Genomic DNA, 65,230 nt, shown 5'->3' on the forward strand with positions numbered 1-65,230 from the left:
TCCTGGGAATTCCCGCCTCAGCAAGAGCGGTCCCTGCTCCACGGCTCAGCACCTTTGTCAAGGCTCCTCGCGCAGGATCAGCAAATGGAAAAGTGCCAGACACTTGCGCACACTTGTTTTTTGCCCCCTAGTGGTTACGTTTAATGCTTTTAAATGGAAAACGGGTGATGTCTCTATGTGTACGGTCTCGTCCTCACCGTCCACACCGGAGAGGCACCCTCTACTCCTGGTTCCCGGCGTCCTCCGCGCTCCCCCGTTCCCAGCGTCACCCGCGCTCCCCGTTCCCGGCGCCCATCGCGGCCGCCGTCCTCCGCGCCACGAGCCCCGCCCCAGCGGCGACCGTTAGCGCGGCCGCGGCCTCAGCGCCTGGTCCCGCCCACGTGGCCGCACCATTGGGCCGCGCGCCGTGGCCGGGAGCGCCGTGCGCCGCCGATTGGCTGCCTCTGCAGCCCGCTCTGCGGTTCCCCCAATGCGGGGCGGCCGCGCGCAGGATTGGCCGCGCGCGCTAAGGTCCGCCCTCCGCTCGCCCCGCGCGGCAGGCGGGTCCCGCCGACTAGAGAGCGCCCGCGCGGCCCTTCTGGAGGGCGGTGGCGGCGGCGGCGGCGGTGGCGGCCGGGCAGTAGGGGTCTCCGCTGCAGTTGGGCTGCGGGCAGCTCGCGCCGGCCGCGGGCGCCGGAGGTAGGTGCGGGGCGCGAGGGGCGCCCCGCGGCCGAGCGGGCGGGCGGGCGGCGCTGCGGCCTGCGTGAGGCGCGCCCTTCCCCTCCCTCCCTCCCGGGCCGAGGCCGCGGGCCGGGGTCGGCGGGCGGGGGGGCGCGGGCCTGGCCTCTCCGAGTCCCGGCCTTTGTGAAGCATCATGGCCACGGGCCTCGGAGCGTGGGCGGGGGGCCAGCCGGGGCCGGAGTCTGAGCTGGGGCCGGGGGCGGCGGCGGGCCCCGGGCCTGGGGGCGCCGCGCAGGTCGCTTTCCGCCCGGGCAGACACCGGGGTGTGAGGAGGCCCCTCGTCCCGCGGGCCCGAAGCCGTAGATGGCTTTCAGGCGGGAAAGGTACCAACAGGGGCGGTGCTCGCCCAGGACCCTGCCGGGTGTAACACAGTTTGGGAAATCTGAGAAGTCGCCCGTCTTCACCAAATGCTCACGGACTGAGTGTCACGTAGGTGATCAGGATGTGGTTTTGTCGTAACAATGACTATGATAGAAATGAGTGGAAGGTGGCAACCTGTTGACAGTGGTACCTGTCAGGTGTCGTCCGATGGACTTGGGTTCCTCAGGGTAGGAACTTGATTTGTCGTTTGCATGCTTGCATGTACCTTGTTACCCGGTGCACGACAGTCCATTCTGGGGCTGGGGACTGTGCCAGGCCAACCGCTAGGCGGGGATCCTGTTTCCTGGCGGCGGTAGAGTGGGCCAAACCCTGCCACAGGCGGTCACCCACCAGAGGGAGTGAATGGCCAGTCGGCAGTGCCGCCTGTAAGTGCGGGATGTGAGGCCGATGGAGGATGACAAAAGGACGGGATGAGGTCATACTGCTGCTGGGTTGGGCGGGAGGCTGCAGCGCCGAGAGGCTTGAGCGAAAGGCAGGAGCCACAGCGCTGGACCATCACAGACGGCACCTCCATGCCAGCCCAGCAAGCGGACTCCAGTGAAGGGCACTGTCCAAGCGTCTTGGTTTTACCCTGTGTCGGGATCCAGGGGAGCCTGCTGCAAGTCTGCTGCTGGCTTATGGTCCACTTGGCAAGCAAAGTTTGTATCCGTGTGTGCAGTCAGCTGAAGCAGTAGTGAGGCCGATGGCAGGAGAGCCACCCTTTGAGCCCTTTGTGGCCAGCCACTGTGCAGGGCACTTCCCAGGGGTTTTATAATCTAACCGTGACCTTGGGGGTAGGAAAGTGAGTCTGACTGGTTTGCCCAGTCTCGGCTTCAGGTTGGAGCTGCCCTCTACTCCTTGGTGATCTCGTCCAGTCTCCTGGCTTTAATGCCATCTCTCCTTGACATCTGCATCTCCATCTCCAGACCTTGCCTCCCTTCTGAGCTGCAGCCTAATGCCTGTGGCTGCCTCTTCCACATCCCCACGTGTTACTTTGATGCCAAGTAGCCATGTGTAAACCTAAACTCTGATCTTCACTCACCCCAAACACTCCCCATGCTGCCTTCACCACCTCTGCGTGTGACACCTCTGTCCTTGAGTATGGAGTCACTCCTAGGCCTCCATGCAACCCTCAGGACAGTTTCTCACCACCTCCAGCGTGACATGCTGGTCCAAGCTCTCCGTGAGCCTCTTTATCCTTTTCTTTGCTCTCCCCCTTGCTCCTCCTACTGTCCACCCACCTGGGGTTTTTCTGGACCTACAGTGGTTCTTTTAAACTGCAAGACTGTAATCCCGAGGCAGTACAGACTGGAGCCAGCTTACCTGGGTGGTAAAGCAGCTCCACCACTCTCTAGCTGTGCGACCTCGAACAAGTTGCTTCATTTCTCTATCCTTAACTTTTTCTCACAGTGCTGTGTGAGAGCTGGTGAGTGACAGTACCTAAAGTGCTTAGAACAGGGCTTGCCTGAGGGTTGGTTGCCACTGCTCACCTTGGATCATGTGACCTCACCACTTGGACCCTCCTGTCCAGTGGCCCATCTCTCAAGATAAGAGCCAGAGTCCTGCTCTCCCTTGCCCTCATTGACCTGGCCTTCTCTCTCCCCACCGGGCATACTGCTGTCACCTGCCACCCCGTGCTCCTACCCGGAGGCCTTTGCTCTTCTCGCTGTTGCCTGGAATGTCCCCACCTCCCACCCCAGCTACCCACCCGTCCCACTCCTCTACCTTCAGGTGGACGTTGGCTGTGAGGCCTTTCCTGCCCACCCGTTTTGAAGCTGCCTCCCCTTCCCCAACTCCTTGCTTTGTTTTTTCTTGAACGGTTCTGTTTTTCTTAGTTGTTACTTGTCAGTCTCTCTGCTAAAATGTGAGCTCTGTGGCCAGGGGTTTTGTCTGTCTCATGTCCTCAGCATCTAAAATGGTATGTGTGTACCACCTGGAAGGTATTGATAGGTACCGACAGGCAACAGGGATGGTAAGGAGCTTGCTTAGGATGGCCTGCTGTGGAGCCCTCAGCATGAGCTGCTGCCCCTGGGGCTGGGCAGCTTCCCTGAGCTCCAAGGACCACACTCTCCACGGCTCCTTGGAGACTCCACTCTGCAGCTCTTCAAGGCTTCCATTCTTCAGTTTTTATCATTCTCATCCTGGCTTTGTGCTGCTCTTAGCCTTTGAACTTGGTAGCAGGTGTCCCCGTCCTGTGCTGAGTGTGTCTTCAGTGCCCCCCGTCTCCTCACATCTCTTCATGTTAGCCTTTTCAGCCCCAGAATCACGAGTTGGCTCTTGCTAGGGTCTCTGCAGACCTGCCTGGTGCCGAGGGGTTTGGTCCTGGTCACATCTGTGTTCTGTAGCACTGGGTATGCTGACCTTCTGTCCTTCTCTGAAATGATCTTTCTTGGTGCCAGGAGACTGGCCCTACTCCACTCAGTGTTCCTCGTGTGTGTCTGGCTATAGCCTCCTCAGCGATCACTGCGGTTCTGAGTCTGTCATCATTTGTGTGCTATGTTTCCTTGGTCCTGAGCACCTTTGACAGACATACCTGTGGGGGAGGTATTATGTTAAATTCCCACTGAAATCAGAAATGTGAAGACATCTTAGAATCTAGGAAATAGATTGACAGTCAGTGGTCGTTGCCCTGTAGTTCATGGTAGTGCCCCCATCAGAGTAGGTAGTCTTTGGGTAGTTGTTGGATGAATTAATCAAATCTAAACAAGTCTCTGGTTTTTATGTTATGTCCCCTTCAAAGTTCAACCACCACGCTCTGTCCCTTCACTTCTGTCCCTAAACTTCTTAAACATGTGGTGTCTGCCGTTTCCTGTTCTGTCTGCAACCAGCAAGCTGCCCCGAGTGGGTGTGGGCACGCACATGTGTCTGCATCCGCGTGCACATGGCATGTTTGTGCGTGTGTCTGCACGGTGTGGGGGTGTACATGTGAGCACATGCGTGCGTGTCTGCACGTGCTTGTGCTTCTGCTCTGGTGGGTGCCCTCCCTTCTGCAGGCCCCTGTGTTTGGACGGCCCCCTGCCCTGCCTTCTCAGCCTTGTGTCTTCCCTTCCGTTGTGCTTCTCCAGAGTTGCGTCCTCAGCCCTCTTCTTGGTCTGCATTCCCTCTCTGGGCGGCCTCTCCTGCGGTTTGGGTGACCGCCTGGCTGATGTGTCCTGGCGGCCTCAGCCCCATTGGCCGGGTCTGCCCAGAGGCTCAGGGCGCCCTCCTCTGCAGGCCCTGCTTGACTGTCCCTGCGAGGAGAGGCCTCGTTGGTCGTCAGGGCCCCCTTGTCCCAGCTCTCCACTTCTGCCCACTCAGCAGTGTGGTCAACTCTGTGTCTCTGCTGTTCTCGAGGGCGCGGGCACCGTGCCTGGCGCAGCTGTTGGCCTCCCTTCTCGAGTAGGGACTGAATTGTGGCCTGAGGGTCCCTTCACTCCCGGTGGCTTCTTGTTGCCCCCCAGGATGGAGCCAGGCTCCGGGCGGCTCCCAGCACTCCCTGTGCCTTGGCTCCAGCTGTCTCCTGCGGCTCCCCCGACCCACCCTGGCTGGGCTCCCTTCCCTGCGGCCACCACCCCTACCTCTCCCGGGAACAGAACCACGCCACCTCTGGCTCCCCCAGCCCGCTGCATCACTGTCCCCATCCACGTGCCCCAGGGTCCCGGGTGACAGCCCCTGGCCCTAGTGCCGCAGAGTTGAGCCGAGGGTCTCCCGCTTGCCCTCTGACTGACCCGGCCCTCGCAGGTGAGTGGATCCATGTCGCTCTGGTGCTGGAGGGAATCCGCACACCTTCTGTGTGTTCTGGAAAGGGCAGCCTTGCATTGCATGCTGGCTTGCCTTGTAAACTGAGTTAGGGGGTGCTGCGGTGAAGTTTAGTGGAGGATTTTTTTTTTTAATCCTTTTTGAGCCTAAATATATGGTTTTTGTGCTTCTCAAGTTGGAATTACAGTGGACAATTAATAAAGTATTTAATTTGGGACTTAAGGTACAATTTAGGTTCTGAAGAAAAAAGTAAAGTTCAATTGTTTTGAAGCATAGAAGATTCTCTTTTGGGGCAGCATTCTTTTAAGTTTTCACTGCGCTGTCAATAGCACTGGGCTCTTGGTACCAGGACGTGGAGGGCTCTGTTGCATTTTGACGATGCCTTTACGTCTCTTTGCAGGTGGAGGAAGACGGGTGCCCCTCCGGCTTGAGGACAGACTCGCTTAGTCGTCAGTCATTTAAGCTGAGTGCATTGTGATTTCCAATAATTGAGGCAGTGGTTCTAAAAGCTGTCTACATTAATGAAAAGAGCAATGTGGCCAGCTTGACTAAGCCGCCAGCGTGTGCAGCGCGGGCAGGACGGCACCCGGGTCTCGACGGACTTGTGCATGTTAGCTGTATAGATTTATGTAAGGTTTTTTAAAACTCTGGTCTTTTAAAATAGTCTTAACCACTTTTACTATGGAGACATGTGAGAGCCCCTCTCCTCTCCCGCGTGAGCCCGCAGGAGGAGCGGTGATGGAGAACCAAGCTTGCCCCCTCCGAGCACTGCCCCGTGGACAGTCTCCACCACCTCCCCTGCAAACGTCCAGTGATGCAGAGGTAATGGACGTTGGCTCTGGTGGTGATGGACAGGCCGAACCCCCTGCTGAGGACCCGCTCAACTTCTACGGAGCTTCTCTTCTCTCCAAAGGATCCTTCTCTAAGGCCCGCCTCCTCGTAGACCCGAACTGTAGTGGCCACAGCCCGCGCACCGCCCGGCACGCACCTGCGGTCCGGAAGTTCTCCCCTGACCTTAAGTTGCTTAAGGATGTAAAGATTAGCGTGAGCTTTACCGAGAGCTGCAGGAGTAAGGACAGGAAGGTGCTGTACACGGGAGCGGAGCGCGACGCGCGGGCAGAGTGCGGTCTGGCCCTTAGCCCTGTCAGTGGAGACGTGCATGCTTGTCCCTTTGGCGGGAGTGTTGGTAACGGGGTAGGCATAGGGGGTGAGAGTGCAGATAAGAAGGATGAGGAGAATGAGCTGGATCAGGAAAAGAGAGTGGAGTACGCAGTGCTGGATGAGTTAGAAGATTTTACTGACAATTTGGAGCTAGATGAAGAAGGAGCAGGCGGGCTCACGGCTAAAGCGATCGTGCAGAGAGACAGAGTGGACGAAGAGGCCTTGAAGTTCTCCTACGAGGTATGTCGGTGTCCCCTCCTTTGGAGCACTCTTAGCAAAACCCAAAGAGAGGTATTTGGGAATTGTAATATCTCTGTAAAGCTGATGTTGCAGAGGAAGGAACACCCACAGGAGGTGGAAACGTAAATGTGAAAAGAGAAAGCCGTCAGGAGTCCAGGTTTTCAAACTTTGCTAATGAAAAGTTTGGCTGACAGGTCTGCCTCGTACCCTTGTCCCAACTGAGTTGGAAGGAGCTGCTGGCCATGCTCCCTGGTGGCACGGGCACCTGCCTGAGCGTGTGCTTCAGCTGGCGGTTTCATTCCATTTGTTTTTCAGATGATCACGCAACATAGAGGCACACCTAGGCCCCTGAGAGCGCCTCCTTTCTGTGTCGTTGTCATTGACACTGTGACACTTGCCTGGAGGGCACCAGGGGGCTGTGGTGTCTGAACAGCATATTTTGCAGGATGATTTTGACAACGATGTTGATGCTCTGCTGGAAGAGGGCCTCTGTGCTCCCAAAAAGAGGCGGATGGAGGAGAAATATGGAGGAGACAGCGACCACCCGTCAGATGGAGAGACAAGTGTGCAGCCAATGATGACCAAGATTAAAACAGTGCTCAAAAGTAAGTCGGGCCAGGAAGTAGCGAGTGTTCACTGGGCTTTGCACGTACGGGCCTGAGAGCCCTCGGTGTCAGGCAGCAGTTGTGCTTCTGAGGCCAGGAGGGCCCTGTCTGGTGACAGGAAACAGACAAGATGTGAGGACACACCCAGATGCATGATGGCCCAGCTGCAGGTGGTGCAGGTGCTGTGGAAACCAGAGCAGCTGGGCTTGTGCGGCGTGGCAGGGAGAGGCCTTCTGAGGGGGCTGGGCAGATCCCTGGGGAGGGGGCATCCAGGGGTATGGATGCTGGGCCCAGAGGCGGTTGCTCGGCACGGTGGCTGGTGATGGTTGCAGTCTGGGTTCTAGATTCTGTGCCAAGTGTCGGAGCCACTGGAAGCAAGCAAGACTCGTTCCACAGTCTGGTCTGAAAGCACGGCTCGCAGGGCACCTGTGACTCCTGCACTTTGAGTGGGTAGAGGTGGAGGGGTCGGAGACGCAGTGGGGAACAGTCGGGTCGCCAAGAGCTGGCCCGTGCAGCCCCCCTGCTGACGTGGAGAGGTCTGAGGGGGCTCCGTGTCTGTTTCTGTCTTGGCCTGGAGGCGCCTCTCAGTGTTTAGGTGGAAGTGTCAGGTGGGCGATGGAAAGGGGCTGGAGGGACACAGGACTCAGGCACACAGGTTACATCTTCTGCTGAGCACCAGCGCAGGTGGCCAGCGTGATGGGAGGAAACCGAGGGTGGCCGACGTACAGTCTCCTGGCTGCGGAGCGGACATGTTGGCAGTGCTGGGCCGCGCCTCTGCCAAGTGGGCCGCAACAGGAACAGTAACAGACTATGAGATGCACGCAAGCTCTCCGGGCACCTGGGCCAACTCTGTGACAGCTCACTATCGCAGACATGCCTTGTCCCATGATGTGCTCAGCTTAAGCTGTGTGAGTGCCTCCTTCTCCTTACTTAGCCCATAGCTGGTTGCAGACAGCTCCCAGCCCAGCCCGCGGTGGGCATGGGGGTGCCTGAGGGGGTCTGTGCATGTCCAACCTCACATTCCCTCCCAGGGCCGTCCTGACACAGGTGTCCGCTGGTGTCGGCCACGTGTGGGTGTCAGACCTGGCACAAGGGTGTCATTCCCTTTTCTGTAAGAGTAGCTGGTGCTGTTTTCATCTCGTATGTGTCTTTTTAGATTTCACTTGGTTTTTCACTTCCGTTTCTGAATTTTTAACTTGTTCCCAATACCTGTAAGAAAAATAAGTTTTACTTAAGTCTTTGCCATGTGCTTTTTTCAGCAGCCAGGGCTGTCAGTGGCAGCTCGAACAGCACAGGCTTGTCACCTGGCCACAGGGAGCAGTGATCCACAGATGTGCAGTTACTAGCGAAGGCTACCCAGGCCCTGCGGTGCCTCTGGCCATACCTGTGGGAGGCGGGCGGGGAGTCAGTGTCCACGGTGCTTGCCAGCCGTGGAGGCAGAGCTGTGGCGAGGCCCTGTGTCTTGCAGAACCATGCTCTGGGCTCCGTGGTGTGCCTGTGCCGTTCTAGGCTGGGGAGTATAGCAGTTAGCAGGGTGGACAGCTTCCTGCTGCACGGAGGGACTTGGAGCCTGTGAGTCACACCCAAGAGGGACAGGCACAGCAGCAGAGGGAGAGCAGAGTTTTGCAGGTGGGGCTGGGTGGGGCTTTCTCTAGTGGAGGGCGGGGTGTTCCCCCACTCCTACTTTTTAGAGGTTCTCTGTAACGTTGGGTCCACCTTGCTGTTGTTTCTGACATGGGTTGTAACTTTGGAAACGTCCTGACAGTTCTTACTCAGTTACAAGTGTCTTCAAGTGATTGCAGAGTATTCTTGTCTTCTGTGCAGGTCGTGGCCGTCCACCTACAGAACCACTGCCGGACGGGTGGATCATGACGTTCCATAACTCCGGAGTCCCCGTGTACCTGCACCGAGAGTCTCGGGTGGTCACCTGGTCCAGGCCATACTTCTTGGGAACAGGAAGCATACGGGTAGGGGACGTATCTGTCGTGAATTTAGTCTCGTAAGTTGCAGGAGGAGCATGCATGTCTGCCCACGTTGCATTGCAGCCAGATAGGCAGGTGAAAGGCATCGGACGTTCAGACTTTTGGGGCCATCCTTGTAATCTGTGTTGCAATTTCACTGTCCACAGAAACATGACCCTCCTCTGAGTAGCATCCCCTGTCTGCATTACAAGAAAATGAAAGACAATGAGGAAAGGGAGCAAAACAGCGAGCTTGCTCCCTGTGGGGAGGTGTCTCCTGCCAAGCCCCTGAGCCGATCTGCAGAGCTGGAGCTTCCCCTGGAAGAGCCCGACTCCTTGGGGGTTGACTTGGGGCCCCCAGATGAGAAGGACCCACTGGCGGCCGAGGCCGCCCCCGGGGCCCTGGGGCAAGTGAAGGCCAAGGTGGAAGTATGCAAAGATGAATCAGTTGGTAAGTTTCCAGAGTGAACTTGGTCCCTGAGGAGGAAGGGACCTGTCCGTGCTTGCCTGTCCACTCCCGTATGGCTGGAGAGGCCGTCTCCCCAAGCTTAGGAGATTCTGCCTGCTGACCTCTTGCTCCCGACCCGCACACCGGTGCTGCCCTGCAGATGGCCTTTTTCTCTTGTCATGTTCGCGATCTTTCCTCAAGTCTTGCTTTTCATGAAAATGGGACATGCTCGCATGGAGTCCTGGTGTACCAGTGCGCATAGTGTGCGTCTCCACCACGTGGTGTGGATGCCGCCCCCTTCTCAGACCCTCAGTTGCTCTCAGGTGTGGGGCGTTCCTCCCTGTCCCTCCTGCATCTCTTCCGTGATGGAAGGCTGTCTTAGCCCCCATGCGTTTTCGGGGTCTCTCATTCTGTGCTACTGCCCAGCCTGTCTGGGAACTCCTGCATGTGAGGGGCTGGGGCTGCTGCTGAGGAAGGGGACAATGGTGTCTAGCTCCCTGTCCCAGCCAGCTCTGTCAGCGGGTGGGCTGTTCTCAGGACCCAGCTGGAAGGGAGCCCTTCCTATAAGACTCTAACTTGACGGTCTGCCTCTTCACACCGTCCTTCCGCACACGCAGGACACACCTGAGTGTGCTCCTATTTTTCTGAAAACACCTGCCTCCCACCTCTGACCTCATGGCGCTTGTTTCCAGACTCCCTTCTCTGCACTCATGTGTAAAGAACTATGTGGTTTTGGTTTGTCACTAAGTGTGCAAGCACGTTGTCCTGTAGCTCACGTGGAATCTCAGGCATTTGCCTGGGTGGGAGGAGGGGTGCAAGCAGGGCGCCAGCAAGGCTGATGGGAAGCCCTGGGGTCCTGGGGGAGAGGTGGGACGAGTGCCATGGCCCTGAGCTGCCTGTTTGCTGCAGGGCCTGGGGGCGGCCACGGTGGGCACGTGGTGCCTCGGCTGCTGCTGGCCGTCCGGCACCTGTTTCCGTATGGGGAGAAAGGTCCCAAAGGCTGGTTGTGGTTGGCTTTTTTTTTTTTTTAGGTTCCTTTTTGTTTGTTTATTTTTGTATTCTTATTCTTGCTCTAAATAAACTAAAGGACATGCCAGAAATTTGTCCCTAGGGGACCTCGCAGGGTAATAAGAGCTGGCAGAATGAAAGGACGTGATTCTTTACTTCCCTCGCCCTTGGAGAGGAAAGGGGAAGGGGGTATCGTGTGGCTGGGACCTGCCCTGCTCACCGGGTGGAGGGCGTGACCTCCACCTGTGACTTGGGTCTCTGGTGAATCCCATATAGACCTCGAGGAGTTTCGGAACTACTTGGAGAAGCGCTTTGACTTCGAGCAAGTTACCGTGAAGAAGTTCAGGACATGGGCTGAGCGTCGGCAGTTCAATCGAGAAATGAAGCGAAAACAGGCTGAGTCAGAGAGGCCCATCCTGCCGGCCAATCAGAAGCTCATCACTCTGTCTGTGCAGGACGCGCCCACGAAGAAAGGTGAGCGGGACTCGCAGGTCTGATGTTCCTGGGCTGTGTGCTGCAAGGGTGCTGCATCGGCCTGTGTCTGCCCTGCGGCGCAAAGGTCTTCTCCCCACGGGCTGGGGTGTGGTCGCTGTGGCCCCCGCTGTTGCTGAGATGGCCCCTCTTGTCACAGAGTTTGTCATCAACCCCAATGGGAAGTCGGAGGTCTGCATCCTGCACGAGTACATGCAGCGCGTCCTCAAGGTCCGCCCTGTGTACAACTTCTTTGAATGTGGTGAGTGTGACCTTCCCCATCTCACTCCTAAAGCATCAAGCACGTCACTGGGGTCACCGCTGGGGAGGCGGGAGCTGACTGTCAGTCCCCTCTGCTGGGTAGGAACGAGAGGGGAGGTCGAGGGGGACCAGATGGTCACCTCCCCACACCCCCTTCCCACTGCACCTCCGAGGGTGGTGGGGCTGCAGCCCTGCAATGGCCACCAGCCGTCCTCTGGTCGCCCGCATCACTCCTTAGTGAAAACCAGAAGCTCAGCGTCCGCCATCGTCTTCCTGCTGCTCTGGCTCACAATGTCTGCATCCCACCCCTTGCACTCCTCCGTCCATCTTTCTCAGACGTTGGTCCCTGTCCCCCTCGACTTCCTGGCCATGGTCTCTGCCTGCTGACTGTCCCTCAGCCCCATCCCAATGCCTCAGGGACCCTCCCCAGGCCTCTGCCTTCCAGCAGCAGCCCTACCCCCACCTCGTCTGTCTTGTCAGTGTGAGCAGATTGTGTGTGTGCACGTATGCTTTTAATGTCTTGGCATGTGTGTTTTAAAATGGTAATTTTAATTTTAAGAGAACCCAAGTGAGCCTTTTGGTGCCTCAGTGACCATCGATGGTGTGACCTATGGATCTGGAACGGCAAGCAGCAAAAAACTTGCGAAGAATAAAGCTGGTAATGTGCCTGCTTGGTGTCAGACCTGTGTTGGCCCACCAATGGCTAGGGAAGGCTGTGGTTGGGGCAAGTCTGTTTTATATATGTAATCATCTACTTGGATCTTTTAAAATTATGTACTCACTGAAAAAGATTCAAATAGAAAAAGTAAAACGTAAGAAATGAAAGTAGAAGGCCCTTTTCCACTCAGTTGGCTGGCCAGTGCCTCCCGCCCTGTCCCCAGCGCTCACAGATGCTGGTTGCTCTGTGCTGCCTGAGCCCAGGGCACCGTCTGTTTAAACCCAGCAAGGCAGGGGTGTGCTGAGAAGGAGAACAGGTGGCATCTTCCTCAGGTGGTTTTGATGTCCATGAGGACCATTTTCTAAGTCCTTCCAGCTCCAGACTTGGGACTGCCACTCCTGGAACACAGCCAAGCAGGCCCTTGGGAAAGCTGGTGGTTTTTGGTGGAAATCTGATGCTCCTCCTGCCCGTGGCCTGCTGCTGGCTATATTCCCGGCACTTCTTGTTGGCATGCTTTTCCAGAAGCCACTTAGCCCCAGCACCAGGGTTATTTGGCCTCTTCTGGGGAGTGGACCACATCGCAGGCTCGTGATGGATGCACCCCGGGCCCCGACACCCCCATCGCCGCACTATCTTCAGAGCAGCTCTGCCCCTTACAGAGTGTGGAGTGTTTATCGCAGTCTCACCGAGTCTTGGGTTGGTGGAGTGTCTGTGCTCTGGGGCTCAGAGTGCCCCTGGGCCTTGCTCTCTTCTGATGGCGAATGCCGAGGGTGATGGGACCCCACCTTACGGTCTGGCTGACCCCGTGTGAAGCTATGCTGGGCTCACAAGCTCTGCCTGGTCCCCAGGAGGCCTCCTGTCCATTTTAGAGAGATTCTCTCCAAAGGCTCTTCCTGCTTCACAAGTGGGGTGTTCCTGGGGTCTCGGAGCAGAAGCCTGTGAAGGTCCCATAGTGGGTGGGGCCATCCTCGTGGTGCCTCGCCTCCCACCCCCACCCCATGCTCCTCTCCACATGCTCTTCGTTTTGCACCCCTGTTCATGGGGTGCCTGCACTTGGCTTCCCGCCACCCCTGCGCTCAGGCTTGCAGGCGCCTCCCCAGAGTGTCCTTTTGGCCCAACTGCTGCTCCCCACCACACCCTCTGCCCGTGCCTCACCTGCAGGCCCTTGGGGCTCTGTCCCCGGGGCCCAGGCTCCCTCGGCCGTGGGGACCCCACCCTCACCCTCAGTGTTCCTCTTTCCATAGCCCGGGCCACGCTGGAAATCCTCATCCCGGACTTTGTTAAACAGACCTCTGAGGAGAAGCCCAAAGACAGCGAGGAGCTGGAGGTGAGGGTCGTGAGCCCACCCTGGTGTCAGGCTGTGCTCGGGTTTAATCGCCCAGGTGCCAGGTGCTCCGTCTCTTGTACTTCATCAAAGAGGAGACCTGCTTGTCTTTGCAAGCAGAGAAAACGTTCTTGTCAGAGATTTCTGTCCTTGTGTCTTGCCGAGGGTCGTGAGAAGCTGTGGGTAAATGTTTCGGAAGGAAGCCATGCTCCGCTGACAGCAGATCCAAAGTGGAGTGAGCCTTTGAGGCAGAGGCTGCAAAAGCTAGATTGTTCTTTATGTTAAGAACCATTTAAAACTATCTGTAAAGTTTTTTGGGTAAATATGGTCCTATGGTTATTTGTAGCAAGGGCTTCTCACTCTGAAGAATGCATTCTTTTTTATAACCATAAATTTTTCCCTTTTAAACTACACAATATAGTGGATTCTTATACATTCAGAATATTTTCATCACTCCAAAAAAAAACTCTGTCCCCATTAGCAGCTACCCCCATTCTCCCCGTTCCCAGCCCCTCAACCCCCAACAGCCACTCATCTACTTTCTGTCCCTGGATTTGCCAATTCTGACGTCTTCTGTCTGTGGAATCATACGATGTATGTTCTTTTGCGACTGGCCTCTTCCACTTCACGTGTTATGTGAGCTGTGAGTATTATCAGATTGAGGACGTTTCTTCCACTCCTGGTTTGTTGATGGTTTTTGTCAGGAATGGGTGTTGGATTTTGTTTTTTCTGTTTCTGTTGAGATGATCTCGTGGTTTTTGTCTTTGACTTTACTGATGTGGGGGGGTGTTTCATTGACTTTTGAATGGTAAAAAAACCTTGCATTCCTGGGATAAATCCCACTCAGTCGTGGTGTATAATCATTTTTATGCGTTGATGGGTTTGGCTCACTGGTATTTATTAAGGATTTTTGCAGCTGTACTTATAAGGGATACTGTTCTGTATTTTCTTTTCTCGTGGTGTCAGTGTTGGTATCAGGGTAATACTTGCCTCATAGAATGAGTTGGGAAGTGTTGCTTCCTCTTTCATTGTGTGGAATAGTTTGCGAAGGATTTGTATTAATTTTTTTTTTTCTTTGTGGTACACGGGCCTCTCACTGTTGTGGCCTCTCCCTTTGCGGAGCACAGGCTCCGGACGCGCAGGCCCAGCGGCATGGCTCATGGGCCCAGCCGCCCCACGGCATGCGGGACCCTCCCGGACCGGGGCACGAATCTGTGTCCCCTGCATCGGCAGGCGGACTCCCAACCACTGCGCCACCAGGGAAGCCCATAATTTTTTTTTTTTGAAGGTATACCACACGCTTCCTTGGTGGTACAGTGGTTAAGAATCCGCCTGCCAATGCAGGAGACATGGGTGCGAGCCCTGATCCAGGAAGATCCCACATGCCGTGGAGCAACTAAGCCCTGCGCCACAACTACTGAGCCTGTGTGCCACAACTGCTGAAGCCTGTGAGCCTAGAGCCCAGAGCCCGTGCTCCACCATAAGAGAAGCCACTGCAATGAGAAGCCCACACACTGCAATGAAGAGTAGCCCCCGCTTGCCACAACTAGAGAAAGCCCGCAGCAACGAAGACCCAACGCAGCCAAAAAAAAAAGATATACCATGCAAGCACAATATTCATTCATTCATTCATTCATTCATTCATTCATTCATTTATTGGCTGCACTGGGTCTTCGTTGCGGCACACAGGCTCCTCTAGTTGTGGCGTGCAGGCTCTGTGGTTTCAGCACACGGTCTTAGTTGCTCCGCGGCATGTGGGATCTTAGTTCCCTGACCAGGGATCAAACACACGTCCCCTGCATTGGAAGACAGATACTTAACCACTGGATCACCCGGGAAGTCCCAGTATTAATTTTTTAAGCACTTGATAGAATTCACCAGTGAAACAGTCCGAGCCTAGACTTTGCTTGGTTTTGAAGTTATTTATTTACTGATTCAATCTTTTTACTTGTTATACATCTTCAGATTTTCTACTCCTTCTTGAGCCACTTTTGGGATTTTGTGTCTCTCTAGGAGTTTTCCCACTTGATCTAGGTTATCTAATTTATTGGCAAATACACATTCATAGTATTCTGTTATGATCCTTTTGTTTAAACTTTTTTTAAAATAAATTTATTTATTTTTATTTTTGGCTGCATTGTGTCTTCATTGCTGCGCACAGGCTTTCTCTAGTTGCAGCCAGCGGGGGCTGCTCTTCATTGGGGTGCGCAAGTTTCTCATTGCGGTGGCTTCTCTTGTTGCGGAGCACAGGGCTCTAGGCACGTGGGCTTCAGTAGTTGTGGCACGCGGGCTCAATAGTTGTGGCTCGCGGGCTCTAGAGCACAGGCTCAGTAGTTGTGGCGCATGGGCTTAGTTGCTCTGCGGCATGTGGGATCTCCCTGGACCAGGGCTCGAACCCATGTCTCCTGCATTAGCAGGTGGATTCTTTTTTTGTTTTTTGTTTTTTTTTTGCGGTACGCGGGCCTCTCACTGTTGTGGCCACTCCAATTGCGGAGCACAGGCTCCAGACGCGCAGGCCCAGCGGCCATGGCTCACGGGCCCAGCCGTTCCGCAGCATGTGGGATCATCCCGGACCGGGGCACGAACCCGTGTTCCCTGCATCGGCAGGCGGACTCTCAACCACTGCGCCACCAGGGAAGCCCAGCAGGTGGATTCTTAACCACTGCGCCACCAGGGAAGTCCCTTATTCCTGATTTTTAGCAGTTTGAGTCTTTCCTTTCTCTTGGTCGGTCTGACTAAAGGTTTGTCAATGTTGTTTGTCTTTTCAAATATCCAACTTCTGGTTTTGTTGATTTTTTCCTATTGATTTTTTATTCTCTATTTACTTCTGCTCTTGCCTTTATTATTTTTTTCTGCCAGCCTTGGGTTTAGTTTGTTCTTCTTTTTCTAGTGTCTTAAGATTAAGGTATTGATTTGGGGGTCTTCTTTTTAAATATGGAGTTTACAGCTATAAATTTTCTTCTGTGTACTGCTTTGCATCCCATAATTTTGCTTTAACATATGTTGTGTTTCTTTTGTCATTTGTCTCAAGGTATTTTCCTAATTTCTCTTGTAATTTTTTTCTTTAAACCAGCGGTTATTTTAGGAGCATTTACTTTTCATATATTTGTGAATCTCGCAAATTTCCTTTGGTTATTGATTTCTAACTTAATTCCATTGTGGTTCAAAAACATGGTTTTTGTGATATCAGTCAGTCCTTTTAAGTTTATTGAGGCTTGTGTTGTGACCGCCTGAGAGGATGTGCATTGTGTGTTTCTGAGTGGAGTGAACAGGCGTCTTTGGGTTGAGCTGGTGTGGGGTTTGCTGTTCTCGTTCTTGGTGGGTCTTCTGTTCTGTCTGGACTGGTGTTGAGTCCCCAGCTGTTACTGTTGAATTGTTTATTGCTCCCTTCACTTGTCAGGTTTTGTTTCATGTATTTTGGGGCTGTTAGGTGTGTATGTGTTTGTGATATTGTGATATAAAATACACATTTGGTCTTTGTCCTTGGTTCCTGGTGGGACCTTCTAACGTAGTAACTAAATTAACGTTTGGTTTTTGTCTCCAGTTCCTGAAATAGTTCCAGTTGATAAAAGTGAAGGGAACGTTCTATTCTAACCCCTTCAACTACGCCTGAGTTCATGTTCAGGAGGTGAATTTTGGAAGCCCCGAGGATGGGGGTTGGTTGCCAGGGGAACCATCATGTAGTCAGAGGTTGGACTTCCAGCCTTGTCCTCTGCCTCCCCCAGTGCCCGGGGAGGGGTGGTGCTGGGGGTTGGGTTCATCCCTCGTGGCCAGGGGTCTGAGCAGCCTGGCTCACACAGCGACGCCTCCGCAGACACCCTGACTAAGGGGCTCGGGGTGCCTCTGGCTGGCGGACCCATTGAGGTTCTGGGGGGGCGGGGTTGTGCTCAGAGGGGGATGATTTCCTGCTTGCTGGAACCAGGGCCTCCTGATGCTGGGTGGGGAGGAAGCCCCCTCCCTGCCGGAGCAGCCGGTTCCAAGGCTTCTGTACGAAGAGGGCAGGGCTGGGGTTGATGCTGCCACAAGCCGAGGGACACCCAGGGCCCTAGAAGCTGGACAGTCTGGGAAGGGACCTCCCTGAGAGGCCTCAAAGGAGCATGTGGTTCTGTGTTATGGCTGACCCGGGAAGGGGGCCACACTCCTGAGTGGGAGCTGGGGGCCATGGGGTCAGAGCCACCTCTGGGCTGGCGATGCCCCTGTCACCAGCTTCCTTTTTCTCCCTGAACCAGTTGGGCATCGCCTCTTAAGAACCTTGGTCAAGTTTCTGTTCTGCCGTGTCTGGTCACTTTCTCTCTTCTATAACCTCACTTATGATGGTTTTCAAGCTTTTCTCCGAAGGTTGTGTGTCTTTAGACTTCTGACCGGTCGTCTGATCAGCCTCTGATTCAGGATGGGCTCCCCAGGCCAGCGGGCAGGCAGCCTGGCCCTTGCCATTCCTCGTTTGTGTCTCGGGCATCTGGGTGGGGAGGTGTGGGATGTGGGGTGCAATGTCTCCGAGAGGTAGTGGTGGGGGCAGGAGGCCCCTGGGGGAGGCGGCAGCACGGGAGCCGCTTCACGGGGCCGCGGGAGTGGCCAGCACTATGACCGGCTGCTTCATTTTGTAGTATTTTAACCACATCAGTATTGAGGACTCGCGAGTCTACGAGCTGACCAGCAAGGCTGGACTGCTATCTCCCTACCAGATCCTCCATGAGTGCCTTAAAAGGTAGGGGGGTGGGGGTGGGGTGCTTCCCTGGCCATCGGGCATGGGGGCCTCTCTTGGGTGCCCAGCACCCTTACACCCAAGGGGCCGGATGGCGTGTGGTGGGAGAGTCCCTCCTCTTGGGCGGAGCAGCAGTTTGGGGAGAAGGGTTGGGTGCTGTCTTGATGGGCCCTTGGAGGGCTTTCTGGAAGCAGACATTTCCTTCCCCTCAGCTGATGTCACCTACTGTCTGTTTTCTCCTACAGAAACCATGGGATGGGGGACACCTCCATCAAGTTTGAAGTGGTTCCTGGTAAAAACCAGAAGAGTGAATATGTCATGGCGTGTGGCAAGCACACAGTGCGCGGCTGGTGTAAGACACACACCCCTCCCCCAGTACACCCACACACAGGCTTTCAGTGATCCCAGGGACCACTGCCCTGGCATCAGCCGAGCCTCAGCTGTATGCTGACTGCCCACGGTTGTGCCCGCAGCATCTCATGTCCACATCTGAGTCACAGCTGGCCTGAGTACAGCTGTGGGTGTCCCGTCCCTGGGCTGGTCATTTTGGCTGGGCTGTGTTGCTCGCCAGCGGCTGCCACCGCTGCCCCTGTCCAGCCCTCAGTCCCTGTAAAGGGAGCAGGAGCCTCCTAAGACAGCAGCAGAGCCCCCCGCAGGGCCCTCTGCTGTTGCTGGGCACCAACTGTGCTCTTCATCTAATCTGGTGTTTGGATATAACCTTACTTGAAAAGAAACTTTGTGTAACTACTGTAAACACAGACCAGCACTGGGTAAGTGAGAAGGTCATGACCAAGCAGGCCCTGGGTGTGCCCCGTGCCCTGCAGACACCATTCCTTGCTGAGACCAGCCCTGAGCAGGTGGGCAGGGCATAGGATAGATCCCCCATCTGAGCCAGAGGCCCTTGCTGCTCTCCAGGCCTGTTCTGCACCCTGGCCCCACCTTCTCTCCATCTAGAAACGTCCCCAGCACAGGATGCCCTCTGGATGCTTCCCTACCCCTGTGTCTGCCCTGCAGGTGCATCCTCTGTGTTGGCAGATGTGGGCTGGGGGCCGGGAGGCCTCATAAGTTATGGCCTTGGGTGTGTCATGACCTCCCTGAGCTTCTGATGGGCTGTTCTGCAGGACGGGCAGGGCTGAGGTGCTGTGCCCAGTGCAGCGGCTGCGCCTTCTGCCCCCTCCCGTCGGGAGTACCCCTGTCTGGACGAGGTGGTCCTGTGGATGGCTGGTATCTGTGACTCCCTCTCTCTACGTTTCCTCTCAGGCAAGAATAAGCGAGTCGGGAAACAGTTAGCTTCTCAGAAGATCCTTCAGCTGCTGCACCCACACGTCAAGAACTGGGGGTCCTTGCTGCGCATGTACGGCCGTGAAAGCAGCAAGATGGTCAAACAGGTAATGGGGCCCCCCGCTGGCACAGGGGGCCGGGGGCAGAGTCGGGCTCTGGCTGCATGGGGAGGGGATGGGGTGCGGGCTGGGGCTAGAGGGAGAGTGAGCAGACCACACACAGACAGCTCTCCCTGGCCACCAACTTTAAACAGCCTGTGTGTCATCTGTTTTGTTTCTGCTCTTTGGGCCAAGATCTCAAGATTTTAGCCAGTACCCTTAGGTTTCTGTGTTTGGGGTGGAGAGAAGTACAGGGAAGCGAGGTTTATGTTGATTTTTTTTTCCCTGACGTTTACAGAAACGGTCTGGGTCACCAGCACCCCAGTGAGTGGTGGGTGTGGAAGGTGGGGACTGGGTGGTGACCCCCAGGCTGTCTGTGAAGAGCTCCTTGCTCTTGGCCTGCCAGGGTGGGTGAGGGGAGGGGACGCTGGGCCCCGAAGTGCTTGGCCCTGCATTGCTGAGCCTCTGCCTTCGGGTCTGTGCTCTACTTCTGTGAATCGTGCTGGGCTGTGAGTGAGGGGAGAAAGCCTGCTTGGGCCCATGGTGGGAGCCCCCTGGAGCTGGCGGGCGAGGGATCCTTCCAGAGGCAGGGGAGTGTGGCACCCACGGTCAGCAGGCATCCTCAGATACGGCTTCTTCACCCTGGACGGGCCTGCAGGGAGCTCAGTGTCTGGGCCCCACAGGCTCCCAGGGGCCGCAGTGCCGGGGCAAGTCCTGTCCTGCAGTGTGCTGTCCCCTGAGGCTGTGTCCTGGTCGCTCCTGCCTGAGGGCTCTGGGCATGTCGAGTGGCCAGTGGCTATGTCAGAGGCCAAGGGGGCCGGGGGAGCACCCCGCGCAGGAAGCAGTGGCAGAAGTGGGGACAGCCGGCAGGCAGCCAGCCAGGCGGGTTAAGGGAGGGGTGGCCCCAGACGGTCCTGCGAGCGGGCTCTGCTCCCCAGGAGACGTCGGACAAGAGTGTGATCGAGCTGCAGCAGTTTGCCCGGAAGAACAAGCCCAACCTGCACATCCTGAGCAAACTGCAGGAGGAGATGCGGAGGCTGGCGGAGGAGAGGGTGAGGCCTGCCCGCATGCCCTCGGGCTGTGGCAGTGCTGGAGAGCTGGTGGCCCTGGCCTCCTGTGCGCTGATGTGGGGTCCCCGTAGGGCTTGTCGGGGCAGCTTCAAATTCCTGGTGGCTGTGACCTCCTTGACCCTCCACTCCCGGGCATGCATCTTGGTGCCCACAGAAGTGCCAGCATGTGGTGCCCTGCGATCGCGCACATTCTGCAGCCCCGCCACCAGCCTTTCACCGAGGTTGGGCTGCAGGTTCCCATGTCGCCTCCATCCCTGACCTTGGCTGTTCTTCCAGGAGGAGACGCGGAAGAAGCCCAAGATGTCCATTGTGGCATCTGCGCAGCCTGGCGGCGAGCCCCTGTGCACCGTGGACGTGTGATGGCTGGTGGTCCGGGCTCAGGGGCTGCCAGCTCCGCTGCGGGGGAGACCTGCCCTCGCTCTGCAGCCCCGGGTCTCCAGTCCATGGTCCCCCGCCACTGCGTGTCTGACAGCCAGGTCCACGCAGCTCTTCCTTGGGGGCCACCCACAGGTCTGGGTGGCCATGTTAAAGCATCGACTCAGCCTGCCACACAGGTGGACACAGAGAGGTGGGAGGTCGCCGGGGACCTCTGCTTGTGTGGACATGCTGCAGACTGGTGTTATGAAGGTTTTCATGAATTTTAGTATGTAACAGGCGCTGACAAGAAATGATAGTTGGATGACATGAAATGAGAAAGCCCTGCGCCTGGGGCTCCTGCGGGCACCGTAGGGACCTGGCCAGACGGTGCACGCTGGCACCCCATCCCCTTCCCTGCTTCCTGGGTTTTCCTTTTTTCTCTAAAAAAGTTATAGTTAGGAAGGAGTATTTCAGACCTCTTTGGTTTAAAATAAACACAACTTAGAACTATTTTTCAGAGGCTGTAGGCAAACCACCAAGGTGATCATTCTTTGCCTTGAAATACATTGCCTGTGATGTTGATGAAGGCACCTGTCCCTGCCCAGCTTGCTGCCCCTGTCTGGGCTGGGGTGCAGTCCATTCTTCTGAGTAAGTCTTAATGCCCCCCAAAACATGCCTTCTTAGACACTGAGGCCCCTCACCTTCGCTGGCCTCTGGCAATTTTTTACTAAATTTTTGCAGTCAAGTCTGTCCACCCATCAATTTTTAAAGCTTTTATGGTATTTTAGCGTTTGGAAAGAAACTTTTACAGTGAGAGTAGAAGATAGATTTGGAATCATGTAGCAGATGTGAACAGTTAACACATTTTAGCTCGTGGACTTGAGAGGAAACGAGGACCCTTGGTGCAGTGCGTTCACATGCTGGTGCTCCTGTCCAGAGCTGGTGCGAGCACGTTGGGGTGGCACTGGATTTTGAGAGCAGCCGTCTGGTGTAGCCAGGTGACTAGGTGGCCCCTATGGACAGGTGTGGGGTAGATCTGTTTCCACGGAGTCCCAGCAGTCCAAGTTGGTTGTGAACCGTTGGCTCCCCACCCCGGACCTGTTCAGGGCACCGTGTGCTCATGGCAGTGCTGGACACCTCCCCTATGGGTGGTGTTTTTACAGGAGACAGTATTTTCTATGCCTTGCCACCCCGTGACTGAGGTTGGTGCTTGTGCTGACCTTTGTAAAAGAGAGTCCGCAAATCAAGTTGCTATAATTACACACTTGCTTCTGTCCTGCCCCGTCTGCAGTTGTGAATAACCATTTGACTATAACTGTTTGCCCTTAAAAGTCAGATGCACCACCTCGAACCAAAGCTTTGTGCACACTGGAGGCAGGTGAGCCTCACTGAGGCCTCTCCGAGTCCTTCCTTCCTCTGTCCCTTGTGTGGGTGCAAGTATTCTGTGAACACAGCCGTACTGCGGGGGCAGAGAGCAGGGGGAGCCTGTGCTGAGGCCACTTCTGGGTGGCCACCATCCTTTGTGTACCTCCCAGGTGGCAGCTGGGCCATGGCTATGGGGTGAGCCGTGATTGTCTGAACGCATAAAGCAAAACTGTCCAAAAGGAAATGGCTGGTCTGTTTTTCTTCTGGCCATGGGTCCTCAACTGGCCAGAGCTGCCCTGAAGGCCAGAGCAGCTAAGCAGTGTCCCAATCCCACCTCTAGCTCTTGTGGTCACTGGGAGGTGTGTCCCTTTGGGGATGGGACTGCAATGAGGGTGGGGAAGGGCAACAGGGCAGCATCTTGCTCTGTGCTCCCCACGCCGTGTGTACAGTTGGCCCTTGGCCACAAGGCTTGTGTCTGTCAGCAGGTTCTGCTGGGACACCAGGACTTTTGGCCACACAAAGAGCTGGGAGAACTGTTCCAACTGGGCCAGTTCTTACGAGCGCTCCTGGCCCTGCCCCTTTGCACCTGTGGTGAGGGTAGAGGAGAGTCCCTGTGTGCCAGGCTCTGAGTTCTTACCACAAACATTGGTAGTTCAGCACTTGTTTATTCCAGCCCTTGCGGCCCATTTTGGGGGTGAGGGGGGAGCAGGCCACAGGAGCCCATGGGGACAGGGGTCTTGTACCCTCTGTGGCTATTGCCTGAGTATGCCAGGCAGGGCAAGGCAAGGACTTGGGGAGCCCCTGGATTCTGTCCGTGATGCAGTCTGGGTGCTGTTCTGGAAGGGCTGGTTTCTGCTGCCCCAGAGAACTAAGAAGCAGGGGAGGCCCTGGTTTCTGGTGGGGTGTCACCTGGGGGCCCTGGCGGGGGCTGGACTGGAGGATTCGGGGGCTCCAGGGCCCCCACGCCATCGGGGTGCTCTACTCTCTCAAACAGGATGAGCATCTCACAGTGGGGGGTCTGCGGGAACAGGTCCACGGCCACAGCCTTGACTGGCCGGAAGGGACTGCCCTTCACCCGGTTCGACGGGGCCCTGCAGAGGCTGTATGGGAGGGAGCGCCATGGTCAACTGCATGGGTACAGCAGGGTCTCCTGGGGTGAGGGCCCGTCCACCCAGGCCCCACACTCACTCCACAAAGTTGCCCATGGCTGCCCGGGGGTTGCAGGAGACATACAGGAGTCGCTTGAGGTTCTCAGCTCTGCGGACAGCCAGGATCACTTTGGAATCTGGGGAGGCACAGACCCCTCAAGGGAGAGTCCCCAATGGCTCCCCCTCAAGGAGCAGACGGGGGCCCGAGACCAGGCAGCTTAGTGGGCCACCCTCTGCCTCCCCGCACCACCCCTCAGGTGGAGACCACTCACGTAGACCGGCACGGGGTGGGTCCAGGACGGCCATGAGCTGCTGGGACGCCAGTCTGCTCACCAGTGCAGGTACCAGGTCCTCGGCCCTCCCGCAGTGGAACTCGACGTTGCTCAACTCTGGAGGTGGCAGAGCAGCAGCCCTGCCGTGAGGCCCGGGACACCCCCCAAAGACCTGCCCGGCCGAGTCCAGAAGCCCCCAGAAGACACCTCAGGAAAACCCTTCCCTGCGGGGCAGCCTCAGGCATCGTGGGGACACAATAGGTCCACACAGTAGGGGCCCTTTCTGTCCCCACCCCATGAGCCCTAGCAGCCACTGTGTGGGTCCCAGGTGCCGTGTGGAGGGACGCACAGGGCCTGCCACCCACTGTGAGGCCCACTGGCTCTCACCGTTGTCCAGGGCATTCACCCGGGCATCCTCCACAGCCTCCTGGCACAGCTCGATCCCCACGACTCTCTTTACCTTCTGGAGCAGAAACAGGGCAGACCGATGGCGCCCCTCCCCACCCGTGGACCTTCTGGGGGGCAGCAAAAGAGGACCTGAACAGTCTGAGGTTCTCTTGGGGGGTCATGACAGGACGGGTGACACAAGGGTGGGGTGGGGGAGAGCATGCTCTTGACCAGGGTAGGAGGGCTCACCCGGGCCAGAGCCAGGCCGATGGTGCCGGTGCCGCAGCACACGTCCAGCACCGTGCTCCCTGCGTCCAGCTGGGCCCAGTCCTGGATGAGCGTGTAGAGCACCTCAGCTGCGGGGGTGTTCACCTGGGCGTGGGTTACGCATCAGAGCAGCCTATCCGCTGCCCTCCAGCCCCCCAGTGCCTGCATCCCCAGGCGCTTGTGCTCTTGGCCGCCCCACCACCACTCCCTTCCCCACCTCTCACTGCCTGAGGGCCCCAGGGCCCCTCCGTCCACACCCAGTCTCCCGGCCCAAGAAAGCAACTCAATGCTGCCCCCCTCCCACCTCCTCGAGAGCCGGACCCATGGGACCCCTGCAGCAGCATTACCAGACCCCACCAGCACCAGAGCCCGGTGTCGTGCCCACAAGCCACCCTCCCACAGGGTGGTCACCAGGGTCTAGCGAGTGGCCACGGTTAGCAGCCCTTCCTCCAGGTGGCCAACCTCACAGCCCTGGCGGCTCCCTGCCTGGATGCTCTCCCCTCTCTGCTGCACCAGCCTGGAGCCCAGGGATCTGGTCACCTGGAAGAAGGCGTGAGGGGAAATCCGGAAGGTCAGCCCCAGCAGGTCCTCGCGGATGCACTCGTCCCCAGCCACATGCTCCAGAGGCAGGCCCTCTTGGCTGGGGGTCTTTCTGTAGGCGGGAAGGTGGGTTTATCAGTGTCACCAGTCCTCGGAGAAACCCACCCAGCCCCACCTGGGCTACTAACCGCTGTCCCTCCTCCACGAAGTAGAGGCAAGTCACCCCACTGGTCTTGCCTGGCCCCTCCATGAAGTGCTGTGCCAAAGAAGCCTTCAGCCCCTCCAGCTCCTCAGGGCTCAGATTCTGGAGCAGGCAGTAGAAAAGGCCCATAAGACTGTGTTGAAGTCTGCTCTGGCCCAGACACCCCTCCCCCAGCAAGCCACCCGCTTGAGACCTGCGGGTGGAAGTAGGCAATGGCCATGGCTTGGCCACGGCGGCTGATGCGCACGGTCAGCTGCTTCCAGTGACCCGAGTATGTCTCCGGGTCATACGCCGAGTAGGGAGTGGACCTGTGGGAGCCACAGATGGCCCTAAGTCTCTGACATCTGCCGACCAAGATAGGATGAGCAGCGTCCCTGCTCTCTCCTCCAGCCACACCCACCAGACCCCCCCGATAGGACCCAGGTCTTCTGCTCCCAGACTGCCTCGGGATGTCCTGGAGCCACCAGCCCAGCCACGTGTCCTCACCGGATGAACTCCTGGAAAGCCTTCACCACCTGCTTGGTGGCCCCAGGGATATGCACGGTGTCGAAGGGGGCTGCCACAGCACACGTCCCGCCCTTGTACTTGCCAAGCCGGCAGCCGACCGTGTTGTCTTCCCCATCCACCCCAACACCAACCAGAAACTCACATTTGTTCCGATACTCAGTCTGCAGGAAGAGGAGAAGGAAACAGAGAGACGCCCACCCTTACCCCGGCAGTCCAGCACTCGTGCATGGAGGGTGCACAGCAAAAGACAGCGGTGAGCGAGGCCCTGGTTCCCCTGCAGGCCCTGGCAGCCCAGGGCAGAAGGCTGACAACTAACAAGCACTTGATGAGAATCATAAGCAGATGCGCAGCAGGAAGAGAGATGGGAGAGCGGGGCAGGAAGAGAGATGGGAGAGCGGGGCAGGAGGAGCTTCTGTGAGAGCAGAGGCCCTGACCTGCTGAGGTGATGGCCGGACCCCCTCCAGTGGGCAGCAGGCCTTATTGTGTTTGTGCCTCTGTAAGAGCAGCCAAGGGAGCAGGGCGCGGTTGGTGCTCCCGATTTCCCTGCGGGGCAAAGGAGGGGCAGAGGTCAGGCTCCAATTGCCCAAGCACCTGGGGCCCTTTTTGGGACCTCACTGTCCCGACCGGTAACACAGGGTTTTTACTGGCTGGCTCCCCAAAGGGGTATCTGAACAGGCTGAGCGCACAGGGAGCCGCCGATGGGCGCTCTGCCCAGGAGTGCCCGCACCCACACTCACTTGGCGAGCTTCTGCAGCACCTGCTCACACTCCAGCCGCTTCCGTTCAAGCTGCTCCGCGTAGGGCATGGTCCAAAGAGGGGTCACCACATCAGCGATGCACGTGGCGGGGGTGGCAGGTGGCTCCCCCTGGTCCTCCCGTTGCCTCTTCCGGGCCAAGGGGTCAGCCTTGGGCCTGGCCAGGCGCACGCTGAGCGGCCGGCCCTTCCACAGGGCGCCGTGCAGCACACACAGGGCTTTGTCGCGCTCGGCGGCGCTGCGAAAGGTCACGAAGGCGCAGGGAGGCTGCCCGAAGAGCTTCGTCTTATGGGGCTGCAGCCCGAAGCGGCCCAGGAAGCGCCGGACGTCGCTAAAGCTGGCGTGGCGCGGCACGTTCTGAAGCTCCAACTTGAAGATCTCCGAGGTGAACAGGCCAGCCCGGATGTAGCTGTAGGGCCCCGGCTGAGCACCCGGTCCCGCGGCCCCGGTCGCCGTGGCCTGCTCCTCCCCCTGCTGGGGGCCCGGGGCTGCGGGGCTGCCCGGCGCGCTGGGGCCGTCCTGGCCGGGGCCCCCCACGCGCGCCCGGCCCTGCGTGGAGACAGCAGACAGGCGGGCTGGCTGGGGCCCGCGCGCCCCGAGCCTCTCCCTCCCCGTCCCATCTCACCACCCGCCCCCGGCTCCGCCAGGATCTCCCTTCACCGTACTTCACCGTCGAGCTCGTCACCCATCGTCCACTCGGTCGGCTGCCTCGCCCGGGGCCTGGCACACGGGGGGCGCGCGGAGAGCGGCTGCGACTCGGCGAGGCCGGCCCTGCTCCGGCCCGGGCGGGGGCGGAACTCGTACGCTCTGCGCTCAGGTCCGGGTCTCGGGCACGGGCTGCGCAGCCCGCCAGGCAGGGGCACGCGCCCGCCACTCTCCTCGCCGGTCGCTCTCTCGTCCGCCGGCGCGCGCAGCTCAGGCGGCGCGTCTCTATCGTCCCCGCTTCCGGTGACGTCATCGCCACGCGCCGCTCGGACCCCCAGCACTGTCCGCGAGCTCTAGGGGAGCGCGCGGCCGCGGACGGAAGTGCGCGCGAGGGCCGCCGGGAGTGCGCGCTCCCCGGCCTCCGGGCGGGCCGGGCATGCGCCGCGGGCGTTTTGGCGGGAAGAGCGGGGCGGGCTGGACAATGAGAATGTCCGCCGCCTGAGCCAATAAAGCTGCGCTGGTTTTGAATCGCGGCGCGTTTCCCGCCGCCGGGGTCAGGGGTCGGGGTTCGGGTCGCGGGGCGGAGGGAAGAGAGGGCGGGCGGGAGTTGCCGGCGCCAGACGCGGAGGAAGGAGCTGCGACTAGCCGCCGAGAGGCCGCGGAGCCCGCGACGACCGAGCCAGCCGAGCCGCCGCCGCCGCCGCGCCCATGGCGGCCGCCAAGGTGGGCCGGGCTGGGCGGGCTGGGGCGGGGGCCGGTCGGGCCGGGGCCGCTACAGGCGGCCACGTGGGAGGCCCGCGCCGCCGCCAACCCCCGCCGGCCAGCGGGCTCGGGCGCGGGGCCGCGTGACCTTGGGGCGGCCGGGCCTCGCTCTCGCTCCTGGCCGCCGGGCCGCGGGCGGGCGCAGGCCCCCCGCTCGATCCCCGCGGGCCCCGCACCGAGACGGCCCCCGCCCGCCCGCGGCCCGCGCAAAGCCCCATTCATCCGTTTCTGGTCCCCAAGCCGCCACCGGCCTCCGCTTCTGCGCGGCCCGGCGGGCGGCCTGTGGCAGCGGGGGCCCGGGGGTGGCCGTGCGGCCCGGTGCGATCCGGCCGAGGAGCCGGCGAAGGCCTGCGTTTCTGGGCAGAGCCCGGGAGCTAAGTCTGGGTGTCTTATCCTCACGGGCTGTGGATTGCCAAGCCACGTGCTCCGTGAGACAACCTAAAACATGATCCTTTGTGCTCTACAGTTAGTTCTTTGCACTGGATTAGAATTCTGTGGCTCTTGTGTGAATTCTTTTGAATTATAAACGTAATTTTCCCAACCTAGGTATAACTGCTGGCAGAACTGTGAATTCTGTATAAACGCTAGCAGATCCATCACAACTTTTTTTCCTCTTAAGGAACAGCACAGATTTTTCTCAACCAGTAAAAACTCAAAGGGTTGCTTTGTTTTAAGGGTAGTGTTTCTTTCTAGGCCCTCTTTTCTCCATCATCGTGATCTTAGTCTGTGCGTGGCAGTATCAGCATCTGCATATTACAGATGAGGAGCCTGGGGCAGTTTCTCCCCGGCACTGGGCGTTTCAGGGTTTAAGGAGACCAATCAGTCTGTGCAGGTGTGGTTGTTGCATCTGGGGGAGGGTGTCGGAGTCCGGTGTCTCACTGCAGATTCCGGAGAAAAGCTTTGGGTTGAAAGGCTTTTTTAATCCCTTGCTTTGTGGTGAGGCCCTTCACTAGTGGGGATGATGGCTGTGGCCACTGGTGAGCTCTGGCGTGGCCAGTAGGGTCATATCTCCACCCTGCTCCACAGGACACCCACGAGGACCACGACACCTCCACCGAGAATGCCGACGAGTCCAACCATGACCCCCAGTTTGAACCAATAGTTTCTCTTCCGGAGCAAGAAATTAAAACGCTGGAAGAAGATGAAGAGGAGCTTTTTAAAATGTAAGTAAGTTGGTGTCTTTTCAGAAGTAAGCATTTTTAGTATAAGATAGTAACTGGTTTTTATGGGTGTCAAGGTCTTGGCTTGACCTTTAACCACATGGAGGGTTTTGTGATGGCTACTCCCACGTGGAAATCAAGGCTGTTGTTAGAATCCACTCATTCCTAGGTCCTGGGTGTCCCTGCTGCCCTGAGGCCAGTCTTGAGGAGGGATGGGCACTCCCAGGTGTCATGTTACCACTGCTCTGTCCACAAGGGACATCTCCCCAAGTCCCCTGTCCTTGCCACCCTTGCCTCTAAGACTATTTCAGCCCCCTGCCGCTGGTTGAGCATTGGGTCTTTACTATTATCTTTTTTCCTTAAATGTGGGGGTACTTTGAAGTTTATGAATTTTCGATTCAATACTTTTAGTATACAAAACAATGCCTGGAATTACAAATGAGAGTGGGCGGTGCTATAGTCATTAAAGTTACTCTTTAAAAATCATACGTGATTCTTGGTGCTCTCAACAAGAAGCTACGGTGGCCGTGTCACTTTGAAGCAGTGGTCACAGAAGCCGTGCATCCAGATGTGTGCAACAAAGTGACGGCACCACGCGGACACGCAGGATCGCAGGAGACGCTAATGTAGCTACAAGTTAGTGGAAATCAGGGGGGAAGCAAACTCTCCACCCTTCAAATTCTGTCCAAGATGCCAGGTTATGGTTTGAGTGCTTTGCTGTGGGTCAGGGGAGGGAAGCAGAGGGGATCACCAGCACTGCAACTCCTCCCTCTAAGGCAGGGAGGCTGGAGAGACCAGCCCCTCCCCACCACTCCCAAGGGCCTGGGGAAGGAGAGCTGTCTGCACCCCTTGGGTCTCAGAGGGTGCTGGGTGGCTCCATAAAGACACTGGTTTTCTGGGTCTCTGATCTGCGTAGAAATGCTGCTGCACCTTCTGGCGTCCTGAGGGAAGTGAGGCCAGTGGGTGGGGCCTTCACCATGGGCCTGGGGCTTCTTTCTGAGGATGCATCTCCCTTGACAGAGTTGAGTTCGGAGAGCAGAGTCTTCCATAGGAAAGGGACCGGCTGAGCTGGGGTCCTGTGGGGAAGCAAAGGGCAGGGCTGCTCTGGGCAGGAAGGCGGGCTGTTGGGCCAGAGCCTGGTGGCCTAAGCAGAGGCCTGCAGCCCCGTCTTCCCAGGAGAGGGAAGGCTTCTCGGCCCCTGCCTACTTCCGTGCTGCCCTTGGGGCACCGGGGACGCCAGGGAGCCCCCCGCCCCGTGATTGCAGCCTTGCCCAGGACGCAGTGGGCTCTCTTGAGAGGTCAGGTCTTAACTGTTGGAATACGCTGCAACTGTAGGAATTTTTTTCCTTTTTTTATTGTGAAGCAAAAATCTGGAGTTTGTTGAGCCGTCTCAGTCTTTTGTTGACGTCTTGACTTGTGGTTCTGGGAGTAAAAAGAAAGGCAAGGGTGTTTCGTGACGCCGCGGGCACAGGCTTGTTCATCCCCTTCTGTGCTTGCCTGACCCCTCGCTCAATGGCTTTCCTCAAAGGCGGGCCAAGCTGTTCCGGTTTGCTTCAGAGAACGACCTCCCGGAGTGGAAGGAGCGGGGCACTGGGGACGTCAAGCTGCTGAAGCACAAGGAGAAGGGGACCATCCGCCTCCTCATGCGCAGGGACAAGACCCTCAAGATCTGCGCCAACCACTATAGTAGGTGGCCCCAGGCACAGTGTGGGGCGTCCAGGAAAATCCACCCGCAGCTTGGCTGGCGAAGGGGTGACAGTAAGATTCCCCTCATGTCAGTCCCTTGGTTACTGGGCTGCTCTGGAGCCGCAAGTGTGTGTCTGGAAGCAAACGTGTCCGGCGGGGCAGGGCCCCTCCTCTGGGCACACAGGTGACCCTGGCAGGAACCAGAGGGAGCAGCCCTGGAGGGTGATATGGCCAGACGAGCAGGGAGGGGCCTCCTGGCACCACAGTCCCCCTGGCCTTCACGGGCCAGACTCCATGTCCCTGCCCCATGGTCCTCCCACGCTGCTCAGGCCATTGGCTCTGGCCTGGTCCTCGTCTCCCAACTCAATTTGAGATGTTTTTCCGGGGGTTTTCCCTGACCCCCTGCTTTTCCCAGAGCCAGGCCGGTCACTGGGTTGTTTGCTGTGAGCTGCAGGTGGGTCCCAGGCCTGGTGCCCCGTAGGAATGCGGGCTCACTGGGTGTCTGTGGGCTGGGATGACCGCTCTCGGTTCAGAATGTGACGTATTCCTGGGGCTGGGCGTGTCCTGTATCTCAGGAGGCTTCTGCCAGGGCCGTGGGGTGAGCGTGGCTCTGGGGTGTCCTGTTTCTTGGGGAGCTCGTCCCCCTTGAGTCTGTGCAAGGTCTGAGGAGATGGACAGCTGTGCTTATTCCCGGCCGTGGCTCAACCTTCTGTGACGTACGAGCAGGTCACGAGGCCCTCGGTGTCCACTTCTGGTGGCCTCGTTCCCTGTGGTGTCCCTGGACAGTGCAAGGCTGAGAGTGGTTGCCCTGGTCTGACCATGAGCCTTCCTGGGTGATCACTCCATTTCCTGGCTTCTGCTCCTCTGCCGCTCCCCACTTTCTGTGGGCCAGGTCCCGGATGGAGTGGCCAAGCATGGACACAGCCACGTGGTGGGTGCCCTTCACTGGAAGGTCTGGGCCCACAAGGCCTTGTGGCCCATGTCTGCCCTGGGTCTGGGGGCTGGTCAGACGGGCAGGGCCAATGGGGCTGGGCGTGAGCAGCTGTGGTGGTATTGGAGGCCTTGGCTGAGTTGGGATTGGAAACCCTCGCTGAGGTGTCCTCGTGGTCAGGGAATGGGCCACCCTGTTCCCAGATTCAGGGCGGTCCTGGTTTTAAGTGAACACGGTGTTTTCAGAGGTTTGGGTAAAATCCAGATCCCACAGGACTTTGTCTAAGCCTGGTTGGCAAACCCCAAACCAGGCCTGTCTTGCCCCAATTCGGGCCTTCAGGGGTCAGGGTGGGTGGGCCAGCTTGACAGCTGCACCGTCCTCATGGGGCTTCTCTCTCCAGTCACGCCGATGATGGAGCTGAAGCCGAACGCAGGCAGTGACCGTGCCTGGGTCTGGAATACCCACGCAGACTTCGCCGACGAGTGCCCCAAGCAGGAGCTGCTGGCCATCCGCTTCCTTAATGCCGAGAGTAAGCAGGCCCGGGCCAGCCTGCCGCTGCTTCTTAACGGTGTAGCGGTTTGGTTGCAACGCCAGTGCTGTTGCTTTCCCGGGAGAGTTGACAGCAGCTGGGAAGCGTGTGGTGGGGACTGTTCCTGCCCTGCTGTCTGATGGGCCCTCGGGGAAGGGATCTCAGTGCCCTCGAGGTCTTGCCCAGACTCTTGAGTCCATGATAGTGTGGTTCCTTTGCTGAGTTCACAGGGGGCTGTGCTGGCAGTCTGCCCGGGGCCGACCTGTTCTCTCACCATGGCCTGGGTGCCAGCAAGGGCAGTGCCCAGGCAGACCTCTCCCCTGCTGGGACATCTTTCTAGCTCGGGTTGTCAAAAGCAGCACCCAGTGGGCCCTGGGGGGTTGGTTGGGTGCTGGGGCTCAGCACCCCAGTAGCTGAACATCCAATGCTGAGTGGACCTCGCTTCTGCTCTGGGAATGGGGACTGCAGGAGCAGAGAGCAGAGCGCCTGGCAGGAGCAAGGCTACCCTGCCCTGCCCAGATGGGTGTCAAGTCAGGCAGGGAGGTGGAGGGTTGGGGCAGCCTGGGACAGGCCTTGTGAACCTTGGAGTTTCAGACCCTCCAGGACACATACTCCTCGCTGCTTAGGGACCTTAAGGGGGTATCTTTTCTTATCTCTGCAGATGCACAGAAATTCAAAACGAAGTTTGAAGAATGCAGGAAAGAGATTGAAGAGAGAGAAAAGAAAGGTGCCAGATGCCCATGGGGTGGCGGGCGCCCGGGGGGGGCTCTGCAGACTCACTCTGCACCTGGCTGCAGCCCCAGGCGGGTGCTTTTTCCGTCTGCCACAGCAGCATTCGGGGGGCTGTGACCACTTTGACCTGTCAAGGGCAATGCAGCCACCCCGGTACACGGGTGCTTTCTGAGGGGCAAGCCAGCCACTGGGGCCCCATGCACATGCTCTCTGGCCTGGCCTAGTAGCCAAGTCAAGACGTCTCCTGGAGTCTCCCAAGGGCTGCAGGGGCTTGGAGAGGTCCTCGTGGTCATCTGCTTACTCAGGGCCCCATGCTGGTCGCCAAGCATCCTGAGCGGGGTCCCAGGCGTGAGCACGTGTTTACCTGGAGGCACACAGGGAAGTGGCCTGTCCGCTGCCACGGGGTTGGGCAAGAGCGGTGATTCTTTCTTACCGCGTTCCTGTGTCTTGGCAGGATCTGGCAAAAATGATAGTGCCGAGAAAGTAGCTGAGAAGCTAGAAGCTCTTTCGGTGAAGGAGGGCAAGGAGCCCGAGAACGAGACCAAGGAGGTGGCTGAGGAGGAGCAATGAGTCGGCTCCCGTTGTGTCCTTTCTCCCTGTCTTTTCCCTTTTTCTTTTTTTAAATTTTGCCCTGCACCCTTCTTTTTGGTTTTTTTTTATTCTGTTTTGTTTTTACAAGGGACTTTATATAAAGAACTGACTTCCAACATTCAGGTTGTTTTTTTCTAAGTTTTTGCCCTAATGAAGACGACTTCAGAAAATCCATTACCCAGTCGTGAGAATGTACTGTGCTAACTTTCTTTTCCATAGTGGAAACACTTATTTATAGTCATCAAAATAGCAAATAAACAACACGTTTGAAACTTGCATGGAGGCAGGACCGTGTGTGCGTCGGCCCCATCCTGGGACAGTGGGTTCCTGCCCCTTTGGCCGTCACACACGCTCTGCTGTGTGGCCTTTGGGCCGCGGTGTGTCTGAGCTGGTGCTGGTGGGGCAGGTGGCCTGGGGAAGCCAGGGCTATCCTGGAGACCTAAACAGCCCTGCTTTGCCCCATGGCCAGGAACAGGGAGGTTTTTTCCTGGCCTTTGGGGGAGAGAGGAAGCCCACCAGGTCTCCTTGGCTGTGGCACAGAGAGACCCAGTGGGTCCCCTGCCTTCGGCCCGGCATCTTTTGTTGGCCCTCAGTCCTGGCGGAGCCACCTGTCCACAGCTCGCACATCTGGCCTGGTGCCGGGCGCAGGCGGGGCTCAGCCCCACAGCCATCCTCGGAGAAGACCTGTCTGCGTGCTCCTGGCCCTCCATCTGGGTGGAGGCCGGGGACATCTGTGGGAGCTTTCAGTAAGGACCTCAGGGATGCAAGCGGGTTAGTGCCATTTGGAGTTTGTCCTGTAAGGCAGGTAGGCCTAAGCAGCAGAGAGGTTCTCCAAGCACACGGTCACGCCTGTAATGGCCTGTGTCCCGGGAGACCACCCGGGCTGGAGGAGCTCCCGCGGGGGAGGGGGAGGAGCCCGGCAGGAGCCGACCCTGGAGCATCTATCAGAGGCTTCCATCATGGCCCAGCCCTGGCCTGTCTTCCCTGTGTCCTGTGCCTCTGGTGGAGGCACCTCCAAAGGAAGCCAAACTGAAGACCTCATTGGCCTTGGTCACGTGCTGGCATCCCAAGGCCTTGCTTGCTTGCCAGGCACCTGTGGTGGTCCTTCCCGACCAGGGAGGCCCAGGGAGGGACGTGGAAGCTTTTGCACCTCCCCATTTTAGTCGTGATGCTGGTGGAGGTCACGATGCATTGACCGGAAAGGCTGGTGCTGGGCCGTGGTCCTTCTCCAGGGACTGGTGGTCACACACCCCTGCCAGCACAGAAGGGACGTGGAATGTCTCTGCTTTGGGCTGTAGTACATGGTGAATACCATTTGCTGTAAAATGCCAGGCTGACCTCCCTCCTGTTGGGTGAGGAGATGTGTCTCCAAGGGGGGAACCCTGAGCAGGGCGGCCCCTCAGGGTGGCTTGGGCACAGCTGTGCTGTGACCAGGCTGCACTGCAAGGTGTGACAGCCAGGAGGATCAGGGACACTGGGGGGGCTCCTCTGAGCCCCCAGCCAGTGTATGTCCAGGTGGACTCCCTGAGGCCAGGGTGTGTGAGGGGGTGTGTGATGGGGTGGGGGTGGGGCGCGAAATGGCCACTGTGTTCCAGGTCAGTCCCCTGGCCTGCAGCTCAGGCACTCTGCTGTGCTCAGGAGAGGACACCTGGGCCATGGCCTCACTGGGTCCGCCCCACCCGGGACCCCTCTGCCCAGGCAGTCAGCAGGGACCTCTTCAAGGGGGACATGTGCCCTTCCTGCCCACGCCCAGCGACAGGTGCTCACTGCACAGCTCTTACCCCGCACAGACCTGGAGGCCCTCCGGGGGCCTCCGTGTGCTGGGCCACAGAAGGGCAGGAGCCAGGGCCAGGCCCGGGGAAGCTACAGTGTGTCCTCAGGCCCCGAGGCCACCAGAGGCTGAAGCAGCCCGGGCAGAGCAAGGAGGTGTCTGCTCTTCGCTCACCTCTGGGCCCTGGGCCTCCTGGGGTGGGTGGGCTCCCCGATGGGCAGAGGCTGTAACTGGGGGTGGTGGGAGGAAGCCCATTACCACCTCTGCTGTCCAGCTGCATTAATGCCTCTGTTCTGGCCCCCAAGCCCAGGTTCCTTTCTAACAGCTCACGGCCCTGCCTGCTGGGCTAGGACCTTAAGGCGAGGTAGGGTCTTCCAGTCTGAGGAGTCCCAGGGCCTGTGCAGCGTGGCCCGAGGAGGTGGCCGCTGGGCTGCTCGGGGTTCTGGCTGTAGAGAAGCAGATGCCCAGGGCCAGGGAGGGCGAGGGCCCCACATGGATTCCGACCTGGGGAGGGGGCAGATGGGTCTTGGTTTCAGAACAGAGGACCCAGGGACGTATTGGAGGGGACAGACTTGCCAGTCCTCACTGTGGAGGCTGTGGTCCGCCCACGCGCAGCCCAGCACTGCGAGGCTGCTGGTCCACCTTAAGCGACAGCAGTGGCGGTGCTGGTGGGGTGGGATTTCCTGCAGGAGGTGGGCCTGCCCGCGGGCCTATCCCAGGCATGGGCAGGGTGCCCGGCCCTTCCCCGAGGGGCACTCCACTCTGTCCTGGGAGGCCTGCAGCCTGGGCTGGGATGCAGAGGGACCAGCAGACCCGCCCTCCTTACCCTGCCCGCTGCCTGTGGCTCAAGGGCTATGAGGTGGGCAGGGGATAAACAACCAAGGTGCCCCTGCAGTGTCACGATCCCCCACCCTCATAAATGCTGCGGGTGGGGTGGGGTGTTGCTCCAGATGGGAGGGGCCTGGCCCTACCCAGGAAGAGCTCCGAGGTGTTTAGGGAAAGGTCTGTGCAAACAGGGACCCGGAAGGGACCCACATGCTCCAGCCCCGCGGCCTGTGGACTGGGGACAGGAGGCCTGGCTGTCGCCATCTGTACCCCTGTGGGCAAGACCTCAGGTGTGCGGCGGCCGCATGGCCTCAGAGGGTCATGGGCTCCCAGCCTGGAGCTGGAGGAGAGGCCCCGCTGCGGGAGGGTCCGCCGCCGGCTCTGCCCCGAGCGCAGAGGGAGGAGGAGGAGGAGGGAGGTGGCAGGCCGGGCAGGTGGGAGGGGCCGGCTGTCGGGGCCCCGCCCGGCCCAACGGCCCCTCACCGCCGGTCCACCTTAAGGGGCGCGCTGACATCAGCACGCTGTCTCCTCCGCCGCCCGGGAGGTGGGATTTCCTCTGCTGCCACCGCTGCTGCCTGGGTCCTGCCCGTCCAGCCGGCCCCGCCCGCCCGGCCCCGGGGAGGGATGCGGCGGCGCGGCGCCCAGGATGCCCCGCAGCCCCGGGACGCGCCTCAAACCCGCCAAGTACATCCCGGTGGCCACGGCGGCCGCACTGCTGGTCGGCTCCAGCACCCTGTTCTTCGTGTTCACGTGAGTCGGCCGCGGCGCTGGGGCCAGAAGGGGCAGGGCTGCGCACAGCGGTGGACGCGGCCTGGCAGGACCGGGGCCGGGGTTGGGCTGGCGGGCTGGGCTTGGTGGGGGCACCAGGGCCGTAGGCAATGTGAGACCCCACTCTGGGCCAAGGCTGATGCCACGAGCGTGCCCTTCCTGGGGTGTCAGGGACAGGTGAGACCTGGGTGTGAGGACACTGGTGTCCGACGGCCACCCCGTGAGCATACCAGGCAGGCCCTGGGTGCAAGGCGCCAGCCCGGGCAGGGGAGTGCGTGCGGGGGCTGCCCAGGGTGTGGCTGCAGCCCTGCCCTCCCCACGAGGGGAGGGGGGCCGCCCAGAGCCACCAGCCCTCTTGCGAGGAGCCAAGGATGACTCTCGAGTGCCCTCCCAGCCGTCCGGCCCCAGGCCAGAGCCAAGTTGTTCCTGCGTAGGTGTGTCCTGGCCCGGCTGCCACGTGCCTGCCCCATGGCCACCGCCGACGCTGGCCTGGCAGTGCCCTCTGCCTTCTCTTGACTTCCTTCTCAGGAAGGCCCAGTGGTCACAGCTGGAGGGCCCAGGCCAGGCCACACCCAGGGACACTGGCCTCGGTGGGCGCTGGGACCCTTGAGGCAGAGGGCAGGCAGGTTCCGGGCCCGTGCAGACCAGGGCAGGGGCTGACCACAGTTCCCTCTGCATTGTCGTGCCACCCCCTTCCCCAGGCCTCCTCTGGCACAGGGAAGGGTTGGGGACCCCAGGCTTCAGCCATGCAGGTCTGTGACCACCTCCTGCCACAAGTCCCAGGCTGGGACACAGCCAGGTCACCAGAGTAACAACCACTCTAGCCTTCTTGGGGACCTGAGGCTTGGGGTGGCCGCAGCCAGTGGGGCATCTGTTCCAAGGCGGGGGTGGGCAGAAGCCAGCCGGGTACCCTTTCACCTTAGCCGGGGCGAGGGCAGCAGCACAAGGACGGAAGGCTGCATTGGGCACCTCGGAGGTAGGCGAGCCCCGACCTGGAGGCTGGGCTGGGTGGGCACCACAGGCTGCCAACAGCGTGTTTAAAAAAGGCCTGTGTGGACAGGCTTATTTCTGGCTTTGGCGAGCAGACTTGTTCTTGTCACTCAGATGCTGCTGGCTATGAGGCTGTGGGCAGCGGGCGCGGGCCGAGGTGGGATGCGTCCCACTGAGGCTTCTGGAGGGTGGGGCATGGGCAGGGGTCTTGCGGGAGTCTGGGCCCTGCTTCCCTGCAGTCTGGCCTCCATGTGCTGGTTCTGGTTTCTCACTCCCCAAATGCAATTCAGCATTTGTCCTGACTTTAAAAGGAATATGTGTTCTCTGATGAGAACTTATGAAACGCTGGGAAAAAGTTCAACAAGCAGCCGAGATCAACCCCACCCCAGGGAACTCACCCACCTCCTCTCCCCTTAGGTGCACACAGGCCCCCTGAAGGGTGCTTGTCCTGAGGCTTCCCTTGATTTCAGAGAGTCCTTACTGTCCTGTGAACTCGACCCGCCCCAGGGGCTGGGCATGGAGGCTGCCTACCCTCCCTCTGCTCTCACTGCTGGGGTTCTGGGTTCTGGGTTCAGTGACCCAGCGCTGAGAGGTTTGGGGTTGCCTTGGGGCAGCACAGGTGTGCCCTGCATCCTGCCCTGAGTGACTCACTCTGCCTGAGAGACCATGCGGAAGATGGAGGTGCAGGGGGTGCTGGCCGGCGTCCAGGTGCAGCAATCATCTTGCCAAGGGACCCTCACTTGCCCCCTGGAACAGGGATCCCTGCACCCCACGGCCACATTCCTTGGCTGAATGGCCATCGAGGACCCTGGCCGGTGCCCAGCCCAGTTCTGCTGGTGTTGTAGTTCCTGAGGGGGTCTGCTGGGTGGCCCAGGCCCAATGACACCACCCATAGTGGGCTGATTCCGGGTAAGCAGGGGGCCAAGCAGTCCCCTTCTTGGGACAGGCCTCTCGTCACCCTGGTACCCACACCTCTGCCCTGTTTCTGATCCCAGGCCCACTGCAGACTCAGACACCCGGTCCTGGGCCCTTCCTACCCTGCCCTCGGGGCCCCACAGGATTCTGTCTGCTCTGCTCCTTGGACTTCACTGGAAGCTGAGTGGTCCCCGGCCCCCGCTCTACACTCAGTAAATATGAGTTGCCCCTTTGAGACAGGTCCACATAGGCAGCAGCTCCGGGTGTCACTCAGGGTGGGGAGCCCAGGCCTAGAGGACCAAAGACCCCTCCCTTGGGCCAGCTCTCTGAGGGGCTCGGCCCGCAGCACATTCAGACATGTCACCAGGAAAGGCTGGGGTGTGGGGAGGATGCCCAGAGCTGGGGGTGTCCCCCCACGAGGATGGGTAGCATGTCTCAGGGTAGGATCCTGGTGGCCCTCCTCCTCCAGGAAGCCTTCCTGGGTTCTTGGCACGGTTCTGTCCCCCGGACCCAAGGAGGCTCAGCGTCAGGCCGGGTCAGGTGCTGGGAGGCGTCCGAGAGCGCCGAGGCCAGGTCTCTGCCCCTTCCCCTTCCTCCTCCTGGAGCCACCTTACAGAACGACAGAGACCCTGTGAACATCAGAGGGCCAGGGCTGCTTGGCGGGATACCCATGCCTGGGGCCCACAATGGGCTGTCTTGTCTCTGTCTGGGGCCAGTGGGCTGACTTCTGGGATGACATGGCAGGTCCCCAGGATGGGCCTGAGCCCTCCCTATGCCTAGAGGCCCACTCAGCCACAAGGCCCAGCCTAGGACAGTGAGAGTTCCAGTCCAAGACCAAGCCAGCCTGCGGCGGGCCTAGGTGGATGGAGCCGCTGGCAGGGACCGTATGGGGAGGGGGACACTTGGTGTTAGCCCCCTGCCAGGACTTGCTGTGTGTACCCCTGGTTCCCTGAGCTTCAGTTTCCCCATCCGCTTGGGTGTCTGTAGGGTGGGTGCATGTGGCCAGAGGCCCTGCCTGGCTGGACCAGGGCAGAGTAGCTGCAGACCCTCTGGTTCCGGGTGTCCCGTGTGTGAGCTTCATTAGTCAGTGTTAATGAAGAACCTGATTTAAGTGAAAACGTCTGAGTTAAAAATTTCCATTCTGCATTTAGCCGAGGCCGCATGCTACACTTCAGAACCCCATCCTGCTGGGCGGTGTCTCCCGCCGGCCCAGGTGGGGCCATGGTGGAGGCTCAGGAGGGGGGCCGGCCCAGGGGAGGGGCCTGCAGTGTGTCTGCCACCACTGGGTAGTGCCCAACCCCTGCCCGGCAGGGCGAGCCTGGAGCACACCATTCCCTGGGAGGGGAGTGGGGTGTCATCCCTGAGGGCAGAGAGGTGCTCCTGGAGCCTGGCACGGACTCAGGCGGCCGGAGCAGTGCTGCCTGCCGGGCCTCGCCCACGGAGCTCGTGTGTCCTCACACATCCTCACACTTGCCCAGCCCACAGGGAGCTGAGAGATGTCCAGAGAGGGCTGGGGTGTGTGGGTCAGTGGAGGAGGAGCAAGCCTGCATCTGTGTTTGTGCGTGAATGAGGGTACAAATGTGCCATTGTGTGCACGAGTGTGCATATCCGTACACACGTCGGCACACATGTGCCTTTTGTGTTGATCACATGTGCGCGTGTGTATGCATGCTTGTGCAGTATCCACACATGTACGCCTGGAGCATTGTGTGTGTCTGCGTGTGTGCTACACACGTGTGCATGCATGGGTCCCTGCATGTTCATGTGGATGTGTGTGTGTTCTTTCGTCTTCTCCTCTACTTAGCTGTTCCTGGGCCCTGGCAGCATTGGCTAGTGAGCCAGTCCTTGTTGGGCATGACCCAGGCCTCAGCCCCTCTTATGGCACAGCCTGGGGGTAGAGGCCCCCGGGGCGAGGATGGGGGGACGGGATGCGTGGCAGTGCCTGATCCTGGGTCTGAGTGAAGCCTGGGGGGCTGGAGGTGGTGAGTGGAGGGTGCAGTGGCTCAAGTCCCAGTCAGAGAACCCATGCCCTCCCAGACTTGCCCAGCACCGGCTAAAGCCCCACCCTGCCCTCCCCGGTATGTGCTGCCCACGCATGCAGTGGGTGGGTGGTGTCCACCCTGGGTAGAGGCCGTCTAGCACCTCATTGCAAGCGTTACTCCATCACCTTGCAGCTGCTGCTCTCCCCAGCCCTAACCGTGTCACTCAGGGTCATCGAGGCCCAGGGAGGACAAAGCAGTGTGGGCCTCCGGGGCGGGGGTTCAGTCCCTGCCTTGGGTGACAAGCCCTCGGATACCCTTGATTGTAAAATGGGGATGACAGAAGCGCTGCCCCCCAGCCTGAAGGGTGGGATGCATGGTCCACTGAGCAGGCCGGTGGGCAGTGGGCTCTCAACATCTGCCGGTAAAACTCGGAGGGCGATGATGAAGGGCCGCGCTCAGCCCCCGTCCCACATCCTCCCGCCTTCAGCGCCTGCCTGCCTGCTGCACTTCGTGTCTGCATGTCTGTCTGTTCTCGGCCGGTTCCTTCCTCTCGAGAGCGGGCTGGCTCCCCAATGTGCGACAGTGCAGGTGGCTGAGAGCCACGTTTTCCTTTTGCACAGACTACGTGGTCAGCCCTCCCAGAAGGCGCGTGGGGAGCTGGCTCTCAGTGCCAGGGTGGGTCCGCGGTGCCCACCTCTCCCAGGTTCTGGCTGTGCCTGGCTCTCTCACCTGTCTTCACTGGCATCTGGGCTCCCAGCCCCCTCCCACCCTGTTGGGCAGACCATGCCTCAGGGGCCCACCGTCATCCTGCCAAATGACATTGGATCGGAGGTCACAAACATACATTGAGCACTGTCTGCACGCCAGGCTCCAGCGTGCAGGGATGGGGAGCGTGGAAGGTATCTGCTCTGGGCCACCTGGGCAGGGGTGGTGGAGGAAGGCCTCCTGGCAGAGGACCCCGTGTCCTCAGACTGTGCATCACTTCCACGGCGGGTTCTGGAGAAGAGGAAGGGGCAGCTCACGGCTCCCAGCCCGCCGAGTGTGCTGCCTGCCGTGGGAGCGGAATCTTTAAATAGCCTCTTGCTTTCCACTAAAAATAGAGAAGTTCCGCTACCATGGAGGTGGTTGCTGGGGTGGCAGGGCTGGCTCCCGGCCAAGGCAGGCGTGGGCACCAGTGTGGCCGGCGTATGCCGTGGGGGCGGGCAGGGCCACGGGCACGACTCACTCTGCAGGTGGCCACAATGCCCTGTCCACCTGGTCAAGTCTGGTGTAGGGGATCCCCACCGGCCCCCCAGCTCCACAGAGGGCCTGAGTGCAGGGAGGGAAGCAGACCCACTGGGTGCCCCCTGCTTATCACAGCAGCCATGGGAGAGATGGTGAGCCTGAAGCCAGAGGGGCTTCGTAGTAGCCTAGTGGGCAGAAACCCACCACAGGGTTGGAGCAGGGGGTCACAGGCCATGTGCCCGAGGACTGGCAGTCTCCAGTGAGGGGGCGCTCTAGTCAGGTCCTGCGAGGCCTGAGGAAGATGCTCTCTGTGCCAGAGTGTCCACCAGGGTGGCATGTGAGACCTTTGCAGGGAGCCAGCAGTCTGAGAAGGCTTCATGGAAGAGGGGGCAGCCTTGGAGCCAAGTGGCGAGGGGTGATGAGAGACGGCGGAGGGGTGGGGGGCGCCATGCTTTTAGAGTCTCCAAGTATTCTGCACTGCCCTATGGAGAGTAAGGTGACAAACTAAAAAGAAGAGGTAGCCTGGGCAGGGATGCACCTGGGGCCCAGGCCCTGAGATTGCACCCCTCAGGGAAGAGCAGACATGAACTCCCCATGCATTTACAGACAGAGGATTGGGGCTCCCCACACCACACCCCAGAATCTCCCTGGCAACAGGGCCCTGCCAAGCTGGGGACAGGTCTGGGTGAGGCCCAGGTCTGGCCTGAGCTGCCCGGCAGGTCACTGGCCTCTACCTGTCAGAGCACATGGGCAGAGCCAGCTCCTTTCCCATCCTGGGCTCCCACCTCTTGTCTGTGTCTCCCCATCCAGGGCAGGGGACCTGGAAAGATTCCCAGCTGGGGCAGGAGGACGTGGCTTGGCTCTGGCCTATGGGCTTCTCTGAGCCTCAGTCTGCTCAACTGGGAGTTGAGCTCCTAACAGGCGCTCAGGGGCGTCTGGGTCAGGACTGTCGCACACGGAGCCTGTGCACAGCCCCTGAGGGTTGAGTAGAGATGCAGTGGGCCCGTGGCAACAGTGGTCTCCCTGACTGCCATGCTGAGCACTGCACGCGTGTGGCCAAGCCTAATTCCTCTGCCCCGCGTCCCCTTCCCACACACCTGCCACACCCCCAGACCCAGCTCTGCACTGCTGTCCAACACAGGTGCCCATGGTTGACACGAGCTGTGTCCCCAGCCGTTCCTGTCTACAATGGCATCCTCTTCCTCTTTGTGCTGGCCAACTTCAGCATGGCCACCTTCATGGACCCTGGCGTCTTCCCCCGAGGTAGGGCCCTGTGCTGGGGCAGCTCATCTGGCTGACTTTCGCTAGAGTGTGAGTGGCTGACAAAAGAGAGCCTGGCTGGGGGCGGTGTGGGGGGTGGGTGGGTAGGGCTGGCTGGAGAGGGGCTCTCCTGCCAGGGAAGTCACTTTCGTGCTGCCCCCGGCCCACAGCGGATGAGGACGAGGATAAGGAGGATGACTTCCGGGCCCCGCTGTACAAGAACGTGGATGTGCGGGGCATCCAGGTCCGTATGAAATGGTGCGCCACCTGCCACTTCTACCGCCCGCCACGCTGCTCCCACTGCAGCGTCTGCGACAACTGCGTGGAGGTGACCGCCTGCCCCGCCCCCAGCCCACGCCCTCCTCCCCTGCCCACCGTGTGCCCTGACGCGCTGTTCCTGCCCAGGACTTCGACCACCACTGCCCCTGGGTCAACAACTGCATTGGGCGCCGCAACTACCGCTACTTCTTCCTGTTCCTGCTGTCGCTCAGTGCGCACATGGTGGGCGTCGTAGCCTTCGGCCTGGTCTACGTGCTGAACCACGCCGAGGGGCTGGGCGCCGCGCACACCACCATCACGTATCCTTGGCCTGACCACAAAGGCGGTGTGGACCAGGGATGCTTCTCACAGGGGAAGTCGAGGCTTGGAGGGGTGGGTTGGCAGCCCAGAAGTCCCCAGGGAGTGGGTCTCCTTCCGTGAGTGGGCGGTGGGGAGGGGGCGGGTAGTCTGTCCACAGGTGCCTGCTCCATTCTCACCCACGGCCGTTGGCCTTAACGGGCCAGCATGGCCGTCATGTGTGTGGCTGGCCTCTTCTTCATCCCTGTCATCGGCCTCACTGGCTTCCACGTGGTGCTGGTCACTCGGGGCCGCACCACCAATGAGCAGGTGCAGACCCTGGGTGGGGCCATGCAGTGATGGGGATGGGCATGGGAGGGTCCCCGACGGGCTGAGTGAGGAGCCAGGGCTGCACAGGGACTGGGGTGGGGCGGGGCAGGGCAGGGCCGTGGGGGCCCTTGGCGGATGTGCAGCTGTGGTAGGGGAAGCTCTGGCCCTGGAGACCCCAGGTGGGGTTTGGCATGTGGGGTCTCACCTGCCCTGTCCCCCTCCTCTCCCCCATCTGTGGGCACTGCAGCCACCAGTGAATCAGAGCCCAGAAATTCCACAGCAGGGGCAGACCCTGGTGACCCGGGTGGGGGGCACCCCTGGGCTGACCCTGCCCAACTCACCTCTGCGGAACCCCTGCTGTCCCTGCCTGTCCCCCTGCCCTCCTTGGCCAGACCCTGGCTGGCCAGGCTGGCTGAGGGGTCCCATGTCCACAGGTGACGGGGAAGTTCCGTGGGGGTGTGAACCCCTTCACCCGCGGCTGCTATGGGAACGTGGAGCACGTGCTGTGCAGCCCCCTGGCGCCCCGGTGAGGCCCGGCGGGTGTCCAGTGGGCCTCCTCGGGGTTTGGGGTGGGCAGCCATGGGCCCTCAGCCTGATCCACTTCTGCTTTTGGCAGGTGGGGTCCTGCCCTTGGCATGCATTCAGGCCAGGTTGCCCTGGCCACTGACCCCTCTGCCCCTGGTGCAGGTATGTGGTGGAGCCGCCCCAGCTGCCCCTCGCCGCTCGCCTGAAGCCACCCTTCCTTCGGCCGGAGCTCCTGGAGCGAGCGGCACCACTCAAGGTCAAGCTTAGTGACAACGGGCTGAAGGCTGGACTGGGCCACAGCAAGGTGGGGGCCGAGGGGTGGGGTAAGGGATGGGGTGAGGTGGGAAGCGGTCAGGTTGGAGGGGCCTAAGAGTAGAATGGGGAAGGACTGGGTGGAATGGGAGAGGGGTCTAGGTCCCAGGCCCCAGGATGGAGTCCCCAGTTAAGCCCTGCCCGTGGCCTGTACCCTACACACCACTGACCGCGCCCCCTCCCAGTCCAAGGGCAGCCTGGACCGGCTGGATGAGAAGCCGCTGGACCTGGGGCCGCCGCTGCCCCCCAAGGCGGAGGCCGGCACATTTGGCAGCGACCTGCAGACCCCACGCCCCGGCAGTGCTGGTGAGGCGGGGGCAGCCGAACGGAGGGAGGGGCACAGACTGATCCCAGTCTGACAGTGGTCCATCTTCCCCAGAGAGCGCCCTGTCGGCGCAGAGGACCAGCCCCCCGACACCCGCCATGTACAAGTTCCGGCCCGCCTTTCCCACGGGTACCAAGGCGCCCTTCTGTGGGCCGGGCGAGCAGGTGAGGAGGCCTGGCCCTGCCCGGAGGACCCGAGGCCCCGCCCCGGAGGCTCCACCCAAGAGGCCCCACAGGCTCCACCCAAGAGGCCCCGCCCGGGAAGCTCCGGAGCCCCGCCCCCAGACTTCGCCACATCCTGGAGGCCATGTGCCCAGGAATCCTACCTGAGCCCCCGCACCAGGCCTCACCCCTGAAAGACCCGCCTGGGTCACACAGGGTGTGGGCATCCCAGCTGGGGCTGGTAGAGGGGAGCAGGGCCAGGTGTCTTGGGAGGGGCTGGTGCAGGCAGTCCTAGCCACTCGGCCCTTGGCCAGTGTTGCCTGCTGGCTCTAGGCGCTGCCCCCGGGGGCACTGTGTGCCAGGATGCCTGGAATTCCACTATTAGTCAGTCACTCTGTAAGGTCCTCAGGGCCCTCGGGAAGGCTTCAGAGGAATTTGAGATTGTTTGAGGAAGCACATTTATTCTCTGCGTTCACGAGGAGCAGCGGACGGCCTGAGCAGACACCCAGACCCCTGAGGTTCCCAGGCTACCTGCCTCCTTCATGCCACCAGAGGGCAGGCCCGTGGCTGAGCCAGCACACTTGGACCAGCCCCTCTCTCCCAGGGAACTCCCTCCAGGACTGATATCCTGCCTGACCCTGCCTCTGGGGCCTGCTGGTCAGGGCAGTGAGTCTGGGCCTCCCTGGCCAGCGTCCGGTGGCCCTTCTTGGAATGAGGGGGCTTAGGTGGGTTGCCTCCTTCCTGGGATTGTCCTGGATCCCATGGAGGGTCCCGCTGGTTGGCCAAGTGCCCTAAAGCCACATTTGTCCCCACCCATGCGCCTTCTGGGTTTTGAGTTTCTGCAGGCTCTTGTCCCAGTCCAAGTCTGTGTGCCTGGAATCACGGAGAATCAAAAAGGCCCCCCTCTGTCACTGTGGCTACTCCCTGGGCTGCTGGGCTCCGAGGGCACTGCCCTGCTGTCTGCTTTGCACTGCCTGCCCAGACCCTCAGCCGTGGGGTGCCTGGGAGAGGCCCTGGGTCACTGTGTGGTTATTAAGTCTCTTTGAGGTCCTGATCCCAAGGCTGCCCCAAGGCCCCTTGCTCTCCCTGGGGAGTTGGGCTGGAGCAGCTGCACAGCCTTCCCTGGAGAGATACTGGGGCCCCCTGCTCTGCTCCACCCTGTCCCCACTTCCCTCCGTGGGGCGCAGGGGATAGAGAGCTTCTGGGAACAGCTCGTCGGTTGCACCTGCCGCCATCCCTGATGCCACCAGGATTGCAACTTCCTAGTGGGCACAGAGCACCTGGTGAGCGGGCAGGGCACGGTGGGTGGGCCAAAATGGATGTGCGCCATCTCCCCCTGCAGGTCACGGGCACTGACTCCCTGACGCTGGGGGAGGACAGCATCCACAGCCTGGACTTTGCATCCGAGCCCAGCCTGGACGTCCCTGACTACCCGCCCAGCAGCCTGCATGCAGCCTACCCGCCGTCCCCACCACTCAGTGCTGCTGACACCTTCTCAGGCGCCTTGCGCTCCCTGAGCCTCAAGGCTGCCAGCCGGCGGGGCGGGGACCACGTGGCCCTGCAGCCCCTGCGCTCTGAGGGTGGGCCCCCCACGCCCCACCGTGGCCTCTTTGCCCCCCACGCGCTGCCCAACCGCAACGGCAGCCTGTCCTACGACAGCCTGCTGAACCCTGGCTCTCCTGGGGGCCACACGTGCCCGGCCCACCCCTCAGCTGGCACAGCCAGCTACCGCTCGCCCTACCTGCACGCGGGGGCAGCGGGCGACCCACCACGGCCCCCGCCCCGCAGCTTCAGCCCCGTGCTGGGTCTGCGGCCTCGGGAGCCCTCGCCTGTGCGCTACGACAACCTGTCCAGGACCATCATGGCCTCCATCCAGGAGCGCAAGGACAGGGAGGAGCGTGAGCGGCTGCTGCGCTCTCAGGCTGACTCGCTCTTTGGCGACTCGGGTGTCTACGACGCACCCAGCTCCTATAGCCTGCAGCAGGCCAGCGTGCTGTCCGAGGGCCCCCGTGGCCCCGCACTGCGCTGTAGCTCCAGGGACGACCTGGTGGCCGGGCCCGGCTTCGGGGGCGCCCGCAACCCCGCGCTGCAGGCGTCGCTGTCCTCGCTGTCCAGCGCCGTGAGCCGGGCGCCGCGGACCTCCTCTTCCTCCCTGCAGGCAGACCTGGCCAACAGTGGCGCCCCGGGGGCCAGGCCCACCAGCGGCTCCCACAGGTCGCCCGTGCGCCAGGTCCCTCCGTCCCCACCTAGCACTCCCCGCTCGCCCTCCTACGTGGGCCCCAAAGCCGTCGCCTTCATCCAAGCGGAGCTCCCAGAACCGCCGCCCTCGCTGTCTGTGCAGAGGTGGGTGCTCAGGGTGCGGTCAGCTGCCGGGCACAGGGCAGGTGTGTGGCTGCCTGCAGGGCCTCTTGGCCAAGCACGTGGGGGCTGCCCAGGAGGCCTGAGGCTACCTAGGGGGGTGGGCCTCACCCACCTTGGAGGATTCTGGCGGCCAGTGTGAGGGTAGCCCAGCTCCAAGGGTGCCCTGGCATGTCCTGGGACCAGGGGCAGGAGAATTTGCATCTTGAGCCCAACACCCACACTCTCCCCTGGCTGGCACAGACCCAGCATGTGGGGGACCCTAGGGTTCTTCCTCTAGAGATGGTGCCACTGTCCATGTCCAGAAGGCCAAGTCTGGGTGACCATCCTCCCACAGCAAAACATGCCACTCTGGGCACCACGGTCCTGGCCTTCGGGGGGCACAAAGCCCCAGGAAGCAAGGGCTTCCCTGCTCAGGGATGGGCAAACCGAGTCTCAGAAGGGCAGGCTGGTCCCAGGCCCAAGTACAAGAGCCGAGCACCTGCTGGGCACGTTTGCTCACCAGGGCTTCACCTGGCTGCCATGAGCACAGGCTCAGTTGATGAGGAGGTTCCTGTTGTGGGTGTAACAGGCCCAGAGGGGGCTGCTGTGAGGCAGCCCAGGGAGGGAGGGGCTCCTGCCCGCATGAGTGCTGGGCAGCGAGGTCCATGCTACTGGTCAGTGCTGGGGAGGCTGGAGGGCAGAAGGGCAGCCCCTCGTTTCCCTTGGAAGGAGCAGGGAAGAGGCCACATCGTCACTGCTGGGCTTCCCAGCTAAGGGCACCAGGACAGGGCAGGGTCCAGGGACTCACCTGGCCAGCATCCACCTGGCCTCCCTGTGTTCTGTGGTCTGTGCTGAGAGGCCTGGGAGGGGATGGCGGCCATTCTGACATCTGTCTGTCCTGTGACAGCTCGGCCCTCCCCTGGCAGGTTCTGCTCCCCCACGCATTTCCGTGTGGGACCGTCCAGGGTCAGAGGCAGGGGCTGCCCAGTGCTCCGTCTGTGTCTGTGTCCTCTGTCCTCTTGCCTCCGCTGGCCCCTGTCCTGCCATGGTCCCGTGTTCACCGTGTGTGTGCGTGTGTGTGCTTGTTTTGATGCAGGGACCACCCTCAGCTGAAGACCCCCCCAAGTAAGCTTAATGGGCAGTCCCCGGGCCTGGCCCGCTTGGGGCCTGCCACCGGCCCCCCAGGGCCCTCCGCCAGCCCCGCCCGGCACACGCTCGTTAAGAAGGTGTCCGGCGTGGGTGGGACCACATACGAGATCTCGGTGTGAGGACTGACTGCCACCCGTCGCCGTAGCGCCATGGGAGCCAGGACCCCCCCCCACGGCGGCTGCCCCCCCTCCCAACTTCTCTGCCCCGGGAGAGGAGGCCCAGGCTTGGTGTGGACGCATCGGCGGGAGGAGAACCACGCCTCCACGGGCCTATCCCTCGTCCTCAGCCCGTGCATCCACTCATCTGCTCACCAGGGCACAGCTGGGCCAAGGGCCATGAGGCTGCAGGATCTGCGTGTTGGTGGCCCTGCTCCCACGAGCTGGGGCAGCAAGGGGGCGTGGACTGCACAGGTTGTCACCAGGCCAGTCCCTACCCACTTCCCTTACACATGGGTCACTGTGGCCCAGAGATGGACAGAGAGCCCTGGGCCCCTGGCCGTCCTCCCAGACCGAGGGCCCCACCGCCCAGCTGCTCCTAACCATTGCCTTTCAGGGACCCGCTGGAAGCTTGTAGCTTGGCAAGGCCCACTCTTCTGCAGGGAGTCCAGGCCCGGCCCACAGGCACCCAGCTCCGGGACTGCTCTGGGTTCTGACGGACAGGTGCACAAATGGACAGACGGACGGACAGCCAGCTGTGGGTGGGGTCCTGGCTCCGTGTGTCTCGTCTCGCCCAGCTGGTGGGCGCGTCCCCGTGTCTGTGCGCTGAGCTGCCATGCCACGTCCCATGTGTTCACGCTCGGGCCCCCGCTGCCCCCACTACCCGGAAACTTGCTTTAATTGAAGCCTTAATCTTTGCTTTATGCTCTTGTGGGAGGTGACGGGGGCAGGGGGAGCGGGCACAGGAGGCCGGATGCCGCCACAGGGGGCCCACGCGACCCCGAGTCCCCTCCCTGCAAACTGGAGACCCCCACCCGAGGCATGCAAAGTCCAGGCCCTGCTGGAGCCTGGGCACCCACGTGGAAAGCACATCGGGGAGGGGTCGGAGTTTTGTCTGGCGCCAGGGACCCGAGAGTAAGCACACGGCAGCGTCCGCTTGCGTTGTGTCTGTTTTATGTTTTTATATCTACATCTATATATCTATAATTTTATTAAAAAAAGAAAAAGAGTCATTTCGATCCTTTCCTTGAGCAAGGCCAGGGGCTCTGGGCGGGGGCAGAGGGGGTCAGGCTCCGGGAGAGGTGGTGGCGGACAGTCCGGGCGTGGACGTTCTGCGTGGGCGTTTCCGTGGACTTAAGCCAAGGGTGGGGGCTGGCCGGCGGTTCTCTGGCTGACCAGCGTGAGGTTTCCCTGAGTCTGCGTCATCCCTGGCAGTAACAGGGCATTTGGAGAGAAGCTGGGGCTGCAGCTGCCCCAGGGGCCCCGGGATCCCAGGAGCAGGGAGTGCCCGCCCGTCCTGCAGCTGCGCGGACTGGAACTCATCTCCCGTCCCCCCTGCAAGTGTCTGGGGTGGGGGCGTCAGGAATCCACAGCTTTTCAGGGGCTGGGGGACCGGGGCAGGGGCTGGCCCCACGTGGGAGGCCGGCGGGTCCTCAGACCCTGAACCGGGCAGCTCTGCTCCTTGCTGACCTCCGCCTTTCTGCTTCTCTCTCACGGGACGCTGCAACCCACAGGGGGCGGATCGGCACCTTCAGCCGTGGATGGGGGCGGCGTGGCCAGCCCAGGGTGCCCCCCGGCCTGCACCTGTGCCACCTCGGCCTCCCGGTGGACCGCCCGTCACTGCGGGTCCCCTGGAGCCCCGCCACTGGGGCGCCCCCCCGGGGGGCCGTGTGCCGTCTACACTTGGCCGCCTCCAGCCTCTTCCCCAGCCTCTCAGGGCCCGAGCGGGACACCAAGTAGGAGACTCTGGGGCCCAAGAGGCCAGGCTGCTGCGGACCCTAGGGTGTGGGCTGGGCGTCCCCTCTCCACCAGCTGCACCTTGACTGACCCCGAGCCCACCAGGGCCCGTGACCCTGTGCCCTCCCAGCTCAGGAAGTCCCCACCTGCTGCAGAGGGTCCGAAACCCCAGGTGGGGGCCCTGGAGCTGCTGGGACCAGCACAGCCTTCCCGGGTGTCACCATCACCTGATCCCCCTGCCTGACCAAGCACTTTACACGCCACTTCTTCCCAGGGAGCCCCGGCCTCTGTGGGTTGGGCTGGGTGGGGCTCTCAGGTCGCCCCTGCAGGTCGCTACACTCCCCCCTCCCTGCACCCAGCACATGAACAGATGCCTTAAGCTCCTGGAGCCGCCAGCTGGAGGAGACCCCAGCCCACCGGCCCTGCCCAGGTGGTCTTCACTCCTTCACTCTGAGATGTTGCACCTGGCGAGCTCAGAGGGCCCTGCCACCCCCAGCCTTGCAGCCCCCAGCTGGCTGGGCCTGGACGCTCCCAGGGACAGGGCTGGGCCCTGGCCGTCCCCTCTGCCTGGGCAGTGGCTCTGTTTCTCCCATTTGGGGATGAGCAGCCACAAAGCTATTCTCTATTGTTCTAAAAGGTATTGCCCTGCCCCAGTTTAATGCACTAAATAAAATTTTTGGTGTTTACCTCCATGGCTCTGTCCACCAGCGTGGTCCCCCTGTCCTCCAAGCCTCGGGGAAGCGCCAGGAGGCTGGACTGGACAGGGACCCTGGGGTGGGGAGGGAACAGGAGCGGGGGGCCGGGTGGTGGCTGGGCCGGTTTGGGAAGGGGGGTGGTCGGCCAGACAGGGACGTGGCTTATGTGAAGGGTCAGCAGAGCCTGGACTGAGAACCTGATCCCCGAGGTCTGCCAGTCCCAGGGATGAGGCCTGAGGACCTCACTTTCAGTGGAGCCCCTTCTACATACCCTCTGCTCAGAGCCCTTCTGGTGGCCAGGTCGGTCTGGGGGTGTCCTGTGGAGAGGCTGCCCTGGCAGCGGATGGGGCTTGGGGGACGAGGCAGGGGCGCCACCCCTAGGGACCCTCACTGCAAGATCCACCTCAGAAGGTGGCAAAGCCTCCTATGCCCCGCTCCCATTTCCATGGAAACAAGTGCACAGGCCTTGTGTCACTACTGTATGTCCAGCCGCAGGCCCAGCCCTCAGGACAGACCCCGCCTCCACCCTCCTCCAAGGCTCTGGGCTGGGATGGTGCGTGGGGGCTGGCACGGCCGCTGGGCACCCTGGGCCACACCAGCCACCTTGCTTCCTCCTCGCTGGGGCTGCTGGGCCTCCGGCCTAGAAGGGCAGGAAGTCATCCACCTCAAGGCGCAGGAACGGGCCCAGCAGGGTCCGGAACTTCCAGATGGTGGCGCGGCTCAGCAGGGGCGGCACCAGCCCCTCGAAGGGCACGGGGTCCACCATGTACACGTAGGCGGCGGTGCAGGCTAGCAGGGCACCCAGCAGCAACCTCAGGGCCAGCAGCCTGTGGACGGCGGTGGTCAGGGGGCGGGGGTGCCCAGGGGACAGTCCCTGGGGACTGGGCTCTACCCCTGAGCTCAGACGGCCACCTACCAGAGCTGGCCTTTGCGGCCCTCGGAACATCCCAGCTGCGGCCGTGCCTTCCGCGGGAGAGGGGCTGAGTCAGAGCAAGTTCCTGGTCTCTCCCAGGACAGGGGTGATTCTGGTCACAGGGATCCTCTCCGGCTCCCTGAGAGGGGCCTCCAGGGAGAGGGTGGGGTGGGGGACTTACCCCTATGCACACCATCTGCTGCTCCTTCCTGACCTGGGTGCGGCACTGGGCCCGTTCCCTGGCGGGGGGGGGGGTGCGGTGCACAGTCAGCGCCACGTGTACCCCCCACCTCAGCCTGGCACCACCTGGTCTGGTGCAGGGGAATTGGGGAGGGGTCAGGGATTGGTCCACCCCATCCTGACCTGGGCACCTGCCCCCATCCCGGCTCAGCCAGGCCCCGCTGGCTCCCAGCCCTGCACATCACCCCAGAATCTCCAGCTGGATGTCCTCCATCTGGTTCAGCACACCCCGGATGTCCTTCTTGAGGTTCTGGGGGACAGAGAGGGTAAAGCTGGTCCCCCAACCCCACTGCCCCCACCCAGCCCCCTCATCCTCTGGATGTCGCCTTTAGGGACCTACCAGGAGCCCGGTGGCCTGGTTGTTCAGGGCCATGTGTACTTCGGCCACGCCGTCCCACACCTGGTGGGAGGGTGGAGGCTGGGTCACGCCCCAAGGAGCAGGACCCACGCAGGATGCATGTCACAGGTGGGTGCCCCAGCGCCCCCTCCCACCCTTGCAGGTGGGCACCTCGGTGATGGCCATCTTCTTCCTCTCAAAGGACAGTCGGATCTGCTGCAGCTCGTTCTGGGGGCAGGCACAGTGTGGGCAGAGGGAGGACCGGCAGGTGGTCAGCTCCTTCCTCCCCGCACGCCCCCGGCCTCTGGGGCCCACCTGGGACTGTTGCACGAAGGACTCTTTCCCCCGACACGGCTTCTGCCGCAGCAGCTGCAGAGGGGCCCTGTCCTTCAGGGGCCGGGCGCTGGCCTGCTCAAGGGGCTGCAGAGGAGCCACCGGCTCAGCCCCAAGGCCATCAGCAGCATCCGTGGTCAAGGACTGCTTAGGAATGGGGTGGGGGTAGCGCATGGAGCCACAGGGAGCTCCCCAGAGCCTCCCATTGTCCTGCTGGGGCTGCACCCCGCCACACACTCACCCAGGTCAGGGCTGTGCAGCTCGAGTGCTCTGGGCACAAGGGCAGGAACTGCTGCCCCGGCCCCAGGAGGGCCCCCAGCTGCTCCCGCGTGTCCTGGTTCTGCCTTTTCTGGGGGTGGGGGCAGAAAGATGGGAACAGCCACTTCGCAGGCAGAAGGTGGAAGGGGGCGGTGGTGGAGGGCTTGGGGCCTGGGAGGGCTGGGAGCACACTCACCAGATTCTGGTTCCCCTGCTCCAGCTGGAGAAAGGACTGCTCTGCAGGCCCCAGGAGCATGCTCTGGAGCTGAGAGGGGGCTGCCCTGGGCGAGGCTGGGGTCCCTGCCCTCGGGGTCAGGGGCGGGCAAGGGCAGGGTCTGGGCCCTGAGCTGGGCCACGCCCCCTGCGTGGGTGTCCCCTGCTCTCGGCCTGAGTGCAGGGGCCAGCCCCACCCCAGCCCCATCTCTACTTGTCCTTGTCTCACCCCCGCCGGGTGGTCTCGCGGCCTCTGTCGCTGCACCTCTCCCTCTTCACCTGTGATAAAGTTCCCAGGTACCTCGTCACCGACCCTGGGCCCCCCACCCCCTGTCCCCTGGGCTGGGAAAGGCCTGGCAGTCTCCACTGAGTGGGTGGAGCTGAGAGGCACCATGCAGGGCCACCTTACAAACCACTGGCAGGGTGGGTCCAGGCATCCTCCATGGCTGCTCGAAGCTGGGGGTTGGGGGCACTGGGGGTGGGAGTGGCCACGGGGTCCCAGGGTTTTCAGCCCCTCCATAGCTCCCTGTGACTCCTTCCTGACCCCAGGTCCATGCTTTGGCCTGGCCTGAGCTGCCACCCTCTTACTGAGGGCCCTCTGGGTGTCATGGCTCACAGGTGCCTCAGGGGCACCTGTCACAAAGACCTAGGCATGGCCAGGGAGGTCATAATGGGCTGGGGCGTGGTCAGAGCAGGGCTGGCAGGGTCCCTCCCACCATGTCCCTGTTCCTCAGGTAACCTCAGGGGGTCACCCCCTCTGCATCGTCCCCACCACACCCACCTCAGCTATTTTCTTAAAATGTACAGCAGATCATGCAGACACGTGGTTAGAACAAAGTCAAACAACAGGAAGTGTCCAGTGTGACCCTGCCCCCAGCCTTGATCCCAGTGGCTGAGACCTTTCTGGAGGTGGCCGCACGTCTCATGGTCTCTCTTCACACAGAAGAGATCATCCTACAGCCTGGCCTTTTCACCTAACGTATCTCCAAGTTTTTTAAAAAAATCATTTATTGAACATTCGATGGTCCTGCAAGGACTATTATTATCCTCTCCCTGCAGGCGGGGGACCGAGGCATGAAGACACTTGCCCGAGGCCATGGCCTATTCAGTGATGGGACCAGAGTCCAGCCTGCTCTTCACCACTTCGGGGGTCTTTTCAGTGACAGCAGAGCGTGTCTCCCATGTGGAGCCAGATCCAGCCCCTGCCCCACAATGGTTTCTCCTCCCTTCCTACAACATCATGTTGTGCTATCTGTCCCACTGCACCCCCGCTGCTCCTGGAGCCCCTGCCTCACATCCTCCTCTTTCTCAGCTCCCTCCCTTGTTCTGTGGAAGCACATCCTCAAGCAGCGTCCTCAGAAAGGTGGGTCGGTGGAAACCCGAGTGCCTGTGTGGTGGAAACAGCTGCAAATCCCTCCTGTCCCCGGGTCCTTGGCCCTCTGCAATGTGACCCTGGGCTCTGGGCTAGCCTGGAGGTTCGCTACGGCCAGTGGAGTCTTACCAGCAGAGACCTGGACAGTGCTTGTGTGTTGGGCTGTGACTGTCTTGCTGCTCTGGGGACCCTCTGTGGTGGGAGGGGGGCATGGCCTTGCTCTCAGATACCAGGTCGTGGGGAGGGAGGCTCTGGTTATCCCAGCGGGTCCCCAGCTGCCAGGAGCTGGGTTGAAGAGCCCAGTGAGACCACAGAGACCCACCCCGTGGGGCTGGCCAAGTTGCCAAGGCCCGACTGACTTGCGCTTGTTTTAGCCTCTGAGATTGGGAGCCATCTGCCCCTTGGGACTAGATCATGAGACACCTCACAAGTCTGAAAGCATCTTACTCTGACCTCACGCTTGTTGGCTGTGAGTTTGGGCAGAGTCAGCTCAGAGGGCATTTCCCCACAGGAATTCAGGGGCCCCACAGTCCCTGGAGCTGCTGTCTGCAGGCCGCGCTGCAATTGTGCTTTAAAATTTCAAGACATCTCCATTGTTCTTTGCGTGCCCTTATTCTTTTTTTCAGAGCTTCCTGCTCTGTTTTAGGGGTAACGTGGATTTTGCAGGGAGGGGAACTTTTGCTTCCTGCTTTTTCTCTTTGTGGTTCTTTTTTTCTGTTTGGTAGGACTTCCTATTAGGCCCTGTCCTCAGATGTCTGGCTTTTCTACTCCTGTGCATAGGGAGGCAGGATGGAGCTGAGGGGTTTCTCTCCCCGTTAGCAGCCGGGGTGTCCCAAAGTCAGTCCCCTGGGAGGAAGGCCTCCTGCCTCTGGGCAGACGTCTGGAGAGGGGGACAGCTTGGGGAGTTTGCCTGGCAGTCCCTGTGTCACCTGCCGTCCCTCACACGTGCTGGAGGCCACCCCAAGCCGTCCCCTAGCCAGCCCAGTTTTGCTGCCCTGCCTCTTCCACACCCAGGTGATGTCAGCCCCTGTCCTGCTATGTCAGCCCCTGCTTCCCGTCTGAACAAGTCTGTCAAAATCCCTTATCTGCCGGTGGTCTCACTCCTGTCCTCTTTGTAGGACAGATACACTACAGGGGCTGCCGGACAGGGGCCACCCACAGAGGAGGGGGCATGCACAGCTCACAGGCTGTGTCTACCTGGACACAGGTGGCCCAGCCCCAGGAGGTCACTCTGTTTCTAGGGTTGCATCTGTGAAGCATTAGCAACAGGCTCTGGCTGGAGATGGGCTGGGAAAGATGGGCCTGGAGCCCCACTCAGTCACCAGCGGCCCCCTGAAATCTCCCCTGAGCAGACTCTGCTTAGCCACCAGGGGAGGAGGGGGCCTCCGGGGTGGGGCGGGGAGCCGTGCCCTGTCAGGTGCCAGCAGGTGCCTGGGAACGTTAAATGGGGAGAGGGGATCTCCTCATGGAGACTGGGGACCCCCTGTAATAACAGCAAGGACAGTGGCTGCAACCCGGGAACTGTTAGCAGAGGCCTCAAGCTCAGGAGCCAGGCAGGACACCCAGGCGGGGCTGCAGGAGGGGGTGCCTGGGACACCCGATGACACGGGAGCCTCAGCCCCACCCACCGTGCCCCGGCCTGGAACCCCATGCTCCTGGATGCAACCTTTACCCTGGCTGCGCCCCATCTGGGAAGCTTGCTGGTGGCTCACAGCCCAGCCCTGAAGAACCCAACACCCTGAAACCTTCCTCACACCCTCCCTGTGGTCCTTGTGAAGTGGCCCTGAGCCTGAGAATGGCCCAGAGGGTGGGGGGCTCTCAAAGGGAACCTCAGTTTTGGTGGCATTTCCACAAATGGGGACAGGTAAGGTAATGTATGCGGGGCACCCTGAAAATCCGTGTTGATTGGGGTGGGGGTCTGAATTGAGACAGGGCTCCAGGATGGGGCAGGGGAGAGTCTGCATCGTCAGATTTCCTTGCCATGGCGGGAAGCGAGGCTCAAGTGCTTCGTGGAAAGAGCCAGGCCAAGGCCCTCCTTGTCATGCAGCGTGCACCTCCCTGGACACCAGTTGCCATGGCAGCCGCTTCCTGCCCAAGTTGCCATGACGCCCAATAGCCTCAGGGAGCCTGAGCCTGTGAGCAGGGGTTGGGCTGCGGAGGCAGAGGAGGTGTGGAGGCCCTCGCCCTTCCTGCTCCTGCCAGGACTCACCGTGGCCTCCACATTCAAGGCCCCGCGCTTATTTCCAAAGCTGGGAAACAGACCTGGAACTTGGGGTGCCTGGACCAGCCACAACCCCTCAGGAGGAGCCCCATCTCTGTATGCCCTAACCAGGGCCCTGGCCCAGAACCACTCCCTCCAGCCCTCAGACCCTCAGGCCCTGCAGGCTTCCTGGAGCAGCCCCAGGCTGGGGATCACCCACTTCTCTGGGGCTTCAGGTCACTCTTGGGATCTCACCTCCTCCCAGGGCCTGGCGGTTCTCCCGGGGCCTCCCAGTTCTCCTGTGCTCTGAGTTTGTAGCAGACACAGATGGCCTGAGGCTGGGACCCATGTGGCTCTGAGGGTGGTCTTGTGCCCTCTTGGGGCACAAAGGGGTGGTTAGGCCCATAACCAGGAGGACAGGTCCACTGGGTGTGACTGCGTGAGGGGGGTGGTGGCCTGGGGAGTGACCGCCCCAGCCCAGGGCCAGAGGGCAGGCACACTGCAGGCGAGTGGTCACAGGCAGCTGAGCGCTGGGCAGCTCCCTCCCCTCCCCAGCCTGTGGGAAAGCCCTTCGGGATGGAAAACAGGCTGGGGGTGGGCCCTGGGAATGGGTACAGGTGAAGGTGAGAGGAGGTGCTGGGGGTGGGCCCATGGGGTCCTCCTACAGTGGTTCTATTTCAGAGGCTGTGACTGAGCAGCTCCCAGGGCATGGGCTTGGCAGGCCATTTGTCTCCCCTCCCTCGGTGACTCTTTGGACAGCTGCTGCTCACATTTTCTATTTAAGAATCAGAGGAGACTGTACATTTGAGATTCACCACGAGATAGGGTCAAAATGTATTTTATCATAAGTCTACAAATAATTTTCTGACAAATCTATGATACCGTATATGTGTAACGTAAAATCACAACCATGGAAACTGTTACTTTGGAAAACTATGCCTAAATCTAAGTATGATTGGAGCTTTAAAATTTTTTCCAGCAATAATACTTGTTACTTGTTCACTTATTTTGTCAAGCAGAACATCAATAATTGATACTACAGATTTAAGCAAAATTTATGAGAAAATTATTTCAAACTAAGGCAATGCTCTCCATGAGCCTAACTTTTATCTGCAAATTAGGAAAGACTGTTTTGATTCAATCAGTGATCAGACCCATGGATCATTGGTGCAGGAAAAAAAAAATCAGATGAGATAATGTCAAGGAAAATACTCTCTATAAATTACCATCAGCCAGGGTGCTGAGGGCTGAAGCCTGGGGAGGTGGCTGTGCTGCGGCTACAGGGCCCCCTGCACCCCAGGGTGAGTGAACTGGGTGTGCCTACCCTGCCTGAGTCCAGAGATGCCCCCCAAGAGGGTCTCACCCAGCTAGGCTCACCCCCTTTTCGATACCCCCATGCCCATCTGACCCTGCTAGCCCGACAGTGGTGCCCGGGAAGCCAGCATGGCCAGAGCGCCTGATGGTCAATGCTGGGCTCACCTCACCAAGTCCATACCGCGGCCAGAATCCAGGACATCTGCCCACCCGGCTCTCCACCCTCTGCCCCTAGCCAGCTCTTGCTGGGCCGTGAGCTCCTGGGGTCCATCACTGAGTCCAGGCAATGGGCCCAAAGGGGTTGAGTGAGACTGGGGGTAAGGTGAGGGACGGAGACCTCGGTGCCAGGCGCTCCCTCCCTCTGAAGGACGCTCCATCCTCTCCCGGCTGGCCCTGTGTGGGTCCCAGGATCTACCACCAGATGGCGCCAGAACCCTGCAGACGGGCTGCAGGCTTTGGGGAACCCCAAACCCAGGGCAGGGGGCAGCCCTGGGCTGAGGAGGAGCCAGGGGTGGTTCCACCGAGGCCTAAACTGCTGGCAGTGCTGGGGGAGAAACCCCCTCCCCACTTGGATCTGTAGTTCTGTGGGGGTCTGAATGCTTCCTGCTGGTTCCGTCCCACTGTTCACACTGAAATAAATGACCCTGGGACTCACCCCCCACTCCTTCCGGCCCCTCGCCTGCTCCCTGCCCAGGGTCTGGGCTCCCAGAGTTGGGGGGGCCTTCCCCAGTGTGGGAACACCGCCCCCACCCCCTGCCAGCAGCCCTGGGCTGGCCACATGATGCCTGGTTGTCAGTGGGCAGCCAGAGTTGGTGAGGGGGGGGTCCCAGGTTCAAGACTGTGAGGCCTTGGCTAGAACATGGCTCAGGTGCTGGGAGGTGAGAGCCCATCTGCAGGGGGCATGCTGGGGTGTCTGGCACCCTTAGGGGGCCAGTGCGGCAGGGGCAGGTTGTGGTCACCTGCATGGTCTCCAGGGTGTCTGGGAAGCTGTGCAGGGGGACAAGGAAGGAGGCAGAGGGGTTGGGGAGAAAGAACCCCCACCTCCAATTGTTGCCTCAGCCCCCAAGGCAGCAGTGGCTGTGGCGTGGGGATGGGGGATGCTGATGCTCTGTGCCCAGAGATGCCGCCCCAAGCCTTGCCCTGGGGTAATGGGCTGGCCGGGCAGCAGGGCACAGCCACTGTTTTGGGGTGACCACGTGGTGCTGGCACAGAGAACAGGCCTGGAACCATCTCTGCCTCCCACAAGATCATCAAGGTGGACACACTGGATGTTTGCTTGCGTGCTGGGGACAGGGCCTTGGACGGGTTCTCAGTGCAGGCTCTCCGGACTTGGGACTGGACCCCCAAGGCTTCTGTGCCTCAGCCCTGGGGGGGCCCAGCCCTTCCTAAGGCTATCAGGCCCCTGGGCAGCCACCCTACTCTTGGAGCCAGGCCAGGTGTCTGGGCTCTGTCCCGGTGAGATGGGGTTTTGGGGTGCAGAACCGATTGCTGGGGTGGTGAAGTTGGCTGTCTGGGCTCTGGGGGTGGGCCTCAGAAGTCGGAGGGAAGTGAGTCAGGACTGGGGCATGGGTTAGGGGTTCCCGGGTTGGGGGCTGCAGGCTAGAGGGGACACAGGCTCTCTCAACCCTGGGCTTTTGGGGCCTGAGCCTGGCTTCCTTCCCAGGCAGGCTGTCCCTTTAACTACAATTCCTGCACGAATGGGGAGATGTGATGAGGGAGTGTCAGAGCCTCCCTTGGCCTGGCCCAGGACACACAGCTGGGAAGTGGACCGAGGTCACACTGTGCACCTGACCTTGGGGCTTCAACACCGACCATACCACCAGAGCCTTCAGTTGAGCCTGGGCTGCAGGGCCACAGTGGTGGGGGTGAGGGGAGCCGGTGGGGGATGGAAAGGAGGCAGGCGAATAGTTATGGGGTGCAGTCATCCCGTCCACCCACCCCCACGGAGCTTCCATCATCCTCCCTGGCTGCCCATCTGGTCCCCTCCAGGGCTCCTCCAGAGGGCTCAGCTTCAGGGGAAGGTCAGACCTCCAGAGCCAGTATTCCTGGCCCCTGGCAACCCCAGCTTGTAGCCCTTCGCCAGAGTCCGCCCAGACATCCACAGTGGAAACCGATTTGGGGCCTTCCCCCTCCCCTCCCTACGGAGCAGAGACCAGCAACCACCCCCCAGCTTTCTCTTTTGAATAGTCTCACTGTTGGGTCCTTTGTCTGAAGGTGGGTCAGCTGAGCACAGTGGCCAACACTTGTAGCAAACTCAGTCTCTTGTCTGGGCATCTCAGCTTCCCCACCACCCGAAAGGCCACTCATCCCCCCAACCAGCAAGAGGCACGTTTCTGCACCCACCAGCCAACTGTGACCACCAAACCCACCAGCTAACCAGCTCACAAACTTACTGACCATTCAAACACTTGTCACCTACTCCGCCCTCCCTTCTGGCACTGACCCTGAGATGCCCCAGGACCCTTGGGTGTCCAGCGCAGCCCAATGGGCGGTTAGCTGCTGGGGTCAGCTTTGGTCAACAGGAAGGGGCAGGTGGGTAACCCCCCTCCCTTCTTGCCAGGACTGCTCTCTGCTGCCCCTCCCTCACCCCTCTCCGACTCCGGTCCCCTACCAACCACCCACAGCTTCCAAGCAGAGGAACCCACCGCCCACACACCTCCCGAGCTGACTGCGGCTCACTCTGGACTGTGCGGTGGAGCCCAGGCGCCTCCCGGGAGGCAGCGTGAGGCATTCGTCCTAAGAAGGCCCCACGTCAGTGATAAAGGGCAGGATCACCCCTTGCTGATGTGCCATGAGCCGCCCGCCATACAGGGAGACGTTCATTTATCTCAGGAACTGGGCGCAAGTTATGAAAATGGTAATTTCTTGGAGATTCAATTACGTGCTTTCACTGTTACCCTCAGTAATCAAGGAAACGATTTTTTGCGGTATGCGGGCCTCTCACTGTTGTGGCCTCCCCCGTTGCGGAGCACAGGCTCCGGACGCGCAGGCTCAGCGGCCATGGCTCACGGGCCCAGCCGCTCCGCGGCATATGGGATCCTCCCAGACCGGGGCACGAACCCGTATCCCCTGCATCGGCAGGCGGACTCTCAACCACTTGCGCCACCAGGGAGGCCCCAAGGAAACGATTTTTAAAGGAAGTCTGTGGGATGATAGGAATCTGGAGGGGAGGATCGGGCCGGGCGGTCGTTGGTTTGAGGACCGGGAGAAGGATGGTGTCTGCTGCGGGCAGGTGGGCAGAGTGGGGCTGGGCTGCTGGCCTCAGTCTTCCACCCAAGATGGGCCCATCTGGGACTCTGCCAGCCTGCAGCAAGATGAAGTGATCCTAGGGCTGCCGAGGACGCCCACTCCCCGCCCAGCGCCTGGGCAGGCCTCGTCTGTCTCCCAGGGCCTCTGTAGGAACAGAAGTGGCTCCTTGTGGGGTTTGGACTTGATTTTCCCCGAGTGACGTCTTGGCTTTAAATAACAGCCCCAGGATTAATGGTGCTGGCAGCCAACAGCTCCAGGTGATTGGAAAAGGGTTTTATGGCCCCTCGGGTGAAATTGAACTTGCTTCCTACGTGTGTTTCCGAGATGAGATTGTCCTCCCTGGCAAAGGCAGCACGTTTCACGCTAATTACAGCGGCTCTTGTTGCTGCTCCTCACCCACGCTTCCTGGAGTCGGGGCTGGGGTCACTGCTAGGTCCCCTAATCTCAGCAGATCCTGGTGCCAGTTCTGGGGAGGTGACCTCACCCAACCAGCGGCCAGAGAGGGGAGGCAAGGCTGGCCCAGCCAGTCACACCAGGGAGGGGGCTGGAAGGAGGCCCCAGCCTGTGGGGTGGGTGGTCTGGGCTCCCTCCCACCAGGCCCACAAAGTGGCCCTACCTGCCAGTGGTGACCCTGACAGCAGGGGGTGGTGCCCAGAATCCCAAAACTCTGGACTTTACTCTGGACTTTTCCCAGAGTAATCACCTTTGATTCACTTGCAGTAAATACTAGGCTATTTTTTTCCTTTCCAATAATTGAACTTATTTATTTTTAACTAAGATTAAATGTTGTCTGTCAGCTCAAGATATACCACTGTGCTGTCAGGCCTGGTCTAGGCTCTCTTACCTGCTGCCTCTAGGGACAGCCCACAGGCAGGGACGGGGCCAGTGGCTGGGGTGGGGACAGTGGCCAAGACATTGTTTGTCTGGGAAACTGGGTCCTGGAGAATCAGTTTTCATTAACCACTGCTGTCACCATGAACATGACCATCATTATCGTCACCTCTACCTCCATAGCTGCCACCATCACCTCCTCCACCATCACCTCCACCACCACCTCCACCACCACCACCACCATCACCTCCACCACCACCACTACCAACAATACCACAACCACCACCACTACAACAACCATCACCTCCACCACCACCACCACCAACACCACAACCACTACAACCACAACCACCATCACCTCCACCACCACCACCACCAACAACACAACCAACACAACCACCACCACCACCAATACCAACACCACCACCAACACCTCCACCACCACCACCCCAACACAACCACAACCAACACCACAACCACCAACACCACCAACACCAACACTTCCACCACCACCAACACCAACACCACCTCCACCACCACCACCACCACCTCCACCAACACCACCTCCACTAACACCGTCACTTCCACCATGACTGCAATCACTGTGCCTGTGCCGTCAGCACCACTGTCACAGCACTGTGTTGACAAGCCGACCGTGGGTTCAAGCCTCCATCAGTTGGCACTAATCACTCCAGCACAGGCACCTTTATGTGGTTCTGATCACATTTGAGGGGAGGTTGGATGTGACTGTCTGTGGGGGACATGTGGAGCGGGAGGGAGGCAGGCTTGGCAGATCTTGAAGGACTCGGGCTTTCGGGGGCCCCAGCCCAAGGACACTCCCAGTGTCCCAACACTGTCTCTCCTGTCTCAACACTGACCCACATTCTGTCTTTGGCCACATGGGGGCAGAGGAACTGCTAGTCCTTCTGTCCATCCACACCCACGTCACACAGGCTGGCCTCCCCAGGGCAAAGGAGGCCTGGACCAGATGCCCAGCTGTCCTCCCCTTCAGACCTCAGCCAGTGCTTGGGGAGCCAAGGGGCCAGGTGCTGGGCAGAGGTGGCCCTGGGCAAGAGAGCCAGAGCTGGGCCAGTCTCCTGCCTCTGAGCTCAGTTTGCTCATGTGAGATGCGGTGACACAGTGCCCTCTATGCAGCAGGCCATGAGGTCAGGGTGGGAAGATGCCCACGAAGGGCAGCAGGAGGGGCCGTGGACCAGCGTTAGCCAGCGGCCTCACTGTGTCAACTTGCTGAGAACAGCGGGAAGTAAGTGGGGAGCTCGCACTCACTGTGGTTCTAGGTCACTGGTGTCATATAATGTTACCCCACAGTGACAGCTCTGTCCCCGCTGGGATCCCCAGCACCACTGTCCCGCACTCAGAGCTGACACGCAGCGAGAGGGGGGCTGCTGGTGGCCCCTCCCTGGTCTGCTGGTCACAGGGCTACAGCCAGAGTTTCTGGGGACACTGGATGGTGATGGGGCTGAGTGGTCAGTGAGGCCTGTGGGGGCACACAGGCCTGGAGCTGACCTGGGACAGCAAGGCCCTCAGTGGCACCTGACCTGTGATGGGCACCCTCCTGGTTGGCCTTGGTGCCAGGGCCTCAGAGAGGCTGGCGGGTGTGGGGTGGTCATGGACACCAGGAGTGGGCCACTCTCCTGTCCAGGTGTTCGGGGGCCCTAAGGGGAGCTTGGGAGGGCCGGGTCATGCCTGGGGCCCAGGACACACGCGTGGGGGAGCAACCCTGCCAGGGCAGCCTTGGGGGGCCCCTCCCTGCCTCATCCAGGCAGGGGGGAATATATCGAGGTGCATTAAACCCCCCTCGTGTTTGGCAAATATTATTAACAATCAAAGATCTTAAATCTTTGCGACACTCCCGATGACCAGAAAATTAATATAAGAGCAGATAATAATTACTTAATGATTAATAATTACACTTAATAGTTTTCAAAGTAATTGTGATAAAGAAAAAGTTAAATGAAAACCCATCAAAATTGCGGATGCTCTATGCACTGCAGGAATCTTGGTGCTGGGGCGTGGGGGGAGGGGTGGACAAGTCACCTGGGCCACGTATGGTTTCTCTGGACCCCTGAGCAGCCCACTTCCCGGGCCTGCACCCCAGGGGTGGATGTTACCCACACACAGACGGTGAGGACCCCACACTCACCTGCAGAGAGGGATGTCTTGCCCAATCACTGGGGCTGGTGGGTGGAGCCTGTCTCCTTCCCTTGGGGGCTAGTGGAGTGGTTACAGGGTTGCCTCAGTGAGCCCATGAGTCTCTGCCCTGTGCCTATAGGTGTCCTGGGTCTCAGGGCTGGCAGGCAGGGACAGCCTCTGCCCTCATAAGCCGATCCCTGGTCCTCCCATGGCCTGTAGACCCTCTGGGCCCTGGGAGTACCCCTCTGCTATCAGATTTACCCTGCCATCTCCTGGATCAGCTCACCAATTCTCACTAAAGTGTGAGTGGTTGCTCAGTGCTGCTCTAATCTTCTAGGCCCGCAGTCTCATGAAGGCTTAACTTGAGGGAGAGGAACAGGGCAATTCCAGGCAAAAGAGGCTTGGTACTGGCTGCCCTGAGTTTCTGGACTCTCCCAGCCCTGGACAGCATGTCAGGAAAACCAGAGCCCTGGTAGGGGCAGGACCTGGGGACCTGCTGACCCTCATGTCAGTCACTTTTTCTGATCTTGGTTTCTGGCCCCACCTGGTGAGACTACCAGCTGACAGCACTCTGCAGCCCCCTCACCTTGGCCTCAAAGCAGGACCACCTTAATTATGCCCCTCCTCCAAGTCATCACAGCTCCCAGAGCCCTCAAAGCCATGTTGTGCCCTAGCCAGGGCCAGTACTGTCTCTGCACAGGCTGCCACAAGGCGATGGTGGGACAGAGAGGTCCCCCAGCTCCTGCTCTGGGCAGGCAGATGGCCACTTAAACTGCTCTTGCAGCTTTTGTGAGGGTTTAAAGTCTTTCAAAGCACAAGTTAGGAAAAGGTGGCAGCTGGAGGAACGAAGAGAAGAT

General features: G+C 60.3%; 5 protein-coding genes and 1 non-coding gene across 11 annotated transcripts; 4 read left to right on the forward strand and 2 right to left on the reverse strand.

Annotated features, from left to right (window-relative positions):
- Nucleotides 1–545: 545 nt before the first annotated feature.
- Nucleotides 546–22,065, forward strand: DGCR8 (DGCR8 microprocessor complex subunit). Of its 2 annotated transcripts, XM_060119295.1 has the most exons (15): nt 546–678; nt 4,521–4,800; nt 5,219–6,219; nt 6,665–6,824; nt 8,649–8,791; nt 8,953–9,235; nt 10,517–10,714; nt 10,872–10,973; nt 11,532–11,630; nt 12,875–12,957; nt 17,559–17,659; nt 17,902–18,008; nt 18,917–19,044; nt 19,974–20,087; nt 20,382–22,065. In XM_060119295.1, exons 3-15 carry the CDS (start codon nt 5,500–5,502, stop codon nt 20,463–20,465), a joined length of 2,322 nt encoding a protein of 773 aa, XP_059975278.1. In that variant the 5' UTR covers nt 546–678; nt 4,521–4,800; nt 5,219–5,499; the 3' UTR covers nt 20,466–22,065. The 2 variants fall into 2 exon arrangements, with proteins under 2 accessions (XP_059975278.1, XP_059975277.1); XM_060119294.1 differs by lacking the exon at nt 4,521–4,800.
- TRMT2A (tRNA methyltransferase 2 homolog A) lies at nt 21,266–26,838 on the reverse strand. 2 transcript variants are annotated; one of them, XM_060119297.1, is made up of 12 exons: nt 26,570–26,838; nt 25,888–26,453; nt 25,585–25,693; nt 25,130–25,311; nt 24,837–24,951; nt 24,630–24,745; nt 24,442–24,553; nt 23,884–24,006; nt 23,635–23,710; nt 23,248–23,364; nt 23,016–23,112; nt 21,266–21,475 (listed from the first exon to the last, which is right to left on the reverse strand). In XM_060119297.1, the coding sequence occupies exons 1-12, from the start codon at nt 26,591–26,593 to the stop codon at nt 21,376–21,378; spliced, it is 1,737 nt and encodes a 578-aa protein (XP_059975280.1). In that variant the 5' UTR covers nt 26,594–26,838; the 3' UTR covers nt 21,266–21,375. The 2 variants fall into 2 exon arrangements, with proteins under 2 accessions (XP_059975280.1, XP_059975279.1); XM_060119296.1 differs by lacking the exon at nt 21,266–21,475 and adding an exon at nt 22,473–22,927 and having other exon boundaries at nt 26,570–26,830.
- A 293-nt stretch (nt 26,839–27,131) lies between these two features.
- On the forward strand, nt 27,132–33,216 carry RANBP1 (RAN binding protein 1). Its single transcript, XM_060119298.1, has 6 exons — nt 27,132–27,272; nt 28,338–28,474; nt 30,000–30,157; nt 31,489–31,617; nt 32,279–32,344; nt 32,804–33,216. Exons 1-6 carry the CDS (start codon nt 27,258–27,260, stop codon nt 32,917–32,919), a joined length of 621 nt encoding a protein of 206 aa, XP_059975281.1. The 5' UTR covers nt 27,132–27,257; the 3' UTR covers nt 32,920–33,216.
- On the forward strand, nt 32,388–32,512 carry LOC132503320 (small nucleolar RNA SNORA77). The gene has a single exon (XR_009534574.1). It is a non-coding gene; the product is annotated as a small nucleolar RNA SNORA77 (small nucleolar RNA).
- Nucleotides 33,217–36,115: 2,899 nt separating the features above from the next.
- Nucleotides 36,116–49,540, forward strand: ZDHHC8 (zinc finger DHHC-type palmitoyltransferase 8). 4 transcript variants are annotated; one of them, XM_060119241.1, is made up of 11 exons: nt 36,116–36,286; nt 42,557–42,678; nt 42,846–43,003; nt 43,081–43,253; nt 43,458–43,560; nt 43,995–44,086; nt 44,248–44,389; nt 44,583–44,703; nt 44,777–44,886; nt 46,226–47,226; nt 48,925–49,540. In XM_060119241.1, the coding sequence occupies exons 1-11, from the start codon at nt 36,183–36,185 to the stop codon at nt 49,022–49,024; spliced, it is 2,226 nt and encodes a 741-aa protein (XP_059975224.1). In that variant the 5' UTR covers nt 36,116–36,182; the 3' UTR covers nt 49,025–49,540. The 4 variants fall into 4 exon arrangements, with proteins under 4 accessions (XP_059975224.1, XP_059975223.1, XP_059975226.1 ...); XM_060119240.1 differs by having other exon boundaries at nt 48,320–49,017; XM_060119243.1 differs by having other exon boundaries at nt 42,846–42,919; nt 48,320–49,017.
- A 2,059-nt stretch (nt 49,541–51,599) lies between these two features.
- CCDC188 (coiled-coil domain containing 188) lies at nt 51,600–53,773 on the reverse strand. Its single transcript, XM_060119752.1, has 9 exons — nt 53,237–53,773; nt 53,024–53,131; nt 52,765–52,869; nt 52,621–52,677; nt 52,453–52,512; nt 52,298–52,362; nt 52,050–52,111; nt 51,876–51,939; nt 51,600–51,786 (listed from the first exon to the last, which is right to left on the reverse strand). The coding sequence occupies exons 1-9, from the start codon at nt 53,771–53,773 to the stop codon at nt 51,600–51,602; spliced, it is 1,245 nt and encodes a 414-aa protein (XP_059975735.1).
- Nucleotides 53,774–65,230: the final 11,457 nt, after the last annotated feature.

The sequence above is a fragment of the Mesoplodon densirostris genome, chromosome 15 (assembly GCF_025265405.1).
Source record: "Mesoplodon densirostris isolate mMesDen1 chromosome 15, mMesDen1 primary haplotype, whole genome shotgun sequence".
NCBI classification, from domain to species: Eukaryota; Metazoa; Chordata; class Mammalia; order Artiodactyla; family Ziphiidae; genus Mesoplodon; species Mesoplodon densirostris.

What these genes read in the sequence shown, in the direction of transcription:
- TRMT2A (XM_060119296.1), bottom strand. Translation starts at nt 26,593, where the DNA reads ATGGGTGACGAGCTCGACGGTGAA. An exon ending in TTGCCTACTTCCACCCGCAG is followed by an intron (nt 24,746 to 24,836) that starts GTCTCAAGCGGG and finishes TGCCTGCTCCAG; the next exon opens with AATCTGAGCCCTGAGGAGCT. An exon ending in CCCACCCCGTGCCGGTCTAC is followed by an intron (nt 23,113 to 23,247) that starts GTGAGTGGTCTC and finishes GTGCCTCCCCAG; the next exon opens with ATTCCAAAGTGATCCTGGCT.
- RANBP1 (XM_060119298.1), top strand. An exon ending in CCGCTTCCTTAATGCCGAGA is followed by an intron (nt 31,618 to 32,278) that starts GTAAGCAGGCCC and finishes TTATCTCTGCAG; the next exon opens with ATGCACAGAAATTCAAAACG. An exon ending in TGAAGAGAGAGAAAAGAAAG is followed by an intron (nt 32,345 to 32,803) that starts GTGCCAGATGCC and finishes GTGTCTTGGCAG; the next exon opens with GATCTGGCAAAAATGATAGT.
- ZDHHC8 (XM_060119240.1), top strand. Translation starts at nt 36,183, where the DNA reads ATGCCCCGCAGCCCCGGGACGCGCCTCAAACCCGCCAAGTACATCCCG. An exon ending in TCTGCGACAACTGCGTGGAG is followed by an intron (nt 43,004 to 43,080) that starts GTGACCGCCTGC and finishes GTTCCTGCCCAG; the next exon opens with GACTTCGACCACCACTGCCC. An exon ending in GCCGCACCACCAATGAGCAG is followed by an intron (nt 43,561 to 43,994) that starts GTGCAGACCCTG and finishes CCATGTCCACAG; the next exon opens with GTGACGGGGAAGTTCCGTGG.
- CCDC188 (XM_060119752.1), bottom strand. Translation starts at nt 53,773, where the DNA reads ATGGAGGGGCTGAAAACCCTGGGACCCCGTGGCCACTCCCACCCCCAG. An exon ending in ACCAGGCCACCGGGCTCCTG is followed by an intron (nt 52,363 to 52,452) that starts GTAGGTCCCTAA and finishes TCTGTCCCCCAG; the next exon opens with AACCTCAAGAAGGACATCCG. An exon ending in GATGGTGTGCATAGGGGTAA is followed by an intron (nt 51,940 to 52,049) that starts GTCCCCCACCCC and finishes GCTCTGACTCAG; the next exon opens with CCCCTCTCCCGCGGAAGGCA.
- DGCR8 (XM_060119295.1), top strand. Translation starts at nt 5,500, where the DNA reads ATGGAGACATGTGAGAGCCCCTCTCCTCTCCCGCGTGAGCCCGCAGGA. An exon ending in ATGCAAAGATGAATCAGTTG is followed by an intron (nt 9,236 to 10,516) that starts GTAAGTTTCCAG and finishes AATCCCATATAG; the next exon opens with ACCTCGAGGAGTTTCGGAAC. An exon ending in GGAGGCTGGCGGAGGAGAGG is followed by an intron (nt 20,088 to 20,381) that starts GTGAGGCCTGCC and finishes CTGTTCTTCCAG; the next exon opens with GAGGAGACGCGGAAGAAGCC.